At 47.2% G+C, this 72089-nt stretch overlaps 2 protein-coding genes and 1 pseudogene across 5 annotated transcripts; 1 reads left to right on the forward strand and 2 right to left on the reverse strand.

The window, feature by feature from the left end:
* The first annotated feature begins 4869 nt into the window (after nt 1-4869).
* LOC137560930 (14 kDa phosphohistidine phosphatase-like) lies at nt 4870-18705 on the forward strand (annotated as a pseudogene).
* A 3726-nt stretch (nt 18706-22431) lies between these two features.
* On the reverse strand, nt 22432-32207 carry LOC137532198 (mitochondrial amidoxime-reducing component 1-like). The gene is made up of 2 exons (XM_068252441.1): nt 32058-32207; nt 22432-28526 (listed from the first exon to the last, which is right to left on the reverse strand). The coding sequence occupies exon 2, from the start codon at nt 28499-28501 to the stop codon at nt 27494-27496; it is 1008 nt and encodes a 335-aa protein (XP_068108542.1). The 5' UTR covers nt 28502-28526; nt 32058-32207; the 3' UTR covers nt 22432-27493.
* Nucleotides 32208-41696: 9489 nt separating this feature from the next.
* LOC137532204 (mitochondrial amidoxime-reducing component 1-like) lies at nt 41697-69885 on the reverse strand. Of its 4 annotated transcripts, none has more exons than XM_068252453.1 (2): nt 69803-69885; nt 41697-44538 (listed from the first exon to the last, which is right to left on the reverse strand). In XM_068252453.1, exon 2 carries the CDS (start codon nt 44470-44472, stop codon nt 43465-43467), a length of 1008 nt encoding a protein of 335 aa, XP_068108554.1. In that variant the 5' UTR covers nt 44473-44538; nt 69803-69885; the 3' UTR covers nt 41697-43464. The 4 variants fall into 4 exon arrangements, with proteins under 4 accessions (XP_068108554.1, XP_068108562.1, XP_068108568.1 ...); XM_068252461.1 differs by lacking the exon at nt 69803-69885 and adding an exon at nt 47380-47486; XM_068252467.1 differs by lacking the exon at nt 69803-69885 and adding an exon at nt 47306-47364.
* Nucleotides 69886-72089: the final 2204 nt, after the last annotated feature.

The following is a 72089-nucleotide window of genomic DNA, read 5'->3' on the forward strand; positions in this document are numbered from 1 at the left end:
GATTGGCTGTTTGTGGCCCGCCCCATTTTCCAAATTTAAACCTCAGTCTCCCAGTGACTGACTGTGCCAGATTTGAGGCCTCTGCCATTAAGGGCTAGTTCACACTTAATTTAAAAACGTATCCGTAGCTACGTTTTTTGTCCCGGACGAAAAACGTAGCCACGGATACCAATGTTAAAAATAGGAACAGCACACACTCAAGTTAAAAACGTATCCGCGTGCGATCCGCGGAATACGTTTTTAAACCCGGAACGCTGAGTCCGGACTTGCAGCATTTTTCACGGACCCGTATACACGTACGGGTAGTGAAAATCAATGGGGAAACGGGCCTCCCTCTTCACTGACATTTTGGGACACTGGAAACGGATCAGTTTCCAGTGTCCCATGGTGAAGGAGGGGGCCGCCATGCTGAAGGGGGTAGCAGCCAGGACGGGGGGCTGCGGGCAAAGCGGCGGCCAGGGGGGGTCACATCCCCCCCCCTTGCTCACCTGGGTGCCCCCCTCCCCGCTCCCCCTCCAGCTCGCATATAATGTAATAATTTGTACCTAATGAAGTTCGGCGAGCCGGGCACTTCCGCCCACACCGCTCGCCGTCACTTCCTGCGATGCCGCCCACTGAAATACAGTGGGCGGCATCGCAGGAAGTGACGGCGAGCGGTGTGGGCGGAAGTGCCCGGCTCGCCGAACTTCATTAGGTACAAATTATTACATTATATGCGAGCTGGAGGGGGAGCGGGGACGGGGGGCACCCAGGTGAGCAAGGGGGGGGGGGATGTGACCCCCCTGGCCGCCGCTTTGCCCGCCGCTTTGCCCGCCGCTTTGCCCGCAGCCCCCCGTCCTGGCTGCTACCCCCTCTAGCAAAAAAAAACAAAAAACGCAAGCGGATCCAAAACGTGTGCTGCAAAAAAGGCAGCACGGATCCGTTTGCGTTCCGGGTTTTGAAAATCGGAGCCCGGACCGCGGATGCGTCCCGCACCCGGAGCTAGTGTGGCCCTAGCCTAAGAGTGTAAGAATGGCAGCAATGTACATATTCCCCTTGAAAATCAATAGGTGAATTTTAATTGGCTTTTTTAGGCTCCACCCACTTTCCGGAATATTAATCCCAGTCATCCAGTGACCAACGGTGTCAAGTTTGAAACCCCTGCCAATAACAGAATGGCTGAAAGCAATCTAACAAATCTGATTGGCTGTTTGTGGCTCCACCCCCTTTAGTGAATTTGGACCCCAGTCACCCAATGACTGACTGTATCAGGTTTGAGGCCTCTGCCATTAATAGTGTAAGAATGGTAGCAATGTAAATATTCCCCTTGAAAAATCAATAGCTGAATTTTGATTGGCTGTTGTAGGCTCCACCCACTTTCTAACTATTAATCCCAGTCACCCAGTGACCCACTGTGTCAAGTTTGGGAACCCTGCCATTAACAGTGTAAAAATGGTTGCAGTTTATATTTTCCCATGTAAAAAATGTAGCTGTTGGCCCCGCCCACTTTTTCTGACCTTGACCTATAGTTACTCAATTACCAAGTTTATGAGCTTTGGGGTCCTTGGTATCAATAATGTGTATATTCCCACTGAAATTAATCAAATCTGCTTTGCTGTTTTTGGCAGCAATTTAAATATTCTCCTTGAAAATCAACAGGTGAATTTTGATTGGCTGTTGTAGGCTCCACCCATTTTCCTGAATCGTAATCCCAGTAACCCAGTGACCAAGTGTGGCAAGTTTGAGAACCCTGCGATTACAGTGTAAGAATTGCTGCAGTTTACATTTTCCCATGAAAAATGAATGGCTGAAATTTGATTGGCTCTTTTATGCTCCGCCCACTTTCCCTGGATTTGTAACCTCGGTCACCAAGTGACCACCTGTGCCAAGTGTGGGGACTCTGGCTTGATTACTGTGAGAATGGCAGCCCTTTCCATTTTTTCTATTGACTTGAATGGGTGAAATCTGATTGGTTGTTTGTAGCTCCGCCCAGGTGTGCAAGGGGGGGGGGGGCCCGAGACCCCCAGAACATATCATCCCAGATAGTAAGGGATCTGTATACCAAGTTTCGTTCAAATCGGTCAAGCAGTTTTCGAGTGATCGCGGTATATACACAGGGCCGGCCCGCCCATGAGGCGGGGTGAAACTTTTGCCTCAGGCGGCACTTCTGGAGGGGCGGCAGCCGCCCGTCTGTGTGTGTGGGGGGCCGCCCGAGCTGGAGGGGATAGCGGGCAGGAAGGGGGTATTGGGCCTAGCGGCGGGGAGGGGGGTCGGACCCCCCCCTCCCTCGCCTGGGTCCCCCGTCCTCCGCTCCCCTCCAGCTTTAGAAGTGAGGTCGCTGGCTGCAGCTATATTGTAAGAGGCAACGGGCGGGGAGGACTCACCTCTTCCTCGTTCCAGCCCGAGCCTGCGCTCCACTGACGTCACTTCCTGCTACGCCGCAGGAAGTGATGTCAGTGGAGCGCAGGCTCGGGCTGGAACGAGAAAGAGGTGAGTCCTCCCCGCCCGTTGCCTCTTACAATATAGCTGCAGCCAGCGACCTCACTTCTAAAGCTGGAGGGGAGCGGAGGACGGGGGACCCAGGCGAGGGAGGGGGGGGTCCGACCCCCCTCCCCGCCGCTAGGCCCAATACCCCCTTCCTGCCCGCTATCCCCTCCAGCTCGGGCGGCCCCCCACACACACACGGCTTGGGGGGGGGGGGGGGGGGCGGCGATTTTTTTTAATTTTGCCTCAGGCGGCAAAAAGTCTAGGGCCGGGCCTGTATATACATACACACATACATACATACATCCGATTTTATATACTGTATATTGATGAAGGCCATGCTGAGAATCCCCTATGGAGAGATGGACTAGCCCAAGTGTCGATTTCTACTACCCTTATAGAGAGATGGACTAGCCCAAGTCTCGATTTCTACTACCTACTGTAAGTGACAGCAACTTAGGAGAAAAGTAATTTATGGCTCATTTTACTCTGGAAGAAATGTACTTCTTATTTGTATGCGTTTTACTTTTTAAGATTTTCGTAACAGTTCCTCTTTAAGGGGGCAGAGACCGCTGGTATTTAAGTGGTTAAAAAGAAAAAAGGAAAGGGGGGGGGGGGGTGTTGTAGATAGAACATTGTAAAGGGGCAGTTGTTAGGCTTCACCTTGTAGCGTGCGGACAATGCGCGCATCATTTTCTTGCACACCATGCGCATCTGTTTCTGTTACAATGTGCACAATTTGCCAAAATAGCTGACGACTCATCGAGCTGACGTGTGTGGTGTGCAGAGGAGCGCAACGTGTTTCGCAGGACCAAGCCCGCTTCATCAGGCAATAAAACGGGACAAAACTGTGGACAAAGGCAAAAAGTACAGGACTGCAGTGAGCTGCATAACCTAAAAAGCATTCATACGGTGCATACAAATATATCAATTGCTAAAAACGTTGGGGAAACATTTTTCCTTTGCAAACTGTGGCATAAAGACTTGCATAAGGTTTGCATGCGGTTTTGTAAACTACAAACACCTGTTTACAAAACCGCATGCAAACCTTATGCAAGTCTTTATGCCACAGTTTGCAAAGGAACATTTTTTCCCCAACGTTTTTAGCAATTGATATATTGTATGCACCGGATGGATGCTTTTTATATTATGTAGCTCACTGCAGTCCTGTACTTTTTGCCTTTGTCCACAGTTTTGTCCCCTGTTTTATTGCCTGATGAAGCGGGCTTGGTCCTGCGAAACATGTTGCATCTATTGGGGTACTAATAAAGTGTTTATTTATGTCAGACAAGTAGTCTACCGTAGTCTGCTTTCGGAGGTAAGTCCACCACTGCCTCCCCAGCATATTTTAAAACTTTTAATTATTGTTTTTATTCTGCTGGCGCCTCTGTTCATCAAAGTCATTATAGTGTCCACCCTTGGTGGAAGGGGGACCCACCCCTACCTTTCTTCTATCTACAGAGAGCGACTTCTTAACCCTGAGTGAGGACAGGTCTAATCTCCTCACCTGCATTCACAGTGGTTGCCTCAGCGGTAACCCTTGTTTGTGAGTATAACCTTCTCACATTACATTATTCACTATTGTCCTGAGCATACTACACCATATTGGGCTCTCGGTGTCTTTTTCTTATCTGATCTGCATGCTTGTTCAGGGTTTATGGCTAAAAGTATTTGAGATAGAGGATCAGCAGGACAGCCAGGCAATGTGCATTGTTTAAAAGTAAATAAATTTAGTAGCCTTCATAGCACTCTCAATGCAGGTGTCTTTTAAAGAATACCAGTTCCCTGGCAGTCCGGCTGGTCTATTTGGCTGCAGTAGTGTCTGAATCACACCAGAAACAAGCATGCAGCTAATTTTGTCAGATCTGACAATAATGTCAGAAACATCTGATCTGCTCCATGCTTGTTCAGGGGCTAAACTTTTTAGAGGCAGAGGATCAGCAGGACAGCCAGGCAATGTGCATTGTTTAAAAGGAAATAAATTTAGTAGCCTTCATACCATTCTCAATTCAGGTGTCCTTTAAACAATACCAGTCCAGTTGCCGGGCAGCCCTGCTGATCTATTTGGCTGCAGTAGTGTCTGAATCACACCAGAAACAAGCATGCTGCTAATCTTGTCAGATCTGACAATAATGTCAGAAACACCTGATCTGCTGCATGCTTGTTCAGGGGCTATGGCTGAAAGTATTAGAGGCAGGATAGCCAGGCAATTGGTATTGCTTAAGTATATGAATATGGCAGCCTCCATATCCCTCTCACTTCAGTTGTCCTTTTAACGTTGATCCTGCCAATGTTTTGCTGTGTGACTGTCCCTTTAATACACACAGCTTCCTAATAAAGTCAGAGGAGGAGGCTGGCTGGTGTATATATAACCTCCTCTCCCTGCTCTCTGCTCCTCCCCCTCCTCCTCCTCCGCTGTCATGGCTGCGCTAGACTCAGTGGTGGAGGTGCAGATAGACCCAGAGGGGGTGTACAAGTATATCCTGGTCAGGGTGAGCTCCGGCACGGGGGAGTCAGAGCCCTACAGGGACATCGTGCGGGGGACAAAGAGTGCGGAGTACCACAGTAAGTGAGGAGGCAGGCAGGCAGCGCACCCCCCTGCATGTCACTCTGCTGCATGTCAGACACCAGCTTCTGGCTTCTTTAACTACACGTGTGATTCTGATTCCAAGTTGCAATTCTGATTTTCACTGGATGCTAGCAACACACAAAGAAAAACACAGCATGCACAACTTTTTTATACACACCTTTCAGGCCCAGTGCACACCAAAATCTCTAGCAGATCCGCAAAACGCTAGAGGTTTTTGAAGCAGATTTCAGAGCGATTCTAGGCATGTTAAGGGCCCGTTCACACCTGAGCGGGAAGAACCGCTACACATTGTAGCGAGTGGCCATGTTCTTACTGCGGCGGTTGCGGTTAGCGATAACCGCGCTGCATGCAGCGGTTTGCCGGCGACGAGTGTTCTGCGATTTGCGATCGTGATTAGCGTGCATAGCACGCTAATCGCTATTGCTCCAAAACCACCGCAGTGTCCAGTGATTTTTCCGTGCTAATCGCGGGAAAATCACTCCCGCAGAACGCCGGCGGTAATCGCCGGCGTTCTGCGATTGTAAGTGTGAATGGGCCCTTAGAGAGGTTTTCTAAACATGCCTAGCGTTTTTGGAGCGCTTTTGTGTAGCAGATTACAAATATTGTTACAGTAGAGCTGTTACTGAACAGCTTCTGTAACAAAAACGCCTGCAAAACCGCTCTGATCTGATCTAGCGTTTTCCAGAGCGGTTTGAGTTTTTCCTATACTTTACATTGAGGCAGAAATGCATCTGCAAACCGCAAATGTGCAGCAGGAGGCACGTTTGCAGTTTGCTAAAAACCTCAAACCGCCGGTGTGCACCATCCCATTGAAATACATTAGCCAAGCGTTTTCACAGGCGGAAGCGGTTTGCGAAACGCTTCAAAAACCGCTCGGTGTGCACTGGGCCTTAAGGTACACTTACACCTAACGATTTTCCCGCCGATATACAGCAGATTCAATCACTGTGATTGCGCAACGATTTCACAGCAGATTCAAACGCTGACAGAACGATCGTTTTCCGTTTGAAATCAATCGTTCCCGTCAATATGTCCGTGCGGAAGATTTTGCTGGATCGCCAGCGGGTCGGGAGTGCGTCGATAGCGGCGTTCGAATGCCCCATGACCGACGCAATACAGCGGAGATCCATTACCTGCTCAGCTGGCGTGACTCCCCCTGTCTCCACTGTCTTCTCCGCGCTGGGCTCTGAGTCCGGCTGGCTTTACTGAACTTCCTGTCCCGGCAGCACCACAGATTGTGATCGGTTTCATGCTGAAATTGATTCACAATCTGTTTGCAGTAAAGGCAGCAGGGGCGTAGGAATAGGCCCTGCAGCCCCTGCGCCCGCGGGGGGGCCCGGCCCCCCCCCCTGGGGCCCGCTCGGGGCCGTTTTGTGGGTGCTGGAGGGGTGGCAGCATGAGGGGAAAGCCTTGCCCACAGTCGGCGGGGAGAGGGGTAGTTCCCCCCCCCCCCCTCTCCCTCACCTCGGGGCTCTCCCCTCTGCGCTCCCCTCCAGCTCGTAAGTGTCTGTGGGGCTGTGGTGGGCAGCGAGCGGCGGGCAGATACATACCTGCTTCCGTGCGTTCCATCGGAGACTTCTCCCTCTAGCGGCTGACGTCACTTCCGCTCAGAAAATCTGCAGGGGGGCCCGGTGGGGCCTAGTTACGCCCCTGAAAGGCAGCCATACGATACCTCTCTGATCAGATTCGATCAGAGAGGGATCTATCTGTTGGTCGATGTGATGGCAAATCGACCAGAGTATGGCCACCTTTACACTACATGCAGTTCTGATTTTGATGTGATTAAAAAAAGTCCTGCATGCTGTGTTTTTGTTTGTTTTTTTTTCAGTGTATTTTTCTTCTTGTGTTACTAGCTTCCAATTAAAATCACAAATTGGCATTGCTATTTCAGTGTAAAAGAAGCCTTCATTGCATAAAAAATCATAATTGCATGTAAAATCGCATTGGAATCACATGTAGTAGTATGCTGCCCATACATTGTACAATAAAAACTTTAGATTTTTCCTGTTTATTCGACCAAAACAATCAAATTGAAAGGAAACTCTTTTTTTTTTTATTTTTATTTTTTTTTTGTATAAAAATCCGATCTAACATGTTGAAAAAATCTTAATATTCGATCTAACAGAATAATCAAACTAAATTATGTAATAAAAAAAAAAAAAATTATGAAAATATTGTACCGTGTATGGGCACCATAAGGGCTTGTTCACGCTAAGGGTTTTTTGCCTTTTTTTTTTTTTCTTTTTTTTTTCTTCCAGCGCAGGCGATTTTCAAAATTGCTCACAAAACGCTTGTGCAATGAATCTCTATGAGAAGGTTCATATCAGCACGTTGTATCTGCTTTGCGGTGCCTGGACCATTTTTGGGGCGATTTTGCTATAATGGAAGGTATAGGAAGTGCACTAAACGCTCACAAAACCGCTTTATGCGGCAATTGCGTTCGCCGTTTTTAGAATAAATACATTGTATTTATTATTTTCTGGAGTTCACTTCCTGACTTGCATCAGGGAGTGAATGACAAAACCGCTCTAGAAAAGCGCTTAAAAAAAGAGGTTTTACCAAAAACGTGGAGCGCCGGGAGCGGGGGGGGGGGAAGCGCACAAACACACAAAACTCTTGCGTTTTAGGTGTGAATGAGGCCTAAAAGAGCCCTCAGTCCCAACTTTTCATGCAACTTTCCACTTACCTGACAATGAGGCAATCATGCCCTGAAACCGCTGGTTATTAACTACTGCAAGACTGCTCCACGCCGATTGGTGTAAGGTCCTTGGGGTGGAGTTTGCAGGAGATCGCGCGCCAATGCGCCTTCAGTCTCCCAGCGGCAAGCGCCGCTGGGAGATTGGTAGATGGCGGAACTGCCGTCTAATTAACCTGTACAGCGCTGCGATCTAAGGCAGCGCTGTACTGGGCCACACAGACAGCCGATCACGCTGATTGGCTGACGGGGGTGTAAAACAAAATAAAAAATAAATAGTAACATTTATAAAAAAAAATTAACAAATATTTGTAAAATAGGGGGGGCGATCAGACACTACCAACAGAGAGCTGTTGGTGGGCAGAAAAGGGAGGGGGAGGGGGAGATCGCTTGTGTGCTGAGTTAGACGGCCCTGCAGCAAGGCCTTAAAGCTGCAGTGGCCTATTTGTTATAAAATGGCCTGGTCTTTAGGGGGGTTTAACACTGCGGTCCTGAAGTGGTTAAAGGGTGCCTGAAGGGAGAGGGATGTGGAAGCTGCTATGTTTATTTCTTTTTAAACAATGCCAGTTGCCTGGCAGTCGTGCTGCTTATCCTCTGCAGGCCGGTTTCCACTGTGTCCTGCGGTCAGGGCCTGAGGCAAACTTGTGAGGATGCACCCCCACCCCCATTTGGAACGATTGCACAGCACCCGACAATTTACTCTGCTTCATTTAATGTTCTCACATGACATGCTGCAGCTCAATACAATAGCTCACTGGCTGGCTGCTAGTCTGTGACAAACACACTGCTCACCCTCAGCCACTGCATTCCTCCTCAGGAAGGTACACACAGTACAAACATGCTGCCCCTGAAATGAGAGATCTGGCCCTGCCTGTGGGCCTTGATGCGAGTAAACCTCTGAATCGCTTAGAGAAACTGCAGCATGCCATCCAAAATCACACCTCAGTGCAACTCAGATGGCGAGCCATTACCCGCCTATGGCAGCATTATCTCGCCTGCGGGGATACACAGCAGATTCACCATGGGTTCAACCACAGTTTAAAACGGCCCTGATAGGTTTAGCCAAAACCCTGAACTAGCAAGCAGACCAAATGTTTCTGACTGAATTAGCTGTGTGATTCAGACACTACTGAAGCCAAATAGACCAGCAGGGGCTGCCAGTCAACTGGTGTCGTTTAAAAGGAAATAAATATGGCAGCCTCCATATACTTCAATTTGTTCTCGAGCTTTTAGATCCTAAAAACGACAACAACAAAAAAACCACACACACCAGAGAGATCTGCAGCAGCCCCTGCATATAAGTCACTCAGGCACGGGATTAGCGCTCTGAGCTGCGGATTTCCAACCTGAGATTACGCTAAGGAAGTTAAATTGAACCTTAAGTCCTCTTTCACAGTGGGACATTAAAGTTGCACGTTCTAAAAAAATAACGCAGACTAAAGCACAGCAATACAAAGTCTGTGCGACATTCACAGTGCACACGTTGCGTTGTGTGTAACGTGTAGCAATATTTAGTAAAAACGAATCACTGATTGATTGGATTTGTTTTCACTCAGCAAATACATACCTAATCTTGTGCAGCAGCCGGCGGTAGAGGCTTCCTCTTCTTCCGCTGTGACTACACAGCGCGTCGTGACTAGTCACATGACGCGTCATGTAGTCACATGACGCGGAGGAACACAGAAGCTTCTACCGCCGGCTGCTACGGAAGATTTGGTATGTATAAACCCGCCCGGCTGCCGCACCCTCCCCTCACCCTCCCGTCACTAGATTCACGTCGGCCCATGCCTCCATCCCCCGTGGAACGGTCCGTTTCCCATTGCCCCAATGCTACAGTATTTTTGTCCGGATCCGTTCCGCTAGGCAGAACGGTCCAGAAAATTAGGGCCTGCCGCATTTTTCAGATCCGGGGACCGGAACGTATCCATACCAACGGACGCATGTCAATGGATCCATAGGTTAACATTGGATCCATTCACATCCGTTCCGTTTGTACAGTATACGTTCCGGGAAAAAACGCAAAAAATGTGAACCGGGCCTAATGGAGCAGAACTGGCTCTGCAGACTAGTGTTGTCCGGATCATGAACGATTCGGATCTTTGATCCGAATCTATTTTATGAGTCGATCATCCGAATCATCAAAATGAACGATTCGGATCGCAAAAGGGGCGGGGCCAGAAGCGACACGCCCCCTCTCAGCGGGCAGCGGGCTCCTGGAAGCAGAGCTGAGATGGATCGCTCTGTTGGATGCGAGGCAGCCTTGCAGGGACAGCAGGTAGATGAGAGAGAGGGGACATGGGTGCCACTGCCAGATATGTGTAGAGCACACATACTGGCTGCAATGTGCTGCCCATTATAGGCTGGCTGTTCTGTAGTGCTGCACAGTGATCACATTGGAAGCTTTTGGCTCAGCACAGCTCAGTAACTTTGCAGGCACTGTGATTGCACTGCACTCGGCACTAAACAGCTGCACTTATCTTCTGGGAATGCTTTCCTTCACTGTGCGACGTTTGCAGTCAAAGTATACAGATGAGCATATAGGTGAAATACATGTAAAGCATATGATTGCAGCATGTGGGTATTGTGTGCAAACATTTCTGCTCTCTGCTCGTCCCTCCTCCCATCTCTGTCCACTCCCTGCCCTCTGTCCATCTTCTCCCCTTCTCTCTGTGTGTCCACCCCCCTCCCCTTCTCCTGTCCACAGCAGGGAAAGACCTGTCCTGCTAGTCATTTCACCCCGAATGCTTCTGTAGTAAAATGATCCGAGATTCGGATCAAAGATCCGGATCTTTTCAATGATCCGATTCGAATCATCCGGATCATTGAAAAGATCCGAACTTCCCATCTCTACTGCAGACTCCTCCAGCATCACTACAGTGCAAAGCACTTGGGGAGGGGTAGAGAGGTAGGGGGCGGGGCTCTGCAGACTTCTCCAGCATCACTACATTACACAGCACTTGGGGAGGGGTAGAGAGGTAGGGGGCGGGGCTCTGCAGACTCCTCCAGCATCACTACAGTACACAGCACTTGGGGAGGGGTAGAGAGGCTGGGGGCGGGGCTCTGCAGACTCCTCCAGCATCACTACAGTACACAGCACTCAGGGACGGGTGGAGAGGCTGGGGGCGGGGCTCTGCAGACTCCTCCAACATCACTACAGTACACAGCACTTGGGGATGGGGAGGAGAGGCTGGGGGCGGGGCTCTGCAGACTCCTCCAGCATCACTACATTACACAGCACTTAGGGAGGGGTAGAGAGGTAGGGGGCGGGGCTCTGCAGACTTCTCCAGCATCACTACAGTACACAGCACTTGGGAAGGGGTAGAGAGGCTGGGGGTGGGGCTCTGCAGACTCCTCCAGCATCACTACAGTACACAGCACTTGGGGAGGGGTAGAGAGGTAGGGGGCTGGGCGCTGTACACAAGAGCCTGCTGCACACTGAATAAGGGTCTGTCTAAAAAATCTTTGTCTGCAAATCTTTGTAAGATTTGTTATCAGTGGCTGAGCAGATGCCGTCAATAGAACAATCTCTCTAAACATGCCTAGAATCGCTCTGAAAAACTGCTTCAAAAACCGCTAGCGTTTGTAGATCTGCTACCGTTTTTTGTTGTGCACTGGCCCTTGTCTGTTTCAAACAAATAGAAATACATGGAAGGTTGAAGCTGAAGCCCATCTTCATTTGAGATGCTAATATTTCATTCTTGCATGCAAATTGTATGTGGGTTTGAAGTTGCGTAAGTCCAAAATGTGCACTTGACCCAGTACCAAGCGTGCATGCCATTCTGGCTTGCTTGCAAATTGTATGCTTGTTTAAATGACAACTAAAGTGAGGGTTATATGCCGTGTTCACATTATATCCATTTTTGTAAAATTTAAGCCCGGAATCGCCCTGAAAGCGCTTGTGCAATGATTCTCTATGGGAGAGTTCATATCAGAGCGGTCCGTTTGCAATCCGCTTAGAAAAGCGGTGCTTGGGCCATTTTTGAGGCGATTTGCCTCAATGGAAGGTATAGGAAAAAGGCAAAACGCTCCCAAAATCGCTTTGGCAAGCGATTGCGTGAGCGTATTTTTTTTTGTAATTTTTTTTCTTTAAATACATTGCATTTATTTTTTTCCTGATCAAAAGACAGAAGCAGTCTGCAAAAGCGCTTATAAAAACGCCCACAAAAACTAGCCAACACGCAGAAAATCGCTGTAAAAACGCTTTAAAAAAAGCAGAAAAAAAAGCCCACCGCGGACGGACACACGAGTCGAACGCAATGTGAACAAGGCTCTATAGAGGCTGCCATATTTATTTCCTTTTAAGCAATACCAGTTGCCTGGCAGCCCTGCTGATCCTCTGCCTCTAAGGGCTCTTTCACATTAGGGCAGATTTTCTGCGTTTCAACGCAAAGGATAAAGTTTGCGTTACCCAAGGTGAAATGAAAGTCCATAGACTTTCATTTTAGCTTTCACATATAACGCAGCCTTTTTGTGCGTTGCGTTACACTGCACCCAGGCGCAGTTTTTTGGCCAACGCTAGCTTTATGCGTTACAATGTTAGTCAATGTAAAACGCGTTTTTAATCCGTTAACGCAGGCAATCAGTCCCAGAATGCAACAGAGGAACAATGTAGAAAGTTGAAAACTAAAAGAAAAAAAAATTACCTGCGTTTTCCTATGTGCTGTAACGCATTGAAAACGGATTAAAAACGCACACTCACTGCAGTGCAACGTATATCAAAACGCATTAAAACGCATACAACAAAACGTATGCTTTGAGCGTTCTCCAACGCAAGCTCTGATGTGAAAGAGCCCTAAGGGCCCGTTTCCACTAGTGCGGTGCGAATCGCTGGGATTCCACCGCTGACAAAATCACATGCGGATGCGATTCCGCATGCGATTTTTGCCGCGATTTCGCATAGGCAGGCTATCAGCGATTTTAACCATGTCACTGCCTGGCTCAATGTACATTAGTTTTAGTGCGATTTCCGAAATCGCGGCAAAAAAATGCATGTGCGTTTTCCCCTATTAAATACATTGCCTGCGAATCGCCTGCATTCCACACGCAGGCGAATTCTGCAGGCCCTACCGTGCAGAAAAATCCTGCACAGAAAAACGCACCAAAAAACTGACAAGTGGAAACAGTCTCATCCACTTGTATTAGTTATGCGAATCCGCATGCAGACAACGCATGCGGATTCGCTCTAGTGGAAACGGGCCCTCATACTTTTAGCCATAGCCCCTGAACAAGCATGCAGCATATCAGGTGTTTCTAAAGCTGGGCCTACACGGCTTGTTTTTTATTATCAATCGAGCCGCTGATGGCTTGATTGATAATATCCGACGTGTCCGATCACCGGATCGATACCGCGCTCAATACCCGCGGGCGGACAATGCAAAAAACGAAGCGCTGATAAGGAAGTGCCCGCAGGGACGAATGGGAATCGATCCATGCACCCGCGCGGACGAGCGTGGACGAGCCGCTGGCTCGATACCGGCGCATTATCGAGCCGTGTATGCCCGGCTTGACATTATTGTCGGATCTGACAAGATTAGCTGCATGCTCGTTTCTGGTGTGATTCAGACACTACTGCAGCCAAATAGATCAGCATGGGTGCCAGGCAACATCTATCATTATAACAGTGCTTGGCATCCTATAATGCATGGCCAGCGGCCTGCCACACTGACATCGCTTCTCTCTCTCCCACAGATCACATTTTCGAGAAGGTGAACCCGGAGATGCAGGCGCTGGGACTGCAGTGCAAAGTGCTGGGAGGGGGAAGATCGAGCACAACAGCGCTGAGAAGAAGATCCGGGTGTACGGGGAATCCACGGTGCGTCTCACTTACTTCTGATGTGCAGAAGGTAGAGGGGGAGGGGCTTGCAAGGGGGAGGGGCAACAAAGCCTCCAAACCCAGGTGAGTTGCCAGGAGGCACCATAAAAAAATGAGATGAGCTGCCCAGTAATGAGAGGCACATGTTTATGGTGCTATCCAATTGTCCCAGGTAATGGACAGCCATCAGATGAGTTTGAAGCCTGAATTGGCATTCGGTTTCCACTTACTTTAAATTGACCCATTCACACATTAGATGCTGCTTAAAGGAACACTATTGCAAAAAACTGTACAATTTAAAATGCGTGTAAACTTCTACAAATAGGAATTCTGTTTCTTCCAGAGTAAAATGAGCCATACATTACTTCTCTCCTATGTTGCTGTCCCTTACAGTAGGCAGTAGAAGTCTGACATTACTGACAAATTTTGGACTAGCCCATTTTCTCATGGGGGGGGGGGGGGGGGGGGGGGTTCTCAGGGTTTTCTTTATTTTTAAAAGCACTTAATGAATGGCGGTTGCTCCATCCAACTGCCAAACAAGTGTACAGTGAGCAGAGGGGCTGGCCAGCATCTTTGTATAAATCTTTTTCAGGGAATGTCTTATATAAGAACAAAGGCCATGCTGAGAATCCTCCATGAAGAGATGGACTAGCCCAAAACCTGGTAATGTCAGATCTCTACTACCTACTGTAAGGCCTAGTGCACACCAGAGCGGTTCTGCTGCGGTTTGCGATCGCACACCAGAGCACACCAGAGCGGGAGGCGTTTTGCAGAAACGCATACTCCCGGGTTGCTGCAGATTTTGGATTGCGGATGCGTTTCTGCCTCCAATGTAAAGTATAGGAAAAACGCAAACCGCTCTGATAAACGCTAGATCAGAGCGGTTTGCCAGGCGTTTTTGTTACAGAAGCTGTTCAGTAACAGCTTTACTGTAACAATACATGAAATCTACTATACCAAAAACGCTTCACAAAACCGCAAAACGCTACAGAAAAAGAAGAAACAGCGTTTCAAAATCTGCTAGCATTTTGCGGATCTGCTAGCGGTTTTTGGTGTGCTCCAGGCCTTAGTGACAGCAACATAGGAGAAAAGTAATGTGTGGCTCATTTTACTCTAGGAGAAATGTACTTCTTATTTGTTCCTCTTTAAAAAAACAAACAAACAAAAAAACCAGTTGCCAACTGTCTCCAAGATTTGGCTTATTTTCAAGTCACTGGAAATTTTAATGAAAAGTCTGGAATTCAGTTTCCTCCTCTGTAGCAGATCTGTACCCCCTTCCCTGAGTACAGGAGTTTTCTTAAGACCAGTTACCCAGGTGCCATTGGATCGTCATTGCGACAATGCAGTGATTTCCTCTAATAAGTGCCCACTTATGATGCAGTGGTACCTACGTTACCAGTTATCACAGCCATCCAGTATTTGCTTTCGAACTGCTCCCTGAGGCCTTGTTCACATTATAAATGGCCAGCGCTATCGCAAGCACTTACCGTATTTCGCTCCGGAATATAAGACGCACCTAGGTTAGAGGGCAAAAACCAGGGGGAAAAATATAAACTAAACCTGGCGCGTCCATATTTCAGGAGCATCTTGTACATGACCTCCCCCAAATGGTGCCCTCCTGTGTCCCCATGTCTCCCCCAAATGGTGCCCTCCTGTGTCCCCATGTCTCCCCCAGGTGTCAGTGCTGTACCCCCATGTGTCCTGCTTTCTCCCCATGTGTCCTTTCATGTCCATGTGTCCTCTTGTCCCCCTCTAAGTGTCCCCCTGTCACCCCCAGGTGTCCTGCTTTCTCCCCATGTGTCCTTCTGTCATGTCCATGTGTCCCCTTGTCTCCCCCAAGTGTCCCCCTCTCAGCCCTATGTGTCCTCCTCCTCCAAGTGCCTCCTCTACTCTGTCCCGCTGTGAGTCCCCCCCCCCCCCCCCCCGCTTGTCTGTACCCCCTCCTGTGTCGCCAGGTCCCCCCCCCCCCCTGGGAGAAGCGGCAGCAGCAGAAGCTTACCTCCTCCATCTTGCCCGCGGCGATTGAAGACATCCGGCTTCTGTGGGCGGCTTCCTCTAGTGCCAGCTTCTAATGACGCGTCATCAATTACGTGTCATTAGAAGCCGGCACTAGAGGAGGCTGCCTACAGGAGCCGGATGTCTTCAATCGTCGTGGGCAAGATGGAGGAGGTAAGTTGCTGCTGCTTCTTACATGGGGGGGGGGACCCGGCAGCACAGGCGGGGGTACAGACAAGCAGGGGCAAGGGGGAACGCAGCCACAGAGGAACAAAGGCAAGGCAGGGAATCCCCGATGACGGCGGTTCGTATCGGCGGACATCCGTAAGTCGGGGATTCCCTGCCTTTGCCGTATAAGACGCAGGGACTTTTTCTCCCCATTTTTTGGGGAGAAAAACTGCGTCTTATACGGCGAAAGGTACGGTAACGCTTTTCCAAGCTCTTTCTGAGCAAATTTGGGCTTAGAAAAGCACTTTTCTAAGCGATTTTGTGCAGCAATGATTTTTTCACTTCCTGACATCGGTTTTTAAAATCAACCAGTGCTTAAAAAAGAAAAAAAAAAAAAAAAAAAAGCGAAAACGCGCTGTGTGAACAAGCCCTTACAGAGATTTCTATAGGTTATTTTAATTACGGTATACCATTTACTGTATGTACTAAACTTTAAGTCTAGAAATTGAGGTATGGGGGTCGACTTGTACTCGAGTCGGACGTACATTTCTGACTTCTAGCCAAGGGGATGGGAGACGCACCTCTCTTTGAACCTTTGCAGAGTGAGTTGCAGGGGCCAGCATACTTTATAACCCCCCTCCCACCACCACCTTTGTGTGAATGTACTATTAGTGACATTCCCATTTGCTCTCATTGATAAACGAAATGCCAAGAGAACCCAGGTCTCGGAGTCCTGGACACAGCAATTGACATTAATGTTGCTGGGTAGACTTATACTTAAGTCAATAAAATAATCCATCCTTTGAGGGTCACACTGACACGGAGGCATGTCAGGAGGCAGAGAACATGCCTCTGTGTCCAATCTGCCCCCCTCTGCACCATCTTGGGTTCTCACTTCAGCCTTTAGGGCTCTTACACATTAGCCAACGCGTGCGGGAGCCGTTCTCCTGCACGCGTTGATGGCCTGCAGCGTGTCGGCGGTGCGATGCAATCAGCGGCGGTAGCTATTAACTTGACGGGAAAACGCCCGGCTCCTGGCGGTTCAATGCACCTGGGTGCGTTGAACCGCAACGCACCGAAACGCAGCGTCGGGTGTGAAAGGTAAAATGAAAGTCTATGCACTTTCATTTTACTTTGGTTAATGCAAAATATCAACTTTGCGTTGAAACGCAGGGAAAGGGCTCTGGTGTGAATGAGCCCTAAGTGTTATTTCACCTTATGCATCTGAGCAATTTTCACCCCCCATTCATTCGCCAATAACTTTATCACTACTAATCACACTTAATTGGTCTATATCTTGTTTTTTTTCTGGCACCAATTAGGCTTTCTTTGGGTGGTACAGTTTGCTAAGAACTATTTTATTCTAAATGTATTTTAATGGGAATATTAAGAAAAAAATGGGAAAAATGTGTTAGTTTTCTGCCATTATAGCTTTAAAATAATACATGCTACCACAATTAAAACCCACGTATTTTATTTGACCATTTGTACCGGATATTATGTCCCTATCACAATGTATGGCGCCGATATTTTATTTGGAAATAAAGGTAATTTTTTTCAGTTTTACGTCATCACTATTTACAAGGTTAAAATCTAAAAAAATATTAGCAATATAACCTCTTGACATGCATATTAAAAAAAGTTCAGACCCTTAGGTAACTGTGTGTGTTTTTTTTTTTTTTTTTTAATTAAACATTTTATTTGACTATTTTTGGGTGTGTGGGAGATAAACAGTTAATTTTAAATGTATATTCATAAAAAAAAAATGAATGTAGATGTAGTTTTACTATTTGGCCACAGGAAGAGAAGAGAGGATGTGTAACAGAACGATTGTGGCTTCTCCATAGAAGCCAGCAATCATGCTAATAGGGACTTAGATCAATGAATGGTAACTGCGTTCGTTGATCTCCGGGCTAATGGGCGGTCCATGTACTCCGGCAGTTGCGGCCCCGCAAACCCCCGTGGCTCAGCTTTTTCATGGACTTAGCACCTACGTCTAACATGCATATTTGGACGTGATTAAAGGGAACCTGTACTTGGTAAAATTATTTAAAATAAACACATGACGTAGCTGCAAAAGAATATTACATACTTACCTCACCGCCAGTTCCTCTCAGAAGCTCTCCATTTTCTTCTTACAGTGATCCCTTCCAGTTCTGACAAGATTTTGTCAGAACTGAAATATACCAGTTGCTGTCAGTTATACTGTATATCAGCTGCTGTCAGTTACAACTGAATGTGCAAGGTAATGTCCATGTTTCCCTATGGCTCAAGTGGGTGATATTGCAGTTTAACAGTGTGCTGGCCAGGAAGCTGTTATGGGGTAATGGCCATTTTCAAAATGGCGGACAGAGAATTCCATTGATCACAGTGGACAAATGGGATGCAGGAGAGGAGATAGAGATTGAGGAGCAGACTACATGGGAGGTAAGTATGACCTGTGTATGGTTATTTTGACTTTTTATTCTCAGTTCAGGTTCTCTTTAAAGAGAAGATGAAAATTGTCTCCAAGGAGAAAACGCAGGATAAAAAGTGAATTTCATAAGGGCCTTTGTTTCTCATGCATCAGCCCTCCTTACAGTTAAGATGAAAAATAAGTAAGCTTTGTGAATCCACCTCATTGTGCTGTACCCACAATAGATACTGCAGCGTGTTTGGAATTCTCACATGTGGGCGGGGCAGCTCATTATGGAAACATGTGCTGCCTTTCATGTAACAGGCGTGTTGTGTTCCTGTTTTTAGGGTTACGGTAAAGCGGATCACTCCATCACAGTGGAAAAGCTCAGAAGAGCCTATCCGGGGTATATTGTGGAGTGTTGAGGACTGAAGAGGACCTGTCACCTGTGTCTCCGGCCTCACCAGTGACACGTGCCAATCAGCAGGACTGTACCAGAACTCTATATTGCATAAGAAATAACAACTGGATGAAGATGTGTACAACATACCTAACGTATTGCCAAATAAAAGAACCTTTGTCTGTAACTTGTTGTTTATTTATTCAGTCCTTTTTAGCTTGAATGTTTAAAAAAAAAAAAAAAAAAAAACTAACAGTTGGGCTTCTGCTGTTAGTTTTTGTGCTGCAGTGCTTGCCTGGAGCCTGTTTGCTGTCCCCCCCCCCCCCCCCCACACACACACACACACTCCCCCTGTCGCTACACGCAGTGTCCAAGATCTTTTTCCATCCAGCCGGTTCCTGAGCGATGACAGTAGACACACTGGCTTCATTAGGTTGTACTGAAACCTCCTCTGGGTAGTAACGCCAACTAATGCACTGATGTAGGCCGGGCCTAAGGCCCCTTCCGCACCATTGCAGCATAACTGACAATATAATTGCATTGAAATGCGATGCAGTTATATCAGTCTTACTGGGTCCATTACAATGCCTGAGCAGGACCAATCACTAGCCCCCTCCCCGCAGGAATGTGCTCCATGGTTTCGCCGATAGTCATCCCTCTGTTCCCCTCCATAGCAACAGAATGCTTCACTAGCCTGAAGGCCAGTGATGTGTCTGTACAGCATTGGCCCCTGAATGGTCACCTGAGGGATTGTTTCCAGATCGACCGACAGATGACAATTATCGTATGTGTGTACTCGTCTTAAGATCCTTTAGGCCTCTTTTCCACGGACAGGAGAGCTGTGTACTCAGCAAGCAGTTACCACCAGGCAGCAGCAAGCAGTTGTGAGTTTGAGAAGCATTTCACTGCCTATCAACTGCCTGTGGAAAAGAGGAACTGTCGTGAAAATCTTAAAATTTAAAACACAAAAATAAGAAGTACGTTTCTTCCTGAGTAAAATGAGCTATAAATTGCTTTTCTATGTTGCTGTCATTTAGAGTAAGTAGTAGAAATCTGACATTACTGACAGGTTTTGGGTTAGTCCATCTCTCCATAGGGGATTCTCAGCATGGCCTTTATTCTTTATAAAGCCACTCCCTGAAAAAGATTTATACAAAGATGCTGGTCAGCCGTACACTTTTTTGGCAGTTGGACGGAGCAACTACCATTCACTAAGTGCATTTTGAAAATAAAGAAATCCCTGTAAACCCCCCCCCCCCAATGAGGAGATGAACAAGTCCAAAACCTGGCGGTTCTGTCAGATTTCTACTACCTACTGCAAGTGACAGCAACATAGGAGAAAAGTAATTTATGGCTCATTTTACTCTGGAAGAAATGTACTTCTTACTTTTCTATGTTTACATATATTTTAAATTTTAAGATTTTCGTGACAGAGGTTCTTTAAAGCATTTTTACATGTGCAGAAAACCATGCGTTTTCTGCACTGTGCGTTTTGCATTTTTTTGCTGCATTTTTCTATGCGTTTCACATGTGCAGTTTTTATGTGTCTTTGGAGCATTTTGCATTTACTTTTTATTATTTGCAATAATCAAGTAAAATAATGTAGCATATTAAAAAAAAAAAGCATCAAAAATGAATGTAAGATGCATTCCCCTGTGAGATACATTATGTGTGTTTTAAATGCGTTTTTGAAAATTATGCAGCAGGTTGTGCGATTTTAAAGATCCACCATGCAAAATGCACATATGTGTTTACATGTGGCTGATAGACTTCCAACAACCAGCGTTTCTGTCTAGTGTGTTCCGAGCCTAAGGGCCCATTTACACTTAATCAGTTGCTGTGCGTTGGAATGCGTTAGTACGCGTTTTTCCATAGCAGTGCATTGGGAAGAAGATTTCAGTTAAAGGGACTCCGAGCTCTACTTAAAAAGTAAAATAGTACTCACCGGGGGCTTTCTTTAGTCCAGCGCTGGTCGGGAGGTCCCACGACGGCGTCCTGGCTCCTCTCCTAGGCCCCGCTCCGGGAATGGCTGGACGGCGGCAGCCCGGGCGACACTCGGCTGACGTCACACGCCGGCCAGCGTGGCAGTACGGCGCATGCGCGCTTTAAACGCACATGCGCAGTACTGCCACGCCGGCTGGCGTGATGACGCGAGGCGGCCGGCGTGTGACGTCAGCCGCGTCATACGCGGGAGAAGGAGCCCGACTCAGCCGAGTGTCGCCCGGGCTGCCGCCGTCCAGCCATTCCGGAGCGGGGCCTAGGAGAGGAGCAAGGACGCCGTCGTGGGACCTCCCGACCAGCGCTGGACTAAAGAAAGCCCCCGGTGAGTACTATTTTACTTTTTAAGTAGAGCTCGGAGTCCCTTTAAGTGTGAAAGGTGCCATAGGAACACGTGCATTACTTTGAAAATCTGTTTTCTTTCAGTTATAACTGAGAGCAACTGGTTAAGTGTAAACGGGCCCTTAACGTTCTGCATTGTCGCTAAGATTGCGGTGGGCTGATTGCATATGAATGCATGTGCTTTTCATTGGAAACATACACAGCCAGGCACGGCAATATGATGCAGTAAAATGCATGTCCGGAATCTGCATGTACAATAACTGGGACCCCCTCCAGGCAGAGCAGTTAATAGCAGCGCGACCGAAAATCTATGCACGCTAAATAGCAGGCATCAGGGCTGCCCTGCTATGGTAACTGTGGCTACCAATAGCAGGTGCAAAGCATCCGCTCTTAGTCGCCGCAGTTCCCAACCATCTTTTGTCGTGGGGGGTATAAGTTGCCCGGGAGGAGGGTTATTAGTTGCCCACCAGGGGAGTGTTCGGTATTAGAGCAGGGAAAGGTTAGGTCATAGCGCAATATCTGTAAATATTGCCGATATTTCAGTATATCAATTAGGTTGTAGAGTATCGGTGTAATTTACCGACATTCTACTTCCACTATAAAATGCTCTCTAACAAGTTTTTTTTTTTTATTATTATTGTTACACCGGCACCTACCATATTTTATTGGAATATAAGATGTTCCTGACCAGAAGATGCACCCAGGTTTAGAGGACAAAACCAGGGGAAAAAAATATACACTAAACCTGTTGCATCCATGATGAAGGGGCAGCTTGTGGATTATGCTCCCTTGTACCTCTTCTATGTCCCTCTGTCCCCTATGTGTCCTCCTATGTCCCTTTGTGTCCCCATGTGTCCTCCTCTATGCACCTTTGTTTCCCCGTGTCCTCAGTTTGTCTCCGTGTCCTCCTGTGTCCGCCTCTGTCCTCCTCTACGCTCCTTTGTGTCCCCCTGTATCCTCCGTCTGTCCCCCTGTGTCCTCCTCTGTCTTTGTGTCTGCCTCTGTCCTCCTTGTGACCTCCTCTATGCCTCTTTGCATCCCCGTGTCCTCCACTGCGCGGCCACAGTATGGGGAGTCCCTGACATTGCGGCAGGTTGGAGGTTCGTATTGGCAGCGTTCACAAGTCAGGAACTCCCGGCATTTGGACTATAAGACGCAGTGACTTTTTTCCCCACTTTTGGGATAGAAAAATTGAGTCTTATAGTCCAAAAGTTACAGTAAATTAGCACACAGCATTTTAAAATGTATATTTCCCAGGTCCCTCTGGTCTGGACTGGACCAGTGGATTTTAAAATGTGTCCAATTTCTAATAATTGTACCTATTCAGCGATGAATCCCAGTGACTGACGCTGCAGATGTTTTTGCCTCGTCAGAGGATGGGTGGAGCGATATTCAGCCTCCACTAGAGACCGTCATTGTAAGGCTAGTCATTACATGCTAATTCAGCCAATTAAAATTGACTATTGGCCCAGTAACAAGCTGCTGTATGTGCACTGGCACCCTCAGGTAACACAATCTTGTGCCGCGTCAGGATTGGGAGGGCAATGTTGGCAAATCAAACACAGAACAATGATTTTATTTCTAGTTTCCTGTTTTATTAGCAGCTGATGACATCATTAAAATTCCTGGTTACAATGTGTTTAAAATTGTTTTAAAGCCTCTAAAATTAATCTTAGAACAATTCCAGTTTACACAGAATAGAGTATCTTGTTGTGTAGTCAGAATAATGAATATTGTATTGCCAGACTCAAACCAGAGTAGCATAGATTGTGTAGCTCTAAGGACGGTTTATAAGCTAGATAAATGATCACATCTAATCAGATGTGCAATTGAGGCCAGCAACCAAAGCAATACACAGGCCACATCACAAACAGGGCTCTGTAGCAGCTAAATAACTTTTGTTAAATTGCATTTTACTACAGAAAAGTTTTCAAATAAGAGCGAAGACTGAATACACACAGCAACAGATTAACCTTAGCCAAAATCCTGTGCAAAAGTCTTATATAAAAACATGGCTGCTTGCTTTTTACAGCAAGTCTATCCAGAAAGGACTTAAACATAAGAGCTCTAGGGTGACTGTATCTGATCTCGGAGGACAGACTGGCGTGACTGTGCACAGCAGGTCAAAAATTGCCATGTATAGTGCTAACGTCCCTAATAAGATTGCTGTCCCCATTCGAGCAACATAAAAAGGGACAACAGATGAGACGCTAAGGCTGGGTGCACACATAACAATGTGAAAGGTCGCGATTTGTGTCAAGTGCATTTTTTGTGTGCATTTTTGGTGCGTTTCTGCTTCGTTTTTACTGCGTTTTGGTGTTTGCTGTAGCTTTTTATTTTTTTTTTACTGCAGATGCGTTTTTTCAAGAATTTTGCATGCGTTTTAATGCGTTTGTGTTTTGCATATACAAACCGCATATGTGTTTTGTATGTGTTTTTTATGCGTTTTTTGCTAATCACTAGGAAGACAACAGGAAGCAGAAATACATCCCAAAACAATAAAAATGCATATAAAAACACACGTAAAACACACGAAAAAGGCATACCATTGCGTTCCCATTGACTTTTATTATGTGCGTTTTTTAATACTATGCAACAAAACCTGCATTTTTAAAAACGCATGTTTGAAAACGCACATGCGTTTATATGTGTATTTTCCTGCGGCCCACAGACTTCCATTAGCGGCAAAAACAGCGTTTTCCTCAACGCCAGCGTTTCTGCTAAGTGTGCACCTGGCCTTATAGTTTAAAGCTGATACAAATTAGATGTTAGCTCTATGTAAATGTATGCAGCTTGGACCAGAATCAGCAGCTGCATTTGATTGGTCGCGTAGTAGCTACACAGCCGATGGTTTGATAAGGATTAATGCTATTCAAAACATATATAGTGCTGCTTATTACCACTGCTCCACTAATAAGCAGCCAGTGCAGTGCAATGCAGGGTCACCCTTATTTGAATCACATGCATTTTCCCCATAGCACATAGTGGAAGACGCATGTGATTCTGCTAAGTGTGACCCTGCTCTTAGGCATTTGAAGGTTAGTGTTAGGCACTAGGTGGGTTGGTACTAGTTTTAGGCACTTCAAGGAGTAGTTAGTGTTAAACAGGGTGGGGGCGGGGTAATCAGTAATGTAAATCCCGAATATGTTTTATAAGTGGCACTGCCCAGCTCCTGCGGCGCACTGCAATATGTACTTTATTCATCAGCTGAAGTATGCAGTGTGACCATATATTCTATACTCAGAATGTACAGCAAATGTTTAATGTTTAACTTATACTATGGCCAGCTGTGAATTTCTTCTAAGGTCTTTAAGTCAACATGGACTTTAGGATGAGCAATAGGAGCAGAGATGTGATGGAATGTAGCGTTGCACGCAGTGGCGTAGCAATAGGGGGTGCAGGGGTAGCGACCGCATCGGGGCCCTTGGGCCAGAGGGCCCCACCCTCAACCACAGTATCATCTCTCTATTGGTCCTATGCTGGTAATAATCACTTCTATAGGAGCTTTTATGAGTAGTAATTAACAAACTGCTCCCCATCCCCTTCTTGCACCTCTGACACTGTAGTTGCCATTGGCAGGGATTGCTATGTATAGAGTGCTTGGGGTTAATCAGTAACAAGCTGCTCCCCATTCCCTTCTTGCACCTCTGACACTGTAGTTGCCATTGGCAGGGATTGCTATGTATAGAGTGCTTGGGGGTAATCAGTAACAAGCTGCTCCCCATTCCCTTCTTGCACCTCTGACATTGTAGTTGCCATTGGCAGGTTTTGGTGTCCCGTATCAATTGTTATGTATTGAGTGCTTGGAGGGACCCCCATGTAAACCTTGCATCAGGACCAATTGCTCCTTAGCTACACCACTGGTTGCACGTATATTGGCCCATAAATGGTCTTTCAGATGTATAAAGTCTTGTTACCAACATATTTTCAGATATGGTGTGTGGCTGCCCAGCTGCAGACACGGGTCTCCTTTATATTTGGTCAAAATAAAATTCTTTAAAACAGTCTAAAATTTAGGCAGTGTTGGTCTTACATCTCCTGAAGAGCTAGGTCAGTTTTTTTTAACTAGAAAAATTATGTATTCACAATAAAAATTATGTATTCACAATAAAAGACAACACGTTTCGTGTGAACTTGCCCGATTCCTCAGGGCAATTTAGATCAGCAAGTGCCATGAAAGTTTTAAAGAGAACCCGAGGTGGAATATTGAAATCTTAATAGGACCCAGAAGCATTTCATGTGCACAATGGCATGCCTCTGTGTCTCTATTGTCGTAGTACTTCCTGGGTTGTGGCTTGGCTTTTGATTGGAAGAATCCAGCAGAGGTGGGGGGCGTGTCATAGAGGCAGCAATGTACAGGAGGCTGATTGATAAGCCTCAGGTAAACAGACGGCTAGCAACAAGCAGATTGTCACTAGCCTGGCAATATTTTTAGGGGCGCACAGCAGACCCGTGTGGGGGGGGGGGGGGGGCAGCGGCAGCAATGGAGAGACACAGAGGCATGTCATTGTGCACAGTGGTGGCTGGATGGTGTAATGGTTAAGGGCTCTGCCTCTGACACAGGAGACCAGGGTTCGAATCTCGGCTCTGCCTGTTCAGTAAGCCAGCACCTATTCAGCAGGAGACCTTTGGCAAGTCTCCCTAACACTGCTACTGCCTATAGAGCGCGTCCTAGTGGCTGCAGCTCTGGCGCTTTGAGTCCGCCAGGAGAAAAGCGCGATATAAATGTTATTTGTCTTGTCTTGTCTTGCACATGACATGCCTCTGGGTCCTATTAAGATTTAAATATTCCGCCTGAGGTTCTCTTTAAACAACATACCAAATTCTCTTTCCATTGTTATATATTTCTTTTCTCTTTTGATATTTAAATATCAAAGTCCATCATAGTTCCTTTTTCTTATTTATGAAAGTTCACATCTATAGGTGCAATAAGTTATGCAATCAAAGTAATACTGATTACCTATGAGGACGAATAACGGTGATGTACATATGAACTATACTATAGATATGAACTTTTATATAAATAAGAAATAGCAATTGATGGACATAGATCATTAACCCATAAGCTGCTTCAACAGAGTTACTTAGTTTGAGATAAGTGCACTGCACTCCTCAGTCGGCAAAACTCGTCGTACTGAAAATTCTTGGAATGCTTTGATCGCTCTCTACTGGCAGAAAATATTCTGCAGTACCTGAAAGCACTAAAAATCCTCTTATTGTCTCATACTGCCCTCTAGTGACAAGTGGCCATAACTACACATTACAGCAGTGCTAAGTATTAGCAGGGAAATGTAACAAAGAAATTTTTTTAAAAAAGTGCTACATTAAATTGGCCTGGAGCTCTTGCAAGCCTCTAAATTAATTGGCTGGTAAACGGTAAAAAAATTGTAAGAGGAAATGTATAACAATGGAAGGAGAAACTGGGTAATGGTTTAAAACCATCATGGCTGGTTTTTTTTATATGTGAGTTGTAGGCACTTGTTGATCTGAATATACCTGAGGAAGCAGACAAGTACCCACTAAACTCGTTTTTACCCACTGGCATTAAAATTACACCAACTTGTACCGATATCGCTCCATGAGGCTCCTGGTCTCTTAAGCTGGCCACTAATGGTCCAATTTCTAGCGAAAAATCGTTCGAGCGATCAGAAATTCTGATCGGACGAAAAATCGTTCACTACACCATCAACTAACCAATCATTTCTTCCTATCTATCACGACCACCAAGAAAATCCAAATTTTCGTTCGACGAAAATTCATTCGGGCGACATTTTTTTCACTCGTTCATAATCGATTGTGTCCACCAATGGAGATTATTTACAACCAATCCGATCAGAATTTCTGATCGCTCGAACGATTTTTCGCTAGAAATTGGACCGTTAGTGGCCAGCTTTAGATGAACCTGGAGTTCTGATGGTAACCACAGAACGTTCCATCACAACCAATCTTTCCTATGAAGGTAAGGGTGAGGACCGGTCAGTGTTAGTCAGCTTCCCTAAAGCATCAGGTGATACCAGAACTCGATCACACCATGTGACAGACATACCGCCTTCTGTTCTTGCATGAGACCTCTGCCGCTTCGTGGGCAGCCTGGTATATCCGCTGATGTCAAAACTGTCTCTGAAGCTCCATTCACCAGACTTGTGCTTGTGTTGAAAATACATAAAGACTTTGAGTAGCAATGTCCTCCAAGCTAGGTCAGTTATTGTAATTCATTTTGAAATACCATTCTTTCAAATATATTTTAATTCGTCAAATCGAGTATTTCATCAAATCAGTCCAAGTTCCGAGGAAGTAAACAGAGCTGTCTATACAGCCTGTCCAAGATATTTTCTCACCATAGAAGGGAGGGGACATCTGTAGGACTCCTCACTAGTTCACTAATGATAAAACACAGGTGATTGGTAAATGATCAGACACACTGGAAGCATTCACTTCTCAAGGTACCTCCAGATGTCTAAAGAGCCTTGGCTGAGCACCAGTGAAGTAGAGGAAGCTGACAGCAAGGGAACAGCCAAGCAATGCTAAAATTGCTATAATATATACTTTATCTATGAAGTATTTGATTTATTGATCTCAGATATTGGTGACTGGGTTGCGTTAATCCATAACCTTTTAATGTCAATTGATCATGTTTAACCGTGGCGGACCCGGATGTACACTGGATCTCCCACTTTTAGTTTTCCAGTTCGCTCTACACCGTAGTATTGGCCAAAGAGTGGCGAGTTCTTATTCTGGGAAGGATCCATCCGGAAGCTCCTCAGGGTGTCTAGAGGTTCCTTGCGGCTCATAACGCCTGTATCTGGATCCACTGTAGTCAGGAGGCAACGGCCACAGGACATGACCCTCTTCAGCACGGTGGTGCCCACTTTCACATCTTCCCAGCCATCCTCGGCAAAGGCCTGGCATCCTGACACCACAATGCAGGGCCTAAAATTTCCCAGAGTGACTGGTTTCTCTAAGTGTTTATTCAGCTCCTCCAGGGAGGTCTCGGAAAGAAGCATAACTGGACTGGCATCTGGATAGGCAATCACATCTTTGTCTCTGAAAAATTTCTCTTTGTCTTTGGCCAGGCGAGGTTTCATAACCCCAGGCTCAAAGTGTACCAAACGGTAAGGCTTAGTACTCTGGAGAAAGGAAGTCAGCCACTTGGACACCTCATCTCCACAGTCTCTTCCTTGGATATCAAATCCAAAGACTCGGCAGTCCCTTATGTTGTTGGTCTTTGGCTGAGACACAGGGACCACTATTTTCTCCATCCCAGGAGCCTCAAGACAGAGGGAGTCACCTAGTCCAGTCACCGATATAAGAACAATTTGTGGCTCCTGCCTGCCGGTCACCATCTGACCTTCCTCGGTCACCACAAGCCAGTGACGGTCTTCCAGTTCTCCATGTCTCAAGCCAAGCTCAAGGCATTCAGCCTCCGGGACCGAGACAGGACGGCAGGACTTAATGGGATATATGAGAAGCTGCGACACTGTGCCTACTTGCTGCATCTCCCAGCGATTCCTCCTCCACCACATCCAGGAGGCGATGGCTGTGACGCCCAGGCCAGCTGCACAGAGCAAGGTTACACGATGGTATGGAAGGTCCTGCACAGCTTCAGACAGGCCTCCGACAAAGGAACGTAGAGAACTTGCCATGGTCAATGAGAATTTCTGTTCAAAACTGTAAAGAGAGAAATCAAAACATAATATTATTATTATTATTATTAAAGAGAAATTCAGAATAATTAGATTAGGGGAAGGAACACACACACACTTCATTGCTGTAAATCTGAAATCAGTGGCCCAACAGGCAGTGCCTACATAGGTAGCCAAAGCCCCCTCTAAGTATGGGTAGCCAGATGCAGCAATGAGGGAGAAGTCAGGACCCCATGCATGCAGTAATGAGGGAGGAGTCTGGACCCCATGCAATAATGAGGGAGGAGTCTGGACCCCAGGCAGTAATGAGGGAGGAGTCAGGACCCCACGCAGTAATGAGGAAGGAGTCAGGACCCCATGCAGTAATGAGGAAGGAGTCAGGACCCCATGCAGTAATGAGGAAGGAGTCAAAACCGCATGCAGTAATGAGGAAGGAGTCAGGACCCCATGCATGCAGTAATGAGGGAGGAGTCAGGACCCCACACAGTAATGAGGGAGGAGTCAGGACCCCTCGCTGTAATGAGGAAGGAGTCAGGACCCCATGCAGTAATGAGGGAGGGGTCATGACCCCATGCAATAATGGAGGGGTCAGGACCCCATGCAGTAATGAGGGAGGAGTTAGGTCCCCATGCAGTAATAAGGAAGGAGTCAGGTCCCCATGCATGCAGTAATGAGGAATGAATCAGGACCCTGTGCAGTAATGAGGGAGGAGTCAGGACCCTGTGCAGTAATGAGGGTGGAGTCAGGACCCTGTGCAGCAATGAGGAAGGAGTCATGACCCTGTGCAGTAACGAGGAAGCAGTCAGGACCCCATGCATGCAGTAATAAAGAAGGAATCAGGACCCCATGCATGCAGGAAGCAGTCAGGATCCCATGCATGCAGTAATGAAGAAGGAGTCAGGACCCCATGCATGCAGTATAGAGGAAGGAGTCAGGACCCCATGCAGTAATGTGGAAGAAGTCAGGACCCCATGCAGTAATGAGGAGGAAGGAGTCAGGACCCCATGCATACAGTAATGAGGAAGGAGTCAGGACCCCATGCATGCAGGAAGGAGTCAGGACCCCATGCATGCAGTAATGAGGAAGGAGTCAGGACTGCATACATGCAGTAATGAGGAAGGAGTCAGGACCCCATGCATGCAGTAATGAGGAAGGAGTCAGGACCCCATGCAGTAATGAGGAGGAAGGAGTCAGGACCCCATGCATACAGTAATGAGGGAGAAGTCAGGACCCCATGCATACAGTAATGAGGAAGGAGTCAGGACCCCATGCATGCAGTAATGAGGAAGGAGTCAGGACCCCATGCAGTAATGAGGATGAAGTTTGGACCCCATGCATGCAGTAATGAGGAAGGAGTCAGGACCCCATGCATGCAGCAATGAGGAAGGAGTCGGGACCCCATGCATGTAGTAATGAGGAAGGAGTCAGGACCCCATACATGCAGTAATGAGGGAGGAGTCAGGACCCCATGCATGCAGTAATGAGGAAGGAGTAAGGACCCCATGCATGCAGTAATGAGGATGAAGTTTGGACCCCATGAATGCAGTAATGAGGAAGGAGTCAGTACTCCATGCAGCAATGAGGAAGGAGTCGGGACCCCATGCATGTAGTAATGAGGAAGGAGTCAGGACCCCATGCATGCAGTAATGAGGAAGGAGTCAGGACTCCATGCATGCAGCAATGAGGAAGGAGTCAGGACCCCATGCATGCAGTAATGAGAAAGGAGCCAGGACCCCATGCATGCAGCAATGAAGGAGTCCGGACCACATGCAACAATGAGGTAGGAGTCAGGATCCCATGCATGTAGTAATGAGGAAGGAGTCAGGACTCCATGCATGCAGTAATGAGGAAGGAGTCAGGACCCCATGCATGCAGTAATGAGGAAGGAGTCAGGACCCCATGCAGTAATGAGGAAGGAGTCAAGACCCCATGCAGTAATGAGGAAGGAGTCAGGACCCCATGTAGCAATGAGGAAGGAGTCAAGACCCCATGCATGCAGCAATGAGGAAGGAGTCAGGACCCCATGCATGCAGTAATGAGGAAGGAGTCAGGACTCCATGAATGTACTAATGAGGAAGGAGTCAGGACCCCATGCATGCAGCAATGAGGAAGGAGGCAGGACTAAATGCATGCAGTAATGAGGAAGGAGTCAGGACTCCATGCATGCAGCAATGAGGAAGGAGTTAGGACCCCATGCATACAGTAATGAGGAAGGAGTCAGGACCCCATGCATGCAGTAATGAGGAAGGAGTCAGGACCCCATGCATGCAGTAATGAGGAAGGAGTCAGGACCCCATGCATACAGTAATGAGGAAGGAGTCAAGACCCCATGCATGCAGCAATGAGGAAGGAGTCAGGACCCCATGCATGCAGCAATGAGGGAGAAGTCAGGACCCCATGCATTCATTAATGAGGAAGGAGTCAGGACCCCATGCATGCAGCAATGAGGAAGGAGTCAGGACCCCATGCATGCAGCAATGAGGAAGGAGTCAGGACCCCATGCATGCAGTAATGAGGGAGGAGTCAGGACTCCATGCATGCAGCAATGAGGAAGGAGCCAGGACCCCATGCATGCAGCAATGAGGAAGGAGTCAGGACCCCATGCATGCAGCAATGAGGGAGAAGTCAGGACCCCATGCATGCAGTAATGAGGAAGGAGTCAGGACCCCATGCATGCAGCAATGAGGAAGGAGTCAGGACCCCATGCATGCAGCAATGAGGAAGGAGTCAGGACCCCATGCATGCAGCAATGAGGAAGGAGTCAGGACCCCATGCATGCAGCAATGAGGAAGGAGTCAGGACCCCATGCATGCAGCAATGAGGAAGGAGTCAGGACCCCATGCATGCAGTAATGAGGAAGGAGTCAGGACCCCATGCATGCAGCAATGAGGAAGGAGTCAGGAACCCATGCATGCAGCAATGAGGAAGGAGTCAGGACCCCATGCATGCAGCAATGAGGAAGGAGTCAGGACCCCATGCATGCAGCAATGAGGAAGGAGTCAGGACCCCATGCATGCAGTAATGAGGAAGGAGTCAGGACCCCATGCATGCAATAATGAGGAAGGAGTCAGGACCCCATGCATGCAGCAATGAGGAAGGAGTCAGGACCCCATGCATGCAGCAATGAGGTAGGAGTCAGGACCCCATGCATGCAGCAATGAGGAAGGAGTCAGGACCCCATGCATGCAGCAATGAGGAAGGAGTCAGGACCCCATGCATGCAGCAATGAGGAAGGAGTCAGGACCCCATGCATGCAGTAATGAGGAAGGAGTCAGGACCCCATGCATGCAGCAATGAGGAAGGAGTCAGGACCCCATGCATGCAGTAATGAGGGAGGAGTCAGGAACCCATGCATGCAGCAATGAGGAAGGAGTCAGGACCCCATGCATGCAGCAATGAGGAAGGAGTCAGGACCCCATGCATGCAGCAATGAGGAAGGAGTCAGGACCCCATGCATGCAGTAATGAGGATGGAGTCAGGACCCCATGCATGCAGTAATGAGAAAGCAGTCAGGACCCCATGCATGCAGCAATGAGGAAGGAAGGGGAGATCTCACCGTTCTGTTGCTGCAAAGTTCTGCACAATTTGCACTCTGGAATCCACAGCGATGTCTCCTCAGCAGAGGCCAGGGAGGGAGAGGGAGGTGTCCCAGCCTGACTCCTATTCATGCTCCAGCTGCAGGCGGGGACAGAGCAGAGTTCACATAGCGCAGTCATGTGTGCCAGGCTGTCTGCCAGCTGAAGAGAACCTGTCCTCCATCATCAACCACTACTAACCCTGCAGTTCTGCTAATGTAACACAATAAACAGTATAATGTTGCACAAAACTATTTCCAGAGTTAATAATGCTCTCTGAGTCCAGCCACAGAAGAGCGTCCTGATGGTGCTGTAACTGCAAATACATTTTACAGGGTGAAGCCTGCTCCACCTTCTCCATTTAGGATCAGTGCAGGAGGCGGGTAACTCAAATCCCAAGAAGCCAACACAGAAGTGAGGTCCCGCATGATGGTTCAATCAAAATTGCAAGCCTTTATTTAATAGCGTAAAATCAACAAACGTGTTTGCTAACATGTTTCAGACACACAATGACTAAGGGCTCTTGTACACTACATGCGATTCCCATTTTGACACAATTTTACATGCGATTGCGATTTGCACCAGGTGGGGTGACCCCGGCCGCCCTGAGTGCTGAGGGAGGGGGGCACTGTAATGGAGGGGAGAGTCAGCAGCGGGGAGGGCAGCCCGACCTCTCCCTCCCTTCCTCTCCCCGGGCCGCCCTCTGTGCTCCCCCCTGTGACTGCAGAGTTAGCGCAGGGAAGCGCTGTAAGTAGTGACTCACCTCCCTGGTTCCAATCGCCGCTCACTTGCCGCTGGTCTCCTCCTCTGCATAGACGCTTATACACACTAGCAGCATGTGTATAAGTCCAGCGGCAAGTGAGCGGCGATTGAAACCAGGGAGGTGAGTTACTGACTATTTACAGCGCTTCCCTGCGCTAACTCTGCAGTCGGAGGGGGAGCACGGAGGACGGCCCGGGGAGAGGAAGGGAGGGAGAGGTAAGGCTGCCCTCCCTACGGCTGACTGCCCTCTCCATTATGGCACCTACCTACCTAACCTATACTAGGGGGCAGCTCCTTATCCAACCTATACTGGGAGCACCTACCTAATCTAGCCTCTACTGGAGGGCACCTACCTAATCTAACCTATTAACTGTGTGGGAGAGCTGGCCGGCACTCGGGTTAATGCTGCAGATTGCTGACAGTAAGACACACCCAGTAGACTATGTGCTCAAGACTGGTACAAAGGTAAATGCAAAAATACAGGAGAACAGAAAAGTCTTTTTGCACTTACCTCAGAAGAAGCTTGGCGAAGGCCATGCGAAACGGCTGTTAGGCCAGGCACCTTACTGGCGCCCACCCCTGCTGCCTACCACCACCACCCGGGTACAGCTTTTTGGACACTTACTGCAATCATTTTTGCTTCCATTGATGTTTCATCGAGTTTGTTCAACACATCTATGTTGCACAATTTTGGATCTTGTCACTCAGTGTCACTATGCTTACATTAAAGAGAATCTGTATTGTTAAAATCGCACAAAAGTAAACATACCAGTGCGTTAGGGGACATCTCCTATTACACTCTGTCACAATTTCGCCGCTCCTCGCCGCATTAAAAGTAGTTAAAAACAGTTTTAAAAAGTTTGTTTATAAACAAACAAAATGGCCACCAAAACAGGAAGTAGGTTGATGTACAGTATGTCCACACATAGAAAATACATCCATACACAAGCAGGCTGTATACAGCCTTCCTTTTTAATCTCAAGAGATCATTTGTGTGTTTCTTTCCCCCTGCAGTTCTCATGCACTGAAGTTTCAGGCTGCTCATTTCTTCCTACAAACAGCTTTGCCCTTGTCTGTAATTCTTCAGTATGTGAAAGCCCAGCCAGCTCAGAGGACGATTTATCCAGCTTGTAAAAGATAAGAGAGAAGAGAGAAGCTGCCCTAATCTAAATAATACACAGGCAGTGTACAGAGAGGGGCCTGGAAGGGGGAGTTCATAGCAGAACCACAACACTGAAGAACTTGGCAGCCTTCCAGACACAGGCTGACAAGTCTGACAGGGGAAAGATACATTGATATTTTAAAGAGACTGTGATAGTAGAAAGTGCTGCAGTAAGCCAGAACACATTAGAATAGCTTTTGGAACTTGTAGGATGATAAAAAACAGGATGCAATTTTTGTTACGGAGTCTCTTTAAACTATAGTGCCAGACTTTTCTGTTCTCCTGTATTTTTCTAATCTAAACTATACTGGGGGGCAGCTACCTATCTAACCTATACTGGGGAGCAGATACCTAATCTAACCTATACTGGGGGCACCTACCTAATCTAACCCATGCTGGGGGGCAGCTACCTATCTAACCTATACAGGGGGACAGCTACCAATCTAACCTATACTTGGGAACAGCTACCTATCTAACCTATACTGGGCGGCAGCTATCTATCTAACCATAACTGGGTGGCAGCTACCTCTGTAATCTATACTGGGGGCACCTACCTATCTAACCTATACTGGGGGCACCTACTTATATAACCTGTACTGGGGGTCACCTACCTACCTAGCTAGCCTATACTGGTGGCAACTATACTGGCTACCTATATTGGAGGCACCTACCTAACCTATACTGGGGGCAACTATTCTAGCTACCTATATTAGCCCACTGCCTTACTGTTACACAGTTACATTACAGTTAGCTGCGCCCATGTGGTGTCATGACCACACCCATTTTTTGCTGCGGCGCGCTTCGCTTTTTTTTTGGGGGGGGGAAATCGGTAAATTATCCGCACCGGGCGTCAAATACCCTGGCTGCGCCACTGCTGTATGCTGCGTTTTTTTCTTTTCTTATTTTCATAGCATCCAGGGAATAGCAAATCTGAAACACAAATCAGATTTGCAGTGTACAGGGGGCCTGAGGACCATTGTGTGTCCGAAACATGTTGGCAAACAGGTGTGTCAATTTTACAAGTACATGACACCTGGATGATCTGGGGCACAATATTCCCTAGTGGTCCCCCTACAATATTCCCTGGAAGAATAGTGGACCCCTCCCCTACCATTCCCTGGCCATTTACTGGCAGTCTAAAGCCCTGACTTATATTTCCTGGTGGTCTAGTGGTTCCCCATCTCCCCATAGGTAGTATAGTGGTCTCCCCGTAGTATTTCCTGGCAGTTTAGTGGTTCCCCCCATAGTATTCTCTGGTAGTTAAGTGGTACCCAGTGTATTCCTTGGAAGACTAGTGGTCTTCTATCCACCAGAGTATTCCCTGGTGGTCTAGTGCAGGGCTTCCCAGTTCCCACCCCTGTCTTCAAAGCCCAACAACAGTACATGTTGTGCAGGAAACAGGTGAGGTAGTTAGTGTCTTTTTGTATGAAGATTAGAGTCTCAATTGTTGCATGCATACTTTGCTTATTGCATATCTCCCAACTTTTTGAGATGAGAAAGAGGGACACTTAAAGTGACTCATAGACGAAGACAATAATAAATGTATACATACCTGGGGCTTCCTCCAGCCCCATCTGCACGGATCGCTCCCACGCAGCCGTTCTCAGCCTTCTCCAGCTCCAGGTCCTGTAACTTCGGCCAGTCGACGCAAGCGCAGTGCGCTCCCTCCATACTGCGCAGGCACATGCGTAAGGCAGGCACCGGAGAGCCAGAGGGAGGCGCTGTGCATACGTACAACTGGCCGCGTCTGGCGGAAGCAACGGCACCTGGTGGAGAAGACGGAGAAGGCGGAGGACAGCGGCGTGGGAGCCATTTGTGAGGATGGGGCTGGAGGAAGCCCCAGGTATGTATAAATCTTGTATTATTATTCAGCTCTGAGTCCCCTTAAGCCACGCCCCGTCACACCCCTAGTCACACATACCATAAAGATTTCATAAGAAAAATATGTTTTATAATGCAAACCACACTGGTCCTTTCTATCCTGGTTCGTTTCCCTTCATATTACCATTTTACAATTAGTAATCTATCAATTTAAAAGGATGGGAATAAGGTTTAGCGTCAAACATATTTTTACATAGAAAGAGGGACAAAGGCCTCGATTCATCATTGTCTTTGCGATAGCTTTTTCCAGTTCGTTAAATTAACGAATTCGAAGTTTATCGTTTTCCAGTTGTATTCATCAAGGTTTTTCCGCATTTGGTGTGAATTCAATAAAATATCGATAACAATTCGGTAACGTGTCGATATTTCCATTTTACAGCGGTAAATTAACACAAGGCCATAAGATTCCCGTGGAATTGTGGGTAAAAGGCTGTCCTTTGAACACCACGTAGAGACATCCTGAATAGGGCTTAACACCTGGACCAGGATTCTGGAAGTGGTTTGGGACAATCCCACAATTTCACCAGCTACAGCTTGATAGGAGCCTTTTCTGAAAAATATAGTGCAGCTAGCAATGTAGGTTACCCTGGCACTGCCTGTGTTCTCTTACAAGATGATTCAAGAGAAATGCAGATGCTCTGGTATAGCAAATACATCCATTCTCTTGCAGATTGATATGGTTCTAGACCTTATTCTGCGCCATTGAATCACTCTCAGCTGATACATAACCACTTCAAATGGCTCCATCTTCTCTGTCAGCAATGATCTGACAGGAATAATGACAGAGCAGTGAAGGAGATAACTAATCCTAAATGTAACGCTAAACCACGCCCACTTTCATTTTCATGAATTGCACTTTCTTCCGTTTTATCGCATCACTAACGAATGATTACTTGATGAATCGAGGCCATGCTGAAAGAGGGACAAATGAGGAGGAAACAGACAAATGAGGAAAGAGGGACAGGGCTCCCGAAGAGGGACAGTTGGGAGCTATGTCACAGCTTCAGCATAAAGGCAGATTCCATGCATTTAGGTATTTCAGTTATGGGAACACACCCGGGCCCATATGCAATTCATTTTTTCTCTGGAGTTATTTCCTAGGAGATAATTGTTCAACTTCTATTTAGAATAAGCAAGAAGTTTTAAATCAGGATGATACCATTTATTGGCTAACTAAAAATGAATAAAAATAAGCAAGCTTTCGGCCTGGCAGCCTTCGTCGGGCTTATATCCTGTTAGTTTGCAGGCTGGTGGTACAGACAGCTTATATACATGCAACATCAAAAGGGAAAACAGATATTTTTTTCAAGCATAAATACATGTCATTAAGATGCCTTAATTCACACAGACCATCAACCTGGGGTTAGAGGTTGTAAGCTAAGATAAGCATCCTTGTTTACGCCATGCTCACAGACCTGGGAATTAGGATTGACCCAGAGGTATCGTAAATTCTTAGTTCACAAGTTCAGCTAGAATGGCTGAGAAAGTTTAAATATCATCAGTCTCATACCAATATAAAAAATTGTTGTCCTTATTCAAACCGTTCTGCACAGCTTTGAACCAATTTATAAATTTTGTTTCTGCTATTAATCGATCATTTGACGTTTTGAAGCCACCCTTCAGGGCAGTGACACGAAGTGACACAAACTAACAGGATATAAGCACGACGAAGGCTGCAAGGCCGAAAGCTCGCTTATTCTTATTCTTTTTAGTTAGCCAATAAATGGTATCATCCTGATGTAAAACTTCTTGCTTTTACTGATGGCTAACACAGTACAATACCCTACTGCTACTATTTAGAATAACTTTCCAGCACTTTGCAATTAAAATAGTACTAAAAAGTAGTTGACCAAGTACTATCAAATTCACTTTGAGTATTTTCTTGCTTGCTGGTGGTTTAAAATGCATTTTATTGACAAGTTAGAAAATATCACCTGGGAGACAACTCAGGAGAAAATGTTAACCACTTGATGACCCACCTTTTACCCCCCCTTAAGGACCAGAGTGGTTATTAGTGATCTGTGCTGGGTGGGCTCTACAGCCCCCAGCACAGATCAGGGTGCAGGCAGAGATCAGATTGCCCCCCTTTTTTCCCCCCTATGGGGATGATGTGCAGGGGGGGTCTAAACTCTTCTGCCTGCGTGTGGCTGGCGGGGGGGGGGGGGGGGCACCTCAAAGCCCCCCTCCGCGGCGAAATTCCCCCCTCCCTCTCCTACCTGTCATCCCCGGTGATCCGGGCTGCACAGGACGCTATCCGTCCTGTGCAGCCAGTGACAGGACGTCCCCTGTCACATGGCGGCGATCCCCGGCCGCTGATTGGCCGGGGATCGCCGTTCTGCCTTACGGCGCTGCTGCGCAGCAGCACCGTACAAATGTAAACAAAGCGGATTATTTCCGCTTGTGTTTACATTTAGCCTGCGAGCCGCCATCGGCGGCCCGCAGGCTATTCACGGAGCCCCCCGCCGTGATTTGACAGGAAGCAGCCGCTCGCGCGAGCGGCTGCTTACTGATTAATCAGCCTGCAGCTGGCGACGCAGTACTGCGTCGCTGGTCCTGCAGCTGCCACTTTGCCGACGCACGGTATAAGCGTGCGGTCGGCAAGTGGTTAATTGCATATGGCCCATGAGTTTTTATGGCAGATAGATGGCTCGATAGATAATTTCCAATGATCAAAAAAAGTAATGGAAAATCGATCAGCCAGTAAATCTGCCAAAATAACTCATCGCTTTCATATATTCTTAGCATTAACGTTCCTATACAAAAGACGTTGATGGGCAGATTCGACCATGAGACAAATCTCTCTCTGGGCCGGTGCACACCTAAGCGCTCGCGAAATCGCAAACGCTCAGCGCTTTTAGAAGTGATTTTTCTAAGCGATTCTAGGCATGTGCCTAGCGATTTTCCATTTATACCTAGCGATTTTTGGAGTGTTTTTTAGTAGCATTTTTTTTCTGGTACAGTAGAGCTGCAAGTGTACTGGTTTTATTACAAAAAACACTTGGAAAAAAATCCTGATCTGATCTAGCGCTTTTCTACTTACCTGTACTTAATATTGAGGCTGAATCGCCTCAGAAATGCTGCAGGACCTGCGTTTGCGTTTTGGGAAAAAAATCACATCGCTCGTGTGACCCATCCCATTGAGTAACATTAGCCAAGCGCTTTTTAAAGCACTAGCAGTTTAAGAAGCGCTCAGAATCTCTGTAGGTGTGCACCAGCCCTCTAATGGAATCTGATTAGAGAGAGATCTGTCAGTTGCTCATACACTGCAGGCCAATTCTCGATCAATTTCAGCATGATATTTCTCAGGAATCAACCGAGTCCACCGCATCCACCACCTCACCGCTGCCCCACCCAGTGTATAAATGTGCCCCTGTGTGTGCATTTATACAGTGTGTCGCCCATTGTGTGGGGTGCCCTTCTGTCTTCCAGATCCTCCATTTGTGCTTCACACGCAGCCTGCATTTAGCGCACAACTTCACACACAGGCCACGCGCTATACTCCAGCAGCGTGTGAAGTGCAAATGGAAGATCGGGAAGACATATGGGTACCGCATGGTGGGCAGCACAGGATAGGTAATGTATAAATGCACACACAGGGGTCAGATTTATACGCGGGGGGGGGGGGATGGGGGTGTCGGCGGTAACAGCGCAGAGGGTTTCATTGCTCATTCCGATAACACACTGCGTTACCGCATGCACCCGACCGACCACGATGGCCCAAAATCTTGCAGTATGTCCGATCAATACATGTGACCAATTTTGGCCCGAAATTGGTTGCATCGTCGATTAAGCATGCTCATAGTGGCACCAATTTTCATCCGATTCAATAATAATTATCGAATTGGATGGATGATTGACCACCAAGTTGAGAGAGATGTATGGCCACCTTTAGATTGTAAGCCTTTGGCTGGCTCCTGCCTTCCCTAGTGTAGTGTACATGGCCGTGTGCTGCTTTCCTGTGGCTGGCTGTACTTGTATTACTGGACCTACCTAACCAGCCCAAATCACATGATCATGTATCTTGTACCCTCTCCCTTCCCTAGTGTATTCTACAGGATTGTGTGCTCCTTTCCTATGACCGCCTCGTACTTGTATTACTGGACCTACCTAACCAGCCCAAATCACATGATCATGTATCTTGTACCCTCTCCCTTCCCTAGTGTATTGTACATGATTGTGTGCGCCTTTCCTATGACCGCCTCCTACTCGTATTACTGGACCTACCTAACCAGCCGACATCACATGATCCTGTACCCTCTCTCTTCCCTAGTGTATTGTACATGATTGTGTGCTCCTTTCCTATGACCGCCTCCTACTCGTATTACTGGACCTACCTAACCAGCCGAGATCACATGATCCTGTACCCTCTCCCTTCCCTAGTGTATTGTACATGATTGTGTGCTCCTTTCCTATGACCGCCTCCTACTCGTATTACTGGACTTACCAAACCCGCCCAAATCACATGATCCTGTACCCTCTCCCTTCCCTAGTGTATTGTACATGATTGTGTGCTCCTTTCCTATGACCGCCTCCTACTCGTATTACTGGACTTACCGAACCCGCCCAAATCACATGATCCTGTACCCTCTCCCTTCCCTAGTGTATTGTACATGATTGTGTGCTCCTTTCCTATGACCGCCTCCTACTCGTATTACTGGACCTACCTAACCAGCCCAAATCACATGATCATGTATCTTGTACCCTCTCCCTTCCCTAGTGTATTCTACAGGATTGTGTGCTCCTTTCCTATGACCGCCTCCTACTCGTATTACTGGACCTACCTAACCAGCCGAGATCACATGATCCTGTACCCTCTCCCTTCCCTAGTGTATTGTACATGATTGTGTGCTCCTTTCCTATGACCGCCTCCTACTCGTATTACTGGACCTACCTAACCAGCTGAGATCACATGATCCTGTACCCTCTCCCTTCCCTAGTGTATTGTACATGATTGTGTCCTCCTTTCCTATGACCGCCTCCTACTCGTATTACTGGACCTACCTAACCAGCCCAAATCACATGATCATGTATCTTGTACCCTCTCCCTTCCCTAGTGTATTGTACATGATTGTGTGCTCCTTTCCTATGACCGCCTCCTACTCGTATTACTGGACTTACCGAACCCGCCCAAATCACATGATCATGTATCTTGTACTGTTTGCCTTGCATAACTTTGTCCTCTGATGTATAACCTTGTTATTTAAGTCTGTCATCTTTGTATCATTGTCTATATTTATTGTCCAGTGCTGCGTAATATGTTGGCACTTTATAAATACAATAAATAATGTAGGTCAGAAAGCAGCTATTTGGTAAGTGAGGCTTATAGATGGAGATTAGGTAACTCTATTGCTTTGTGCATTGCTTACAATTGCATAGTCCATCCCCCTCAGTATTCCCGGTAGACAAGCGGTCCCCCCACAGTATTCCCTGGCAGACAAGTGGTTCCTCCACAGTATTCTATACTTAATATGGAGGCTGCCATATTGGTTTCCTTTTAAACAATACAAGTTGCCTGGCTGTCCTGCTGATCTATTTGGCTGCAGTAGTGTCTCAATCCCACCAGAAACACGCATGCAGCTAATCTTGTCAGATCGGATCATGACGACAGAAAAACACCTGATCTGCTGCATGCTTGTTTAGGGTCTATGGCTGAAAGTATTAGAGGCAGAGGATCAGCAGGGCAGCCAGGCAACTGGTATTGCTTAAAAGGAAATAAATATGGTAACCTCCACATCCCTATCATGTCAGTTGTCTTACCTATAAGGAATACTTAGAAGATAAAGAATGCGGTGCAACATACAGAGTACACTCAGGATGCATATCAAATGTTTAATTATAGGACTCCTTTGGCACAAGAAAATAAGAAACTAATATTTTCCACTTGCTATTGGCTACTGATGATCAATGATGAGAAGATAAATCCAGCCTACATGCAAATATAATGCGAGTTGTATGCAGCTTGAGATACGTCCACTCAAAATGCACTTCCTTCTGGATTTGGATTGGACCAATTCCAAGCTGCATACAATTTACATTCATGCCAGCATCCAATTGACCTTCTCTATGGAGACTAGCTGTGGAGATTTGTTGTACTATGACCAGTCTAAAGTCTTGAGGCAACATGGCCTTCAGGATGATCCACAAGAGCACGTCTTAGAATTCAGCATTGGTTGCAATGACTGGGACATAAATGGTCTGTCTGTCAACAGATTTGGAGATCCATTAAAAACAGAAATCACCCTCTAAGATGGCTGTGCTATGAATTCAATCTTAGAGGGTGATTTCTGTTTTAATGGAGACAAATAGGTTTTACAGTGTGAGGCCATTTTCTATACATTTTGAATAAAGCTTATGGTGTTTTGAAGCAAGTTCTGATCCCTCTTTTTTTGTATTGACTCTTTCCTATGAAGGTGAGAACCTGTCAGTGTCGGTATCAGAGATGGATTAAGAGGTAATGGGACTTTAGAAAAGGTAGTCGATTTGGGTCTCCCTTGTGGTCTTTTTGGTTAGCTGAAGTGGAGAGAGGTCAGAGAAGGTGACAGGTGGGTCTCTTGACTCCGACTAGGCACCAAACACCTGCCTAGGTTCCCTGTTGGATAATCCTGCTCTTCCTGAACCATCAGGAGAGACCAGCCACCTCACCGCTTGTTGTACTTGTGGGGGAACGCTTCCCCTTCGTGCCCAGCCTACCAGCTAGTGTCCATACTGTCTCTGAGGCTCCGTCCACCAATCAGACTCATGTTGGCACTGGAAATCCTGGATCCTATGTATGAAGACATGAAGCTAAACTTTACAAGTCTTTGAGTAACCAAGTCCTCCAAGTTAGGTCAGTTATTCTTTATCATTTTGAAAATACTTTCCACCCCTCCATTCCTTCTAATCTGATATATAAAAAAATATTGATTGATGAAAACGTTCTTTGTTCCATGTTCTGTGTGCTTGCTGAGGGTGAAATATGTGCGTTTCCTGACATGTGGCTATTCTTTTCTGACCTATCAATTAAGTATTTGATCAGTTTAGTCAAATTCCTGAGGATCTAGATTAAGAGCTGTTTATACAACTTTCCAGGATTTTTTTCTTCCTACCGAAGGGATGGGACATCTGAAGGACTCCTAACTAGTTCACTAATGATAAAACCCAGGTGGCTAATAAAGGATTGGTCATAGTGGAATAAATTTACTTCTCACGGTATCCCCAGATGTCCAGAAAGCCCAGGTTGAGAGCCACTGAAGTAGAGGAGACCAACAGAGAAAGGAGAAGTCACCAGATCGTGTATTGTCCTTGCATGACACTTCTGCCACCTAACAGCCAGCCTGGTATTTCAGCTGATATTCATATGGTCTCTAAGGCTCCATCCACCAGACTCATGTTTGCACTGGAAGAACTTAGTGAGATTTTCAGCAACTATGTCCTCCAAGTTAAGGAAGCAATGAAGTGAAGCTAAAGCTTTAATAATATATTTCTTATCTATGGCTTATAAGATTTATTGTACTCAGTTATTGTTCACTGGTTCACGTTAATCCATAAACTTAATTTTTTAGTTAATGTTGTTCAGCATGTATTATTCAAAGCCTGGAATAGGTTTAACCTTGGCGGACCCGGATGTACACTGGATCTCCCACTTTCATTCTTCCAGTTCGCTCCACACCGTAGTACTGGCCAAAGAGTGGCGATTTCTTATTCTGGGAAGGATCCATCCGGAAGCTCCTCAGGGTGTCTAGAGGTTCCTTGCGGCTCATAACGCCTGTATCGGGATCCACAGTGGTCAGGAGGCAACGTCCACAGGACATGACACGCTTTAGCACGGTGGTGCCCACTTTGACGTCCTCCCAGCCATCCTCGGCAAAGGCCTGGCATCCTGACACCACAATGCAGGGCCTAAAATTTCCCAGAGTGACTGGTTTCTCCAAGTGTTTATTCAGCTCCTCCACAGAGGTCTCGGAAAGGAGCATAACTGGACTAGCATCTGGATAGGCAATCACATCTTTGTCTCTAAACTGCTTCTCTGTCTCTTTGGCCAGGCGAGGTTTCATAACCCCAGGCTCGAAATGTACCAAATGGTAAGGCTTACTGCTCTGAAAATAGGAAGTCAGCCACTTGGACACCTCATCTCCACAGTCTCTGCCTTGGATATCATGCCCAAACACCCGGCAATCCATTATCTTGTTGGTGTTTGGCTGAGAAACAGGCAACACTATTTTCTCCATTCCAGGTGCCTCAAGACTGAGAGAGTCACCAAGTCCAGTCACCGATATGAGGACAAGTCTTGGCTCCTGCCTAGCGGTCACCATCTGACCTTCCTCGGTCACCACAAGCCAGTGACGGTCTTCCAGTTCTCCATGTCTCAAGCCGAGCTCAAGGCATTCAGCCTCCGGTACAGAGACAGGACGGCATGACTTGATAGGATATATGAGAAGCTGCGACACTGTGCCTACTTGCTGTAACTCCCAGCGATTCCTCCTCCACCACATCCAGGAGGCGATGGCTGTGACGCCCAGGCCCGCTGCACACAGCAGAGCTACGCGGTGGCGTGGAAGGTCCTGCAGAGCTTCAGACAGGCCTCCAGCAAAGGAACGCAGAGAACTTGCCATGATCGATGAGAATTTCTGAAATTCACAGAGGTTACTTCAGTTTGGGAATCACTTGAATGTTCAAATCTGTAACAAGAGAAATTAATGCCACACATTATTAATAACAAAGAGACATATAGAATAATTTGATTAACAGTGGATATACATCTATCGATTATGGGCAGATTCAACCAAGAGACAGATCTCTCTGATCAAATGTGATCAGAGAGATCTGTCAGCTTCCCATACACCGCAGGCAAAAAAAAAAAAAGCCTCCCACAAGATGTAGATCATTTTGGTGTGATAAGTAGTGATAAAGTTATTGGGCAGGGGCGTAGCAATAGGGGGTGCAGAGGTAGCGACCGCATCGGGGCCCTTGGGGCAGAGGAGCCCCGAAGGGCCCTCCTTTAACTACAGAATTAGCTCTCTATTGGTCCTATGCGCATAATAATGACTTCTGTAGATACTTTGAACAGTGATAATCAGTAACAAGCTACCGTATTTTTCGGACCATAAGACGCTCTGGACCATAAGACGCACCTAGGTTTTGTGGACAAAAATCAGGAAAAAAAATTATATACTTATCCTAGTGTGTCCATGGCACAGGGGCGTCTTATGGACCTTTTCCCCCAATCCCCCCAAATGATAATGGCTCCTTTGTACCTCTTGTGTCCCTCCTTGTCCTCCTCAGTCCTTCCATGTACTTCCTGTGGCCCCCATATCCTTCCTGCTTTCGTCCTGTGTCCCCCTTTTTCTGTCCTGTGTCCCCCTCTGTGTCCTGGGGATATCCTGTCGCCTTTTGCTGAATCTCCCATGGCCCCCTTCAGATGCCTGCCAGCTAAATCACTCACCGCACCAATGCCCCATTGTGTCACAGGTGGCCTCCATGATTATTCATCCTTCAGATGTCAGCAAATCTTGTGGGGGCGCTGTCAATCATGGCCGCTGCAGCGGCCCGACACGCTGACCCCTGCCGTCACTCTTCCTACTGGCCGGATCCGCGTACAGCAGCGTCTATGCGGGCATTCCATTAAGTCCGCTCTGCCAAAGGGCTGCCTCGTTCTTACTCCAACGTCCATTTTAACTTGCTGCGAGTCATGGTCAGACACGCTGACCCCTATGCCGTCCATCGCGATCGCGCACTGTTCCTCCCGGCATCTGCCTCCATTTGTCCCTATCAGGCGCCGCCAGCCAATCAGGAGGGGGCCGATGGTCTTGAGGGCGGGAGCAGGCTCTGCCATTCTGGCCAATCGAGTGCAATCGATTCGCAGCAAGTTAAAATGGACTCGCAGCAAGTTAAAATGGACGTTGGAGTAAGAACGAGGCAGCCCTTTGGCAGAGCGGACGTAATGGAATGCCCGCATAGACGCTGCTGTACGCGGATCCGGCCAGTAGGAAGAGTGACGGCAGGGGTCAGCGTGTCGGGCCGCTGCAGCGGCCATGATTGACAGCACCCCCACAAGATTTGCTGACATCTGAAGGATGAATAATCATGCAGGCCACCTGGAGATTATCATTAAAGTGAGTGACACAATGGGGCATTGGTGCGGTGGGCGGCAGGGGTTAGCGTGTCTGACCGCTGTGCGTGTGTAGGTCCCTGATGCTGGTCCCAATTGTTACATTCGGACCATAAGACGCACATACTTTTCCCCCCCACTTTTGAAGGAGAAAAAGTGCATCTTATGGTCCGGAAAATACGGGGCTATTTCCCATCCCCTTCTTACACCTCTGACACTGTAGTTGCCATTGGCAGATTTTGGTGCGCCGTATAAATTGTCATGTATAGAGTGCTTGGGGGGCCCCATTGTAAAACTTGCATCGGGGCCCACAGCTCCTTAGCTACGCCACTGTTATTGGGGAATGAAAGGGAGGAGCGCTGAAATGTGAAAATTGCTCTGGTCCATTAGAGGAAAACCCCCTCAGTGGTACACTAGTTAAACACAGGCAATGTGAAACTGACGTCCATGCTTTGTGTGTGTGATCCAAATGGGGGCAGTGTTGGACTGGCTGAAGCAGTAGTAGCGTTCACAGACTACAGGGTTAATGGATTACAATTCAACAAGACATTGTACCCACAAATAATCTTCTTACATAATATCTTATTCCACAAAATGTCTATAGTGGCTGACACATTTCATAGCTTCAAGTCGCTTCCTCCTGAGAAAATGCAAGTGTGCTTATAAATTCTGGGTGTGTTAACAGAGCATTCACATTACTGCAGCCCCTAAACCAGCACAAACCAAATTTATAGCTGGTACTAGTAGACAAGTATAGGAAGCCAGAGGGCCCCCCAATATAGATAGCCTGAAGTAGCCCCCCAGTATAGGTAGCCTGAAGGGTCAGCCCCCCCCCCAGTATAGGTAGCCGAAAGTAGCCCCCTCAGTATTAACAATACCCTCCCCCCATGTAGATTACCAGAAGGAGCCCCCACCACCAAGATAGGTAGCCCCTCAGTGTAGAAAGCCAGATGTGACTGTGCCACCCATCCCCATGCAGAGTAGCACAAGCAGAGCATGGGAGGGGAGTACCTCACTACTCCAGACATCCCCGTCTCTACAAGTCCCCACTCTTGTTGTCACAGAGCCAATGGGTCATGAGACAAAAGAGGGCCCTGTAGTCATGGAGACGGGAAGGCCTAAAGCTGGTGGATCACTGGTGGAGCCTGGAGGGGGGGTTGTCACTTCTCTACCTCGCACCGCTCTGCACCTCAGGGAGTCCACCACAAGTCTTCATGAGGCCATCCCTGATGAGGACGAGGGTGACAATCTTTACCCAGAGTTCCAAATTCACCCTAAAGGCCCTGAGACTGGAATCCCAGCTGGCTGTTTGAGCTGCTTTCTCTGGCCTGGCTCACCACAGGGGAGTTTGCTTGTAGAAAGAGTCAGGACCACATGCATGCAGTAATGAGGAAGGAAGGGGAGATCTCACCGTCCTGTTGCTGCACAATCCACACCCGGGAATCCACAGCGACGTCTCCTTAGCAGAGTCCAGGAAGGGAGGAATGTGTCCCAGCCTGACTCCTATTCACGTTCCAGCTACAGGCGGGGACAGAGCAGAGTTCACACAACGCAGTCATGTGCCAGGCTGTGTGCCAGCTTAAAATGAACCCAAGGTGAGAGTGATATGGAGGCTGCGAGATGTGTGTGTTGATCTATTTGGCTGCAGTAGTGTCTGAATCACACCAGAAACAAGCATGCAGCTAATCTTGTCAGATCTGACAATAATGTGAGGCCCAGCGCACACCAAAAACTTCTAGCAGATCCACAAAACGCTAGAGGTTTTTGAAGCAGATTTCAGAGCGATTCTAGGCATGTTTTCTAAATGCTTTTGGAGCATTTTTGTGAAACAGATTTCAGAGCGATTCTAGGCATGTTTAGAGAAGTTTTCTAAACATGCCTAGCTTTTTTTTTGGAGCGTTTTTTTGTTTAGCAGATTTCATATATTGTTACAGTAAAGCTGTTACTGAACAGCTTCTATAACAAAAACACCTGGAAAACCGCTCTAAACTAGTGTTTTTCAGAGCGGTATTCCACTTTCATATACTGTCTTAAAGAGACACTGAAGCGAGAATAATTCTCGCTTCAGAGCTCTGCTAAAACGCCGCTATCCCGCGGCTAAATGGGGGTCCCTTCACCCCCAACCCCCCCCCCCCCCCCCCCCCGCAAAATCAATGACCAAATTGGTCGTAGATTTTGCTGCTCCTAGAGGCAGGGCTAACGGCTGCAGCCCTGCCTCTCAGTGGCACATCGCCGCCTCTCCCCCGCCCCTCTCAGTGAAAGAAGACAGAGGGGCGGGGGAGAGGCGGAGATACGCGCTGACAGACGCGCGTGGGGCAGGGCTGCGGCGGTTAGCCCTGCCTCAATCCGGAAGAGATCCCCCGCTGCTCGGAGGGGATTTCGGGGGGTCAGGGACCCCCGTTTAGCGGCGCGATAGCGGCAGTTTAGCAGGGGCACACATGCCCCTGCTAACTATGAGCTCTGAAGCGAGATTTATTCTCGCTTCATAGTCTCTTTAACATTGAGCCAGAAACGCCTCAGAAATGTAAAAAATGCTGCAGCCCCAGAGTTTGCGTTTGTGGAAAAAAAAAACGCTCTGGTGTGCACCATCCCATTGAAATACATTAGCCAGGCAGTTTTCAAAAACGGTCAAACTGCTTTGGTGCGCACCAGCCCTTAAAAACACCTGATCTGCTGCTGCATGCTTGTTCAGGGTCTATGGCTGAAAGTATTACCACTACAACTTGCAAATCGCTATGAATTAGCATTTTGTAATTGACTTCATGAGGTAGCGATTTTAAAAAGTGTAATCTTTTTGCCAGCGAGTGTGATTTCAATTTTGATTGGTCATTTCAAATTATAATACATTTTTTTAAGCAATCTTTAAAAAAGGGAACCAGAGACGAAAACTGCCTTAAAAAAAAAAAAAAAAGTTAAAAAAGATGTTATACATACAGTGGGTTGCAAAAGTATTCGGCCCCCTTGAAGTTTTCCACATTTTGTCACATTACTGCCACAAACATGAATCAATTTTATTGCAATTCCACGTGAAAGACCAATACAAAGTGGTGTACATGTGAGAAGTGGATCGAAAATCATACATCATTCCAAACATTTTTTTACAAATAAATAACTGCAAAGTGGGGTGTGCGTAATTATTCGACCCCCTGAGTCAATACTTTATAGAACCACCTTTTGTTGCAATTACAGCTGCCAGTCTTTTAGGGTAAAGGTTCGTATACACGTCCGATAAAGATCGTTCGTTACGAACGATTCGTGACGTTTACACGATATTCAAATTAGTCGGAAAAGATCGTTCGTAATGAACGATTGTGTACACACGTGAACGATATAAGTATAAAGTACTGAACGACGAACGATTAAAAAATGCGTGCGCAAACGGAAGTGACGTTATGACAGGCAATAAGAACATGCGTTATCGGACGATCTTTGTACACACTGCAACGATTGAACGATTATCTTTCGAAAAAAATCCGCCGGGTTGGATCGGTCGGACCAAAAAAACGATCGTTGGAAAATTTGGAGCGCACGATTATCGGTCCAATTGTCGTTATCGTTCGTTTTTGAACGATCGTTATCGTACGTGTGTACTCAGCTTAAGTCTCTACCAGCTTTGCACATCTAGAGACTGAAATCCTTGCCCATTCTCCTTTGCAAAACAGCTCCAGCTCAGTCAGATTAGATGGACAGCGTTTGTGAACAGCAGTTTTTTTTCAGATCTTGCCACAGATTCTCGATTGGATTTAGATCTGGACTTTGACTGGGCCATTCTAACACATAGATATGCTTTGTTTTAAACCATTCCATTGTTGCCCTGGCTTTATGTTTAGGGTCATTGTCCTGCTGGAAGGTGAACCTCCGCCCCAGTCTCAAGTCTTTTGCAGTCTCCAAGAGGTTTTCTTCCAAGTTTGCCCTGTATTTGGCTCCATCCATCTTCTCATCAACTCTGACCAGCTTCCCCGTCCCTGCTGAAGAGATGCACCCCCCGAGCATGATGCTGCCACCACCATGTTTGACAGTGGGGATGGTGTGTTTAGAGTGATGTGCAGTGTTAGTTTTCCGCCACACATAGCGTTTTGCATTTTGGCTAAAAAGTTCCATTTTGGTCTCATCTGACCAAAGCACCTTCTTCCACATGGTTGCTGTGTCCCCCACATAGTTGTGGCAAACTGCAAACGGGATTTCCTATGCTTTTCTGGTAACAATGGCTTTCTTCTTGCCACTCTTCCATAAAGGCCAACTTTGTACAGTGCATGACTAATAGTTGTCCTATGGACAGAGTCTCCCACCTGAGCTGTAGATCTCTGCAGCTCGTCCAGAATCACCATGGGCCTCTTGACTGCATTTCTGATCAGCGCTCTCCTTGTTCGGCCTGTGAGTTTAGGTACACGGCCTTGTCTTGGTAGGCTTACAGTTGTGCCATACTCCTTCCATTTCTGAATGATCACTTGAACAGTGCTCCGTGGGATGTTCAAGGCTTTGGAAATCTTTTTGTTGCCTAAGCCTGCTTTAAATTTCTCAATAACTTTATCCCTGACCTGTCTGGTGTGTTCTTTGGACTTCATGGTGTTGTTGCTCCCAATATTCTCTTAGACAACCTCTGAGGCCCTCACAGAGCAGCTGTATTTGTACTGACATTAGATTACACACAGGTGCACTCTAGTCATTAGCACTCATCAGGCAATGTCTATAGGCAACTGACTGCACTCAGATCAAAGGAGGCCAAATAATTATGCACACCCCACTTTGCAGTTATTTGTAAAAAATGTTTGGAATAATGTATGATTTTCGTTCCACTTCTCACGTGTACACCACTTTGTGTTGGTCTATCATGTGGGATTCCAATAAAATTGATGCATGTTTGTGGCAGTAATGTGACAAAATGTGGAAAACTTCAAGGGAGCCGAATACTCTTGCAACCCACTGTACCTGGGGCTTCCTCCAGCCCCATCAGCATGGATCGCTCCCACGCCACCGTCCTCCGCTGCCCCTGTCCGCCGGTACTGGGTCCCGTCACTTCCGCCGGACGCGGGCAGTCTTCCGCATGCACAGGGGCTCCCTCCGGCTCTTTACACATGCGCCTGTGCAGTACTGAGGGAGCCCCTGTGCTTGCGTCGACTGGCCAAAATGACGTGACCAGGTTCTGGTGGACAGAGGCAGCGGAGAAAGGCGGCGTGGGAGTGATCCAGGCTTATGGGGCTGGAGGAAGCTTCAGGTATGTATAAAAAAAAAAGCTGTGAGAACAATCACATAGAGCAGTGGCCCTCAAACTAAGGCCCGCGGGCCGAATGCGGCCCCCTGAGGCTTTTTTACCGGCCCCCCACACACAAAATGTATTACTTATAGATGCGGTCAGCTACGTATTTAAATATTGGTGGTCCGCATATAGAATAGCAGTGCTGGCACCACCCATCCACATGGAAGCCAGAAAGCAGTAATATTGCTGGTTTCCAATCAAATTCCACATCAGGTGACACTGCTGTCCAATAGGGCTGCAGGTTGTCATCTGGGTATGCGTCACTGTCCGGCCCGCAAAGACTTCTACATCACTTTATGTATACTCCGGCCCCCCAGCAGTCTGAAGTATGTTGACCCGGCCCTTCGACCCAAAACGTTTGGGGACCCCTGACATAGAGCAACAATGCACAAGCGCTTTTAAAGAGGTAAGGCCCATACACACATCTGCCAGGCGGATCGCTCAAGACCAGTCTTATCAGCTGAACGACGGACTGTACACGCCCGATTTGACGTCCAAACGACCAGTCGTTTAAAAAAAAAAAAAAATCTGACGTGTGTATGGGCCTTAACTGTCAGGCATAAAATCCATAATCAATTCTCTATTACAAATGGTTAGGTAAAAAAGATGCTAACAAGGAAATTCAAAAAGGTTTAAAATCAATTTAACCCCCCCCCCCCCCCTCCTCCATATATTATTAGTCCTCATACCCCCAGGCTCTTTTCTCATATGCTTGCTGCAGAAGGGACATTGTAATGCATGTCAATTAAAGAAAACCTGAACTGAAAACAAAAAGTCAAAATCACCATGCACAGGTCATACTTAGAGAGTCTGAAGCAAGAATAAATCTCACTTCAGACCTCATAGTTAGCAGGGGCATGTGTGCCCCTGCTAAACTGCCGCTATCCCGCCGCTAAACGGGGGTCCCTTCACCCCCAAATCCCCTCGGTGCAGCGGGGGAGCGCTTCCTGGTTGGGGCAGGGCTAACCGCCGCAGCCCTGCCCCACGCGCGTCTGTCAGCGCGTATCTCCGCCTCTCCCCCGCCCCTCTCAGTCTTCCTTCACTGAGAGGGGCGGGGGAGAGGCGGCGATGCGCCGCTGATAGACGCGACTGGAGGCAGGGCTGCAGCCGTTAGCCCTGCCTCCAGGAGCGACCAAGTCTGCGACCAAGTGTTGCAGGGGGGGGGGGGTTGTGGGTGAAGGGACCCCCATTTAGCGGCGCGATACCGGCGGTTTAGCAGGGGCACACATGCCCCTGCTAACTATGAGCTCTGAAGCGAGATTTATTCTCACTTCAGAGTCTCTTTAACTCCTGTGTAGTTTACTCCTCAATCTCTTTCTCCTCTCCTGCATCCTATTTGTCCACTGTGATCAATGGAATTCTCCATCCTCCATTTTAAAAATGGTCATTACCCCATAACAGCTTCCTGGTCAGCACATTATTAAACTGTAATTTCCCCACTTGATCCATAGGGAAACATGGACATTACCTTGCACATTCAGTTGTATCTGACAGATGCTGATATGTAACTGACCGCAAAAGGTATATTTCAGTTCTGACAAAATCTTGTCAGAACTGGAAGGAATCACTGTAAGAAGAAAATGGTGAGCTTCTGAGAGGAACTGACGGTGAGGTTAGTATGTAATATTCATTTACAGCTACGTCATGTGTTTATTTTAAATCATTTTACTCGCTTCAGGTTCCCTTTAAGCCTCTGTCCCTCACCTCTGTTCGGCCTGGAACCCACTACAAATCGCTATAGCAATCGCTAGCGATTTGTATGAGCGGTTTTTTTTTTGTTTGTTTTTACAAAGTGCAGTAATTTCAAAACGCTACCAAAATGGTTCAGTTTAGGTTTTGACGAGCAATTATGCCAGCTTTATATACTTTACATTGCAGAATCGCTAACGCTCAAAAATACTGCATGTCCTGCGTTTGCGATTTGGTAATCACAATCGCTCCAGTGGAATTTGGCCCATCCATTAACATTAGCTGAGTGTTTAGGGAAATCGCTAGCGGTTTGAATTGCTTCCCTAAACGCTCACAAAATCGCTCCAGTGGGTTCCAGCCCTCACTCTCTGATTGGCTGCCTGTTTTTGGTCACTTGCAGCTGCTAGGACGCAGGGAGGGGGCCAGAAGCTGTCCTCAGTCACTGTCCTCAGAGGGGGGCCTCCTGCCACATCCCCCCTCGCCCTGCATTCCCCCCTACTGTGTGCCCCTCTCTGCACTCCTGCCACATCCCCCCTCGCATCTCCTCCCTATTACTCAGTGAAGCAGGGAGGAATAAAAGCAGTGCGCAGACTCGCCTCCATATGGTTCCATGCGCTGGAGTTCCTGTCTATACACTCTGCCCTTCCACCGGCGGTACTGCAGAGTGTATAGACAGGAACAGTGGCGTTATTAAAAAGCCGTGGGCCCCATGCAAGTTTAGCATTGGGGCCCCCCCCAAGCATGCTATAGATCACAGTTCCCCAACCCTGTCCTCAAGCCCCACCAACAGTAAGGCCCAGTGCACACCAAAAACCTCTAGCAAATCTGCAAAACGCTAGAGGTTTTTGAAGCAGATTTCAGAGTGATTCTAGGTATGATTAGAGAGGTTTTCTAAACACACCTAGCGTTTTCTGCAGCGTTTTTGTGTAGCAGATTACAAATATTGTTACAGTAAAAGCTGTTACTGAGCAGCTTCTGTAACAAAAACGGTTTTCCACTTTCCTATACTTTAACATTCAGGCAGAAACCCCTCAGAAATCTAAAAAAATGCTGCAGCCCCCGAGTTTGCGTTTGTGGAAAAAACGAGCCGCTCTGGTGTTCACCATCCCATTCACTTTCATTAGCCAAGCGGTTTTCCCCCTGCAAGCGTTTTAAAAAACGCTCCAGAACCGCTCTGGTGTGCACCAGCCCTACATGTTTTGCAGTCAGAAAACTACAAACATTCACAGGTGAGGTAATTAGCATCTCAGCAGGGCTCGGTGGATTTCCACAAAACTTGCACTGTTGGTGGGCCCTGAGGACAGGGTTGGGGAACACTAGATAACAATTGATACGGCGCCCCAAAACCAATCAAAGACGACCTCAGTGTCAGAGGTGCAAGAACGGGATGGGAAACTGTGTGTTAATGATGACTACTATTCAAATCAACTATAGAAAAGAATATTATCAGCACCGCACCAATAAAGAGCTAATACTGTGTTTGAGGAGTGGGCCCCCTCTTGCCCAAGGGCCCCGATGCGGTAGTTACCTCTACACCCCCTATTGCTACTCCACTGGATGGGAACTCCAGTGCCATAATGAGCAGATTAGTCTGCGCCCACTGCCTTTATTCCTCCCCGCTAAGCTCTATAACAGTGCGGGGAGAAGAGGAGAGGCGAGGCGAGGGGGGAATGCGGATGCCGAAGCCTGTGGGACCAAGGCCCTCTCAAACTGCCATGGCCAGAATTCAGGCCATTTCACTATATAAGGCCTCCTTTCCACGGACCGCTGATAGGCAGTGAAATGCCTCTCAAACTCTCACAACTGCTCACTGCTGCCTGATAACTGCTTGTCGCTGCCTGATAACTGCTCACTGCTGCCTGATAACTGCTTGTCTCTGCCTGATAACTGCTTGTCTCTGCCTGATAACTGCTTGTCTCTGCCTGATAACTGCTTGTCTCTGCCTGATAACTGCTTGTCTCTGCCTGATAACTGCTTACATCTGCCTGGTAACTGCTTACATCTGCCTGATAACTGCTTGTCTCTGCCTGATAACTGCTTGTCTCTGCCTGATAACTGCTTGTCTCTGCCTGATAACTGCTTGTCTCTGCCTGATAACTGCTTGTCTCTGCCTGATAACTGCTTACATCTGCCTGATAACTGCTTGTCTCTGCCTGATAACTGCTTGTCTCTGCCTGATAACTGCTTACATCTGCCTGGTAACTGCTTGCTGAGCACACAGCTCAACAGTTTGTGGAAAGGAGGTCTAAAATACACTGAAAGCAAAATTTGGCCAGTGCAATACATCTGTTACGCAAGTAGAGCAAGTAACAATCTACTTAAATATGTGTCTTTTTTTTCCCTGGCATAGTATTTTCAAACACCAGCGCTAAAAAAATAAATAAAAATGCTCTTAGGCCTCTTTTCCACAGACAGTTAATAGACAGTGAAATGCCTCTCACAACTGCTCACTGCTGCCTGGTAACTGCTCACTGCTGCCTGGTAACTGCTCACTGCTGCCTGGTAACTGCTCACTGAACATACAGTTCAATTGTCAGAGGAAAAGAGGCCGGAGTGTGAACAAGCCCTACCTGTCCTCTAACATTCCCTGCAGCGGTGTTATTCCCCCTCCAGGCCGCCACAGATAGTAGGGAAAGATGCAAGTCTGCTGCCGGTTGCACCCGGCTAATGGAAAAGAACCCCTGCAGCTAACCCCACAGCCTCGCAGCTCTGCAAATCTTAACGTAATGCAGATTGTACTGCTGCACCAAGCTATTTCCAATGTTAATTGTGCTACTTGAATTCAGCCAAACAAGACTCTAGATCAAGGGTAGGGAACCTATGGCTCGGGAGCCAGATGTGGCTCTTTTGATGGTTACATCTGGCTCACAGACAAATCAGTAGGGGTAAGTTCACTAAGCTACACCGCTCAAGCAGCACAGCTTAGTGTGGCAGCTCAAGTAACATTTTCAAAGTAGGCACGTTACTGCTGTAGCAGGCACTACTAACTTATTTGCGCTCCCCCCAAAATGAACAGCTGCTTCAATTGTCCCCCCTTGGATCCTGTCAGGTCCAGTGACTTTGTAGGACGAGATACCCGCACTTTGATTGGCCCAATAGGCTGCCTGTCACTTGATAGGCAGCCTATTGGGCCACAGTGCGGGGATCTCATCCTACAAAGTGAATCAACCCACAAGTCAGCTAGCTAATTGTACAAGCTGTTAGTCGGTATTTCTCCTGTCCGGCTCTCAGGGAAATTGCTGATGTTGCTGAAACCCAAGAGAAGCTGAAGACGGGTCTGACACTTCCGCTGCCCAGTGGATCAACTGTATACACATCACCATGGCAACTGGGACAGCCCTCTGCCGCGCTTGCGCACTGTCCCAGTTTGAAACACATTGTATGGCTCTCACAGAATTACATTTTAAAATATGTGGCGTTTATGGCTCTGTCAGCCAAAAAGGTTTCTGACCCCTGCTCTAGATTGCTGTGCTGTAACTACTGTATCTGTACACACATCACACCTGATTTCCCGATGCTCTGACTGCAGGGGACTGGAGAGCAGGGATGGTCAATGACAGGCTATGAGGCTAATCATTCTCAGTTGATGTAAATTTTATGCTAATTTATGCAGCTCCTAAATGGACCAAATGCAGCAGCTGAGTGCAATTTGCTCACTTCCAAGCTGCATAAATTTCCACAAAATTCCTATCAGCTGGGAATGTTTCATTAGCATTAGAGAATAGGGATGATGTATTTTTATTTTTACAATTTTTTGCAATAGTGGTCCTTTAAGACCATTCTATGTAATAATTGGGCAATTGTATTTTATCCTGGTGATCCAGAATGCTGCACAGTCTCTCCTCTCTGCCTGGCCATACACTGTGACCATTATTTGCTCTCAGTTGATGAAACTTTGAAAACTTTTCCTGCAGGTCAGCACAAGCCTCCGCCAGGGTCGCTGTGAGGTCAATATCGGTTGTGTAATAGCAATCACGGTATTCTCCCGCAGCACATGCTACATGTGGCTGCATTAAACACTACGGCCTGTTCTCCAATGCATGCGCTTTGAACAGCAGCGCATGCAATGCAATTTGCAGACTGAATGGATGCGATTTTCTTGCTGTAAATCGTGCTGCTCGCTTTCCGTCAGATGCAATTCTTCTGGTATCGCAAACAAATTCCATTTAGTACAAAAGGACAGTTGTACTTTGTAACTGCACTGAAAATCAATGTGCAAGCGTCCCGGGAAAAGAATATCATGTGCTTTTCTATTTGAAGTGGAAACTGGCCCTAAATCAATATATGACCCAGATGAGAGGGGTGCAAACGCTCCACCCCCTATACAGAGGGTTTATTGAAGTGTGGGCACACGGGTGACTATGGGCTCTATTCATAAAAGGTTACCGTAAGTTTTCCGCTCAAAACAGCGGACTTTCCCGACCATTTAGCAAAGTGGGCATTCATAAAGGCTGTTCCCGCATGAAAATCTACAATCCCCCAGCAGAGCGAGAAATTTCCGCCTTCTGCTGTGTTTTTCTAGATTTATCTAGAAAAAAGTAACAAAATGGCCATTCATAAAGTTTAGAGGAAGCGGTGTGTGGACGGGAAATACCGCTTCCTCTGATTTTGCGGATTACATACAAGTGAATGGGACAGACCTCCCAGAGAGAGCAGTGCACGGAGGGACGCTGCCCGCGTAAGTGTTTCCGCATGTCTTCCAACAGCTTACCGCCAGCTTTCAGCGGGAGATCTCCGCTCTTGCATCGCAGCTGGCAAGATTTTTATGAATGACCACCCAGAAGTATAAAATACCGCTGCGGTATTTTACCTCCACGAGTATTTTCGCAACAACTTTTTAGTGACTAGAGCCCTATGTGTGCTCCAGCAAATGTGGAATGGATTTTATTTACAAAGTGTCTCCTATTAAAGGACAACTGAAGTAAGAGGCATATGGTGACTGACTTAACCTCCCTGGCGTTCTATTAAGATCGCCAGGGAGGCTGCGGGAGGTTTTTTTTTAAATAAAAAAAAAACAGTTTCATGCAGCCAACTGAAAGTTGGCTGCATGAAAGCCCACTAGAGGGCGCTCCGGAGGCGTTCTTCCGATCGCCTCCGGCGCCCAGAATAAACAAGGAAGGCCGCAATGAGCAGCCTTCCTTGTTTTGCTTACATCGTCGCCATAGCGACGAGCGGAGTGACGTCCTGACGTCAGCCGCCTCCGATCCAGCCCTTAGCGCTGGCCGGAACTTTTGTTCCGGCTGCGCAGGGCTCGGGTGGCTGGGGGGACCCTCTTTCGCCGCTGCTCGCGGCGGATCGCCGCAGAGCGGCAGCGATCAGGCAGCACACGCGGCTGGCAAAGTGCCGGCTGCGTGTGCTGCTTTTTATTTCACTAAAATCGGCCCAGCAGGGCCTGAGCGGCAGCCTCCGGCGGTGATGGACGGATATATTCGTCCATACCGCTGAGGAGGTTAATGAACTTGAAGAAAAAAAGACTGTCACTAGATGCTAACTGGAATCTCACTGGCCACACCGGATCACTTGCCTGCAATCATGTGATCTCAGAAATACAAGAATCACTTTGCAGATACAAAGAGAATCAAGGCACTGTGGATTGCAATGAGGGTACCTTGAGGGCTCGGTTCCACTTTTGCGGTGCGGAAGCGCCTGAATTCCACCGCTGATGAAAATGCATGCGGATGCTTTTCCCCGTGCGTTTTTGCCACAAATTCGCATGCGCATTCGCATAGGTGAGGGTATATGCGATTTTAACCATGTCACTGCCTGTGTGAATTTACATTGGTACCTATTAGTGTTGGGCGAACAGTGTTCGCCACTGTTCGGGTTCTGCAGAACATCACCCTGTTCGGGTGATGTTCGGGTTCGGCCGAACACCTGCTGGTGTTCGGCCAAACTGTTCGGCCATATGGCCGAACTAAGAGCGCATGGCCGAACGTTACCCGAACGTTCGGCTAGCGCTGTGATTGGCCGAACGGGTCACGTGTAGTGTTGGGCGAACATCTAGATGTTCGGGTTCGGGCCGAACATGGCCGAACTCCGAACATAATGGAAGTCAATGGGGACCCGAACTTTCGTGCTTTGTAAAGCCTCCTTACATGCTACATACCCCAAATTTACAGGGTATGTGCACCTTGGGAGTGGGTACAAGAGGAAAAAAATTTTTAGCAAAAAGAGCTTATAGTTTTTGAGAAAATCGATTTTAAAGTTTCAAAGGGAAAACTGTCTTTTAAATGCGGGAAATGTCTGTTTTCTTTGCACAGGTAACATGCTTTTTGTCGGCATGCAGTCATAAATGTAATACATATAAGAGGTTCCAGGAAAAGGGACCGGTAACGCTAACCCAGCAGCAGCACACGTGATGGAACAAGAGGAGGGTGGCGCAGGAGGAGAAGGCCACGCTTTGAGACACAACAACCCAGGCCTTGCATGAGGACAAGAAGCGTGCGGATAGCAATTTGCATTTTGTCGCCATGCAGTCATAAATGTAATACAGATGAGAGGTTCAATAAACAGGGACCGGAAACGCTAACCCATCACAGATGTTCATTGTTCATGTTACTTGGTTGGGGTCCGGGAGTGTTGCGTAGTCGTTTCCAATCCAGGATTGATTTATTTTAATTTGAGTCAGACGGTCTGCATTTTCTGTGGAGAGGCGGATACGCCGCTGATCTGTGACGATGCCTCCGGCAGCACTGAAACAGCGTTCCGACATAACGCTGGCTGCCGGGCAAGCCAGCACCTCTATTGCGTACATTGCCAGTTTGTGCCAGGTGTCTAGCTTCGATACCCAATAGTTGAAGGGTGCAGATGGATTGTTCAACACAGCTACGCCATCTGACATGTAGTCCTTGACCATCTTCTCCAGGCGATCGGTGTTGGAGGTGGATCTGCACGCTTGCTGTTCTGTGTGCTGCTGCATGGGTGTCAGAAAATTTTCCCACTCCAAGGACACTGCCGATACCATTCCCTTTTGGGCACTAGCTGCGGCTTGTGTTGTTTGCTGCCCTCCTGGTCGTCCTGGGTTTGCGGAAGTCAGTCTGTCGGCGTACAACTGGCTAGAGGAGGGGGAGGATGTCAATCTCCTCTCTAAAGTCTCCACAAGGGCCTGCTGGTATTCTTCCATTTTGACCTGTCTGGCTCTTTCTTCAAGCAGTTTTGGAACATTGTGTTTGTACCGTGGATCCAGAAGGGTATAAACCCAGTAATTGGTGTTGTCCAGAATGCGCACAATGCGTGGGTCGCGTTCAATGCAGTCCTAGGCCGAAGAGGTCATAGCCTAGGGTCACAAAACCTGTTTATTGGGCAAATTCAATGGTGGCGAGTCTGACGTACATAAATCGCAGCAATGGCCGTTAGCAACGTCTGAATCTCACGAAATGTCTCATGCAGGTAGAAGACATATTGTTAGACTTGGGCTCCAAAGATGGGTTCCCTACATCTCTGCAAACCAGAGTTACAGGGCTCCAAATTTGGTAAAATCCCCCATAGGCTTTCATTGGGCCTCCTATTTACAGTTCCAAAATCTCACATCTTTTCAAAGGGCAATTACTCAGCAGTGGCAAATTTTCTAGCATTGTAGGGACCCTTAGGGGGAACATGACTGGTGAGTTTCGGGCCCCTAGGCCGAAGAGGTCATAGCCTAGGGTTACAAAAACCTGTTTATTGGGGCTATTTCAATGGTAGTGATGGTGACGTACATAAATCGCAGCAATGGCCGTTAGCAAAGTCTGAATCTCACGAAATGTCTCATGCAGGTAGAAGACATATTGTTAGACTTGGATTCCAAAGATGGGGTCCCTACATCTCTGCAAACCAGAGTTACAGGGGTCCAAAATTGGTAAAATCCCTCATAGGATTTCATTGGCTCCCTATTTCACTTTCCAAAATCTCACATCTTTTCAAAGGGCAATGGCTCAGCAGTACCAAATTTTCTAGCATTGTAGGGACCCTTAGGGGGAACATGACTGGTGAGTTTCGGGCCCCTAGGCCGAAGAGGTCATAGCCTAGGGTTACAAAAACCTGTTTATTGGGGCTATTTCAATGGTAGTGATGGTGACGTACATAAATCGCAGCAATGGCCGTTAGCAAAGTCTGAATCTCACGAAATGTCTCATGCAGGTAGAAGACATATTGTTAGACTTGGATTCCAAAGATGGGGTCCCTACATCTCTGCAAACCAGAGTTACAGGGGTCCAAAATTGGTAAAATCCCTCATAGGATTTCATTGGCTCCCTATTTCACTTTCCAAAATCTCACATCTTTTCAAAGGGCAATGGCTCAGCAGTACCAAATTTTCTAGCATTGTAGGGACCCTTAGGGGGAACATGACTGGTGAGTTTCGGGCCCCTAGGCCGAAGAGGTCATAGCCTAGGGTTACAAAAACCTGTTTATTGGGGCTATTTCAATGGTAGTGATGGTGACGTACATAAATCGCAGCAATGGCCGTTAGCAAAGTCTGAATCTCACGAAATGTCTCATGCAGGTAGAAGACATATTGTTAGACTTGGATTCCAAAGATGGGGTCCCTACATCTCTGCAAACCAGAGTTACAGGGGTCCAAAATTGGTAAAATCCCCCATAGGCTTTCATTGGGCCTCCTATTTACCGTTCCAAAATCTCACACCATTTCAAAGGGCAATGGCTCAGCAGTGGCAAAACTCACCAGTCATGTTCCCCCTAAGGGTCCCTACAATGCTAGAAAATTTGGTACTGCTGAGCCATTGCCCTTTGAAAAGATGTGAGATTTTGGAAAGTGAAATAGGGAGCCAATGAAATCCTATGGGGGATTTTACCAATTTTGGACCCCTGTAACTCTGGTTTGCAGAGATGTAGGGACCCCATCTTTGGAATCCAAGTCTAACAATATGTCTTCTACCTGCATGAGACATTTCGTGAGATTCAGACTTTGCTAACGGCCATTGCTGCGATTTATGTACGTCACCATCACTACCATTGAAATAGCCCCAATAAACAGGTTTTTGTGACCCTAGGCTATGACCTCTTTGGCCTAGGGGCCCGAAACTCACCAGTCATGTTCCCCCTAAGGGTCCCTACAATGCTAGAAAATTTGCCACTGCTGAGTAATTGCCATTTGAAAAGATGTGAGATTTTGGAACTGTAAATAGGAGGCCCAATGAAGGCCTATGGGGGATTTTACCAAATTTGGAGCCCTGTAACTCTGGTTTGCAGAGATGTAGGGACCCCATCTTTGGAGCCCAAGTCTAACAATATGTCTTCTACCTGCATGAGACATTTCGTGAGATTCAGACGTTGCTAACGGCCATTGCTGCGATTTATGTACGTCAGACTCGCCACCATTGAAATTGCCCAATAAACAGGTTTTGTGACCCTAGGCTATGAGCTCTTCGGCCTAGGACTGCATTGAACGCGACCCACGCATTGTGCGCATTCTGGACAACACCAATTACTGGGTTTATACCCTTCTGGATCCACGGTACAAACACAATGTTCCAAAACTGCTTGAAGAAAGAGCCAGACAGGTCAAAATGGAAGAATACCAGCAGGCCCTTGTGGAGACTTTAGAGAGGAGATTGACATCCTCCCCCTCCTCTAGCCAGTTGTACGCCGACAGACTGACTTCCGCAAACCCAGGACGACCAGGAGGGCAGCAAACAACACAAGCCGCAGCTAGTGCCCAAAAGGGAATGGTATCGGCAGTGTCCTTGGAGTGGGAAAATTTTCTGACACCCATGCAGCAGCACACAGAACAGCAAGCGTGCAGATCCACCTCCAACACCGATCGCCTGGAGAAGATGGTCAAGGACTACATGTCAGATGGCGTAGCTGTGTTGAACAATCCATCTGCACCCTTCAACTATTGGGTATCGAAGCTAGACACCTGGCACAAACTGGCAATGTACGCAATAGAGGTGCTGGCTTGCCCGGCAGCCAGCGTTATGTCGGAACGCTGTTTCAGTGCTGCCGGAGGCATCGTCACAGATCGGCGGCGTATCCGCCTCTCCACAGAAAATGCAGACCGTCTGACTCAAATTAAAATGAATCAATCCTGGATTGGAAACGACTACGCAACACTCCCGGACCCCAACCAAGTAACATGAACAATGAACATCTGTGATGGGTTAGCGTTTCCGGTCCCTGTTTATTGAACCTCTCATCTGTATTACATTTATGACTGCATGGCGACAAAATGCAAATTGCTATCCGCACGCTTCTTGTCCTCATGCAAGGCCTGGGTTGTTGTGTCTCAAAGCGTGGCCTTCTCCTCCTGCGCCTCCTCTTCCATCCTGTGTGCTGCTGCTGGGTTAGCGTTACCGGTCCCTTTTCCTGGAACCTCTTATATGTATTACATTTATGACTGCATGCCGACAAAAAGCATGTTACCTGTGCAAAGAAAACAGACATTTCCCGCATTTAAAAGACAGTTTTCCCTTTGAAACTTTAAAATCGATTTTCTCAAAAACTATAAGCTCTTTTTGCGAATTTTTTTTTTCCTCTTGTACCCACTCCCAAGGTGCACATACCCTGTAAATTTGGGGTATGTAGCATGTAAGGAGGCTTTACAAAGCACAAAAGTTCGGGTCCCCATTGACTCCATTATGTTCGGAGTTCGGGTCGAACACCCGAACATCGCGGCCATGTTCGGCCTGTTCGGCCCGAACCCGAACATCTAGATGTTCGCCCAACACTAGTACCTATGCGAATTCGCATGTGAATTTGCGGCAAAAAACGCATGGTGAAAACACATGCGATTTCCCTATTAAATACATTGCATGCGATTCGCATGCATTCCACTCGCAGGCGAATTATGCGGCTCTTTTGTGTGTTTTTTCACCGCTGAAAAAAATGCACCTCAACAACGCTACAGTGGAAACAGGCCCATCCACTTGCATTACGTGTGCGAATCACACGCATGCGGATTTGCGATAGTGGAAACGAGCCCTTAATCACAGAGGCGAGCAAAGTATAGGCATATATACTTTGTGGGCCTCTGAGGAAGCTTTTGTTAAAGCGAAACGGCTGTCAGACCTCCATCACCCCCACTGCATACCCTGATGTCTGTGCACTGTGATTAAAGGATACCCGAAGTGACATGTGAGATGAGATAGACATGTGTATGTACAGTGCCTAGCACACAAATAACTAGGCTGTATTCCTTTTTCTTCTTTTTCTGCCTGAAAGAGTTAAATATCAGGTATGTAAGTGGCTGCCTCAGTCCTGACTCAGACAGGAAGTGACTACAGTGTGACCCTCACTGATAAGAAATTCAAACTATAAAACACTTTCCTAGCAGAAAATGGCTTCTGAGAGCAAGAAAGAGGTAAAAAAAAGGGGAATTTCTTATCAATGAAGGTCTGGACTGAGTGAGCCACTTGCATACCTGATATTTAACTCTTTCAGGCAGAGAAAGAAAAAAAAGGAACACAGCATAGTTATTTGTGTGCTAGACACTGTACATACACATATCCAGGGGCGTAACAATAGACCCTGCAAGTGATGCAGCCGCAGGGGGGCCCAGTCCTGAAAGACTGACAACTAAGGGCAAGGAGAGAAAAAAAACTTTCTGCTCTCTGCACAATTGTTCTAATGACTGCATCTGCTCAGCCATTGATAATAATAATAATAACAGTATTTGTATAGCGCCTTTCTCCTGTCGGACTCAAAGCGCTTGCGAGGCAGCCACTAGAGCGCACTCAGTAGGCAGTAGCAGTGTTAGGGAGTCTTGCCCAATGAACTCCTTACTGAATTACTGGCTTACTGAACAGGCAGAGCCGAGATTCAAACCCAGGTCTCCCATGTCAGAGGCAGAGCCCTTAACCAGTACACCATCCAGTCACTGATATATAAGGAATCATACAAAGTTTTACAGACAGAGATTTGTAGACAGCCTCTATTCAGAGTGCAGCAGCAGGGTCATGTGTACAGCGCTGCTCTACCCCCAGCATCTCTACCTCTCCCTAAGTGCTCTGTACTGTAGTGATGCTTCAGGAGTCTGGGCACAGAGAGAAAAAGCTTCCTATTCTTGATATTGTTCTAATGACTGCATCTGCTCAGCCACTGATAACAAATCTCACAATTATTGGCGGGAGGGGGCCCCATCCAAAGTTTTGCAAGGGGGCCCAGTGATTTCTAGTTACGCCCCTGCCCATGTCTATCTCATCATGTCACATGTCACCTCGGGTATCCTGTAAAGAAAACCAGAGATGAACGCTTTGGCACAAAACAAACATCTCCCCCGATAGATTTTACGAAATAAATACTATACCTGGTAATTTCGCCGCTCTGGTGTGCCGTTTTTTGTGTTTGTTTTTTTGTTTGTTTTTTTTACTAAAACTCCATGCAAAACACAGTTCATCAAAAAAGCATATTATTTAGTGGGCTGTGTGCAAAATGAAATCACCATTTCCACTATTTCTAAAAACCTCTTATGACAAATAGAGATAAAAAAAATCTCCTTTCTCTGCACCAGCAGCTCCTCCCATCTCATCACAGCTCTCTGTGATGCTGCAGTATACAGAACAGGAAAGCAGAGCCAGAAGGGGGCAGGCTTGGGCTTGAAAAGACATCAGAGAAGACAGACTCATCTATCATGATTCCTGAGCAAAGCCAGACTGAATGCTCAGTTGGGGATTTTATCAGGGCTGATAACAAGCAGGCTGAGCAGTGAAGGATGAAACCGAGAGCAGGGTAGGTGTTTTCTCTAATGTTCCCACTGATATATATGGTGAAATACATGAGGGTGCTAAGTCTCTGGTTCACTTTAAGGCCTCTTTTCCACAGACTGTTGATGGTCAGTGAAATGCCTCTCAAACTCTCAGAACTGCTCACTGCTGCCTGGTAACTGCTTGCTGAGCGCACAGTTCAACAGTCTGTGGAAAAGAGGCCTAATGGTACCCTCATTTGCATCCACAGTACCTTAATTCTCTTTTTATCTGCAAGGTGGCTGACATAACTAGGCATTCTAGTCTCCATGGCTGCAGTGGAGTATCATCATGTTACCCACCGGTGTCTAGGAGGAAGTTGAAGTAGTGCGCCCGTTGCTGAATTCACAGTGGTCAGTGGCATAATACACACTTTATAATTAGCGTGAACTGCAATGGAAATTGGACATAGATTTTATTATAATGCCTGCATGCAGTTAGAATAATGCAATCCATTACAACACAGAAGTGTGAACAGGCCCATAGAATTGTATGTGCAGTGAGTTGATATGAAAAATTATTCTGCAACGTAACTGAGCACTGTGAACCGGCCCAAAAGGTCAGGTAAGATTACCTTTTTTGTTACCTGCACTGTTAGGCCTCTTTTCCATGGACAGTTTATCTGTGTGCTCAGCAAGCAGTTGCCAAGCAGCAGTGAACAGTTACCAGGCAGCAGTGAGCAGTTATCAGGCAGCAGCAAGCAGGGCCGGTTCAAGCTACTACGGGGCCCCAGGGCAAAGGTGGCCTGGATACCGCCCCCCCCCCCCCCCCCCCCCCCCCGTGCCTTCGCGAGCAGGTTTATGGGAGCAGCAGCCATACAGACTTTTAGATCTCAGCGGCAAACCCATCATCTGTTAGCATAGATGTAAGTGAGCAGAGCGACTTCCCCGTATAAGTACCTTCCATCCTTCACTTACCGTACGCGCTTCTCATCAGATCTTTTGATCCCCACACCGCAGAAAGCAGCTCCTGCTTTTACTTTCACGGAATCACTTCCCGCGGCAGGCAGTTGATGGAGACGCTAATTTCTTCTCCACCTGCCCTCTCTAGTACGGGAAACTGCGGGGATCAAAAGGTCTAACGTGAAGTGAGCAAGTGATGGACTGAAGACACTTACGGGGGGGAACCCGCGCTGCTGACATGTGCACTGCACACTTGCAGCTCCTCTGCTAACTGATGCTGGCAGCTGCTGAGATATGAAGGTCTGTAAGGGGAATGTTTTTGCATTGAGGCACACACAGACCGGGGGGGGGGGGCTCTGCCCCATTTGCCTTAGGCCTCCTTTCCACGAACTGTTGAACTGTGTGCTCAGCAAGCAGTTACTAGGCAGCAGTTACCAGGCAGGCAACAAGCAGCAGCAAGCAGTTGTGAGAGTTTGAGAGACATTTCACTACTTATCAAGCTGTCTGGTAACTGCTTGCTAAGCACACAGTTCAACCGTCTTTTCCACGGACGGTTGAACTGTGTGCTTAGCAAGCAGTTACCAGACAGCAGCGAGCATTTACAAGGCAGCAGTGAGCAGTTGCCAGGCAGCAGCAGGCAGTTGTGAGAGTTTCACTGCCTATCAACTGTCCCGTAGAAAAGAGGCCTTACTGTAATCAGTAGGCAGCCCATAGTGAAAGGAACCCAAACCAAAGTCTTGCCTTGTCAAGACACTGAGGAGAATAAGCCCTGCACATAAGTGGGCGGGGTGAGACTGCACTCTCTTGGCAAAGGGATGGCAGAGGAGAGAAGAGTCTCTAGCAAGGGAAATGCAGGGCAGCTTGTTTGAGGTTTGGTTAATTAATACATAAACACTGATGCTGTAAGAATGAACGCTGTTACTGCGATCAGGAATTTAGCAAACCTAAAGTGAGATTAGAGGGAAATCTCTGGACACCATAGCCTCCCCGGGCCTCTCTCTGTGCCCTCGTTCCTGTGCCAACCCCTGCTGAAGTTTTGCGACTTCAGCTAGGTCTTTGGTACCTCTCAGCAGCTTTCAACCGTCTTCGGAAACAAGCGTTTCTGAAGATGGCACATCCGTACTGCGCACAGGGCCGGTGCTGCCGTTAAAGAGGCTCTGTAACAACATTTTCAGCCTCATTTCTTCTATCCTATAAGATAAGTTCCTATACCTGTTCTGGTCTGGATTACTGCAGCCTTTTCTAGTTGCACTGCGTCTGTAATATATCTAATATTCTCTTCTTTGTCAAGAGAAGTTATGCATGCCCCCTGCAGGCTCTGTGTGTGTACTTTATTAGTCACAGACAGGTCTCTGCTCTCAATTTCAGCTTGTCTGAGGGGGAAGGGAGCTTCCCATGCTGAGACACTGAGAATCCCTGACTTGAGTTCTCTATTTTATAAAAACTTGTAGTATACTGTCACATTTTATATATATATATATATATATATATATATATATATATATATATATATATACACACACACACACAAACATCACTGCCTAAAACTGGGGATTAAAAGCCAGGATCGCCGCGGGGAGCGGCAGAAACAGCAAAAAGGGATCCAGGAGATCACAGTGACTCGATTGGTAGGTTTTTTTAGTGTACAAATTGGACAGTACAGATTCTCTTAAGGCAAAGTGAGCCTTGCCTCCCGATTACTCCCTGGGGTCCCCTGCGCTGTTTTTGGCAGTAACTCCCCTATCCCGGCATGCTGCTCTGTTCATGCTCCTCGTCTTCATCCCGGGGGCTGGCTGTTTCTTCTCCATGACCCGGCATATGCCATTACGCATAACATGTGCCAGGTCACTAAGAAGAGGCGGCCAGCACTGAGGATGAAGGCGGCGAGGTGGGATGGAGAAACATGGCAGGACGGATCCATCTGAAAATGGCGCCTGCGACTAATGGCGCATGGTATTGTCGCTAATCCGTTTGACGCTTATCGCTATTTAACGTTAAAGCCTTATTGTTATTTAGCGCTAACACACAGAACCCTCTCTGTACCTATCCCTAACCCCTAAACCCCCCTGGTGGTGCCTAACCCTAACCACTTCCCTGGAGGTGCCTAACCCTAAGACCCCCCTGGTGGTGCCTAACCCTAACCACTTCCCTGGAGGTGCCTAACCCTAAGACCCCCCTGGTGGTGCCTAACCCTAACCACCCCCCTGGTGGTGCCTAACCCTAAGACCCCCCTGGTGGTGCCTAACCCTAAGCACCCCCCTGGTGGTGCCTAACCCTAAGACCCCCTGGTGGTGCCTAACCCTAACCACCCCCCTGGTGGTGCCTAACCCTAACCACCCCCCTGGTGGTGCCTAACCCTAACCACCCCCCTGATGGTGCCTAACCCTAACCACCCCCCTGATGGTGCCTAACCCTAACCACCCCCCTGGTGGTGCCTAACCCTAAGACCCCCCTGGTGGTGCCTAACCCTATGCTTGACAGTGTTACATTAAATCCATTCACCATTTTGCAGTTAAATAACTTCTGCAGTTTGGCTTATGTAGGGCGCTATTGATAAATAACGTTACTGTGGGCAATAACGTCTGCTGCTTGGCATATGAACAGCGCTATTGATAAATAACGTTACTGTGCGCCGGTTTTCTTCTGTTCTCCCTATGCGCCATTATTATGCAGTACTAACGATAAATAGCGATAAGCGTATCTTTTTAATGTGCCGCCATTTGTATGCATAGGCGCTGTGCGCCATTATTCACTGATCCATGGCAGGACAGGCGAGTTACAATACTGCTAAAATGGTCCACGGGCCCCAGGGAGTATAGTATTTCGGGAAGGGAGAAACAGCAGTCAGCTCGGGGGCCCTGGGGGTTCCAGGCTATCTTTGCCACGGGACCCCAGTGCACAGCAGGTGTTCCGACGTGATAACCCCCTGACTGCGCATGCAGAGCTGGGACTCGCACATGCTCAGTGTGCACTCTTCTTTGGAAGTAGTTGGGGACGCAAGTATATCGGAATGCTGCCCAAAGGGGGCCGAAGACACAGCCAGTCGCAGGACTTCACCGGGGGCGGCACTGGAACGATGGGACCAGGCCTGGGAAGGCTGTATGGTATTCAGAGCCTCCCCTCTACAGCTTCAGGATCAGCCCAGACTTCAGCATACAGACAGAGGACACAGCTGGCAGCAGAGACAGGAAGCACACAGGAAATACACATTTATTCATGAAACGGCTGTAGAGGGTCTTCCACCCTCCTCAATCCCCTCCTACAGGCCAAGACAGACCAGAAACAGCTAAACATAGATCTACTTACAGCAGCTGTGTCCCTGCTACACACACAGAATGGCAGCCTGTGCTTCCCAGCACACAACATAATGTCATCCCAGCCTCTGACTCTGCTGCTCTGGCGCCATCTAGTGCTCCATAGAAGGAACTGGAATTATTAACTCCTACTTATCCAAACAGTAAAACTTATGCTAGGTACACACGATACGTTTTTTGCATTCGATAGATGCGTTTCGACTGATCACTTCCGTCATGTCGGATATTAATTTCAATTGTTTTACTACTCGATTTGATGAGAATGGAGCAGAAAAACAAATCGAAAATTGATCGAACTGAAAAGTGACCGAAAAAACGCCTTGTGTGTACCTAGCATAATACTAGGTACACACAATGCAATTTTCTGACAGATTCACTGTCAGATCAATTATCTCCAATCTGATTTCCAAACGATTTTTCAACTGATTTCCGTTAACTTCTATGGAAAATTGATTGGAAATTAGTCAGAAATCAAATCAGACATGTTGGAAATAATAGATCTGTCAGTAAATTGCATCGTGTGCAGGGATGCTTAAAACCGAATTGGGGTGAAACCCGGATAGTTGCTATCCGGATATCTGACAGTTACCTGTGCGGGCTGGGCAGGGGGATCAAGCTTACCTGTCTGATGTCTTCTTCGGTCCGTCCCTCGGCGCCTCCCACAATGCGGTCCAAGCGGCGGGCACGTGACTACAAACACTTCCTCCTTCCATGGTTGAAGGAGGAAGTGTTTGTAGTCACGTGATGCGCGTGGAATGCATTGTGGGAGGCGCCAGGAACGGACGAAGAAGACGTCAGACAGGTAAGCTTGCCCCCCCCCCCAGGTAACTGGGTGAAATCCGGATAGCAACTATCCGGGTTTCACACGAATTTGGTTTTGAGCATCCCTGATCGTGTGTAGCTCGCATTAAGGTGGACATATTTTACTCAATGGACACCAGATTTGGATCTATGACCTGCCACACAGATTTGCAGCAGATATCAGCATGAGTTTCCTCTTCCTGCCAGGACCCCCAGGTCTTCCCCATGTTATGCTGGGAATACACAATGAGATTTTTCAGCAATTTTACTGTCGGGTCGATTTTCCGATCGTTTTTATAATCGATTTCCATTCACTTTGATGAGAAAATAAGTTCTGACCTGTCGGAAATTATCTATCGAACCATCTATCTGCCAAAAAAATCTCAGAGTGTATTAGCTGTGTAGATGTGTTTCTCTTTGCCTGTATCCACTGACCCCACTGCCTATACTGCTGGTGTCACAGTGGAGACCAAGAGAAGACACACTGGCAGACAGGTGGGACTGCAATACTCACCATGGCCCGGAGTTCCTCTGAGGACAGTCAGGGACATGACTATGTACTCTGTATAGTGCTGCAGATGATGTCATTGCTATTTAAATACATAATAATAATATGGTAGGGTATTGGACTATGCCAAGATTAGAGTGTGAGCTCCTCTGAGGACAGTCAGTGACAGGCCTATGTACTCTGTAAAGTGCTGCAGAAGATGTCAGTGCTATATAAATACATTATAATAATATGGTAGGACATTAGACTATGACTATGGCAGGATTAGATTGTGAGCTGCTCTGTGGACAGTCAGTGACATGACTATGTACTCTGTAAAGTGCTGCAGGAGATGTCAGTGCTATATAAATACATAATAATAATATGGCAGGACATTAGACTATGACTGGTAGGATTAGAGTGTGAGCTCCTCTGAGGACAGTCAGTGACATGACTATGTACTCTGTAATGTGCTGCAGAAGATGGCAGTGCTACATAAATACATAATAATAATATGGTAGGACATTAGACTATGGCAGGATTAGATTGTGAGCTCCTCTGAGGACAATCAGTGACATGACTATGTACTCTGTAATGTGCAGCAGGTGATGTCAGTGCTATATAAATACATAATAATAATATGGTAGGACATTAGAGTAGGACTATGGTAGGATTAGATTGTGAGCTCCTCTGAGGACAGTGACATGACTATGTACTCTGTAATGGGCTGCAGAAGATGTCAGTGCTATATAAATACATAATAATAATATGGTAGGACATTAGACTATGACTATGGTAGGATTAGATTGTGAGCTCCTCTGAGGGCAGTCAGTGACGTGACTATGTAATCTGTAATGTGCTGCAGAAGATGTCAGTGCTATATAAATACATAATAATAATATGGTAGGACATAAGATGGTTAGCTCCTCTGAGGGCAGTGACATGATTATGTACTCTAAAGTGCTGCAGAAGATGTCAGTAAATGCAATAT

The sequence above is a fragment of the Hyperolius riggenbachi genome, chromosome 1 (assembly GCF_040937935.1).
Source record: "Hyperolius riggenbachi isolate aHypRig1 chromosome 1, aHypRig1.pri, whole genome shotgun sequence".
Classification (NCBI taxonomy): domain Eukaryota; kingdom Metazoa; phylum Chordata; class Amphibia; order Anura; family Hyperoliidae; genus Hyperolius; species Hyperolius riggenbachi.

What these genes read in the sequence shown, in the direction of transcription:
- LOC137532198 (XM_068252441.1), bottom strand. Translation starts at nt 28,501, where the DNA reads ATGGCAAGTTCTCTACGTTCCTTTGTCGGAGGCCTGTCTGAAGCTGTG.
- LOC137532204 (XM_068252453.1), bottom strand. Translation starts at nt 44,472, where the DNA reads ATGGCAAGTTCTCTGCGTTCCTTTGCTGGAGGCCTGTCTGAAGCTCTG.